General features: G+C 37.8%; 1 protein-coding gene and 1 pseudogene across 1 annotated transcript; one reads left to right on the plus strand and one right to left on the minus strand.

The window, feature by feature from the left end:
* The first annotated feature begins 1,127 nt into the window (after positions 1-1,127).
* On the plus strand, positions 1,128-58,490 carry WDHD1 (WD repeat and HMG-box DNA binding protein 1). The gene is made up of 25 exons (XM_065871581.1): positions 1,128-1,216; positions 6,708-6,819; positions 11,466-11,617; positions 12,278-12,389; positions 12,565-12,615; positions 13,605-13,700; positions 17,389-17,481; positions 18,314-18,420; positions 18,643-18,784; positions 23,199-23,409; positions 26,026-26,213; positions 28,142-28,326; positions 31,145-31,386; positions 33,990-34,127; positions 35,745-35,901; positions 45,205-45,319; positions 46,177-46,308; positions 48,364-48,587; positions 48,672-48,790; positions 48,981-49,037; positions 51,531-51,574; positions 52,006-52,176; positions 52,796-52,926; positions 54,646-54,784; positions 57,677-58,490. Exons 1-25 carry the CDS (start codon positions 1,140-1,142, stop codon positions 57,875-57,877), a joined length of 3,396 nt encoding a protein of 1,131 aa, XP_065727653.1. The 5' UTR covers positions 1,128-1,139; the 3' UTR covers positions 57,878-58,490.
* Positions 4,966-6,141, minus strand: LOC136119363 (Krueppel-like factor 17; annotated as a pseudogene).
* Positions 58,491-72,089: the final 13,599 nt, after the last annotated feature.

Raw genomic sequence — 72,089 nt, forward strand, 5'->3', positions numbered from 1 at the left:
ATATACTTTAGGTCTAGCTCTTCTTTTACATCTAAATATGCACTTCAGTGAACTTTAGGTGGGGTTTGAATAGGGAAACCCGAATTACTTTCTTCTTAAGGGATATATGTAAAATGTCCTATAGAATAAGCATTAATGTACACGCCAGACCTCCAGGAACCATGAACTGAGATTAAGTCTTACTTCCTTTACCGGTATAGAAATGACAAGATGAAGGCGCCAAGGATGCCAAGATTAAAGGCTTGAGAAGGGTCTCAGATTCCTTTTCTCGAAAGAACATGCCCAAACATCTCGTTCTCTAGCCGGGTCCCAAGGAGGGGCTGGACCCGTACGGGGACCCGGACATGGCTGCCTGTGAGGAGCGCCCGGAAAGTAGAAGCAGACCCCGCTGGGCAAGGCCAAGCAGCAACCACCCTTCCCCCACTCACCTCTCGGAGCACAGTTTAACTGGGGCTGTCCGAGTAACTGCCGCCATCACCACCGCCATCACTCTGGGTGCTCGCTAAGCTGGAGAAGGGAGACCCAATCACTCCGGTACCTCATGTAGGTCCTCTAAGACTGATGCCTGCCTGCAAGCCCCCACCCTTCGGTGCGGGATTCTCATCTCAGACGTCGCAGTCACCGCCTCCACCTGCTTCGCCGGCGCTGCCACCACTTCCGTACTCGGGTCCCTCCCTTTCTTCCTCACTCCCCCAGCAACCGGCTTTTTCCCTGCCGGCGGGCGCGCAGCTGACGCCACCGCCCAGCGACCTGGGTCGGGACCGCGCCGGGCGTGGGCGGGCCGGCGCAGGCGCAGTGTGGGAGCACGCCGAGCGCGGGAAGCTCTCTGCACCCGTGCTGCTCCTCCACCGGTGCTGCTTCTTGTCGCCTTTCCTCAGTTGCGGAGCTTTGGTGAGTGCTCCCTCCCGCTGCCCGCGTGCGTGCGGCCCAACGAAGAGAAGCGTGTCCTCTTCCCGGCTTAGTGTCGGACAGACCCATCCCTATTCCCTGTTTGTGTCCCTCGGGTGGGGGAAAAGGGGCTGCCGAGGGCGTGTCCCGCAGGAGACTAACCTCCCTTCTTCCTGTTCAGCCCCCGGCTTTCCTGTCCTTTAAAATAATACTGACTTTTATAAAACATTTTCAGATAGGTAAAGGAAAAAATGCCTGCTACACAGAAGCCGATGAGATATGGGCACACAGAGGGACACACAGATGTCTGTTTTGATGATTCTGGGAGGTAAGGTACTTTGAGAAACAAAAAGAACGTTTCAGGTGTGAATGTTAGAACAGTTATTCTTGTATGTTATGTAAGAAGTTCTGCCTCAAATTACTCATCCAGATAGAAATAAGGTTGATATCTAAAACGGCACATAAATGTTCTTAGATTTACTGTTTAATTCGGACCAGCATGGCAGTTTTAGTATATCAAGGAAGCCAACGAGTGTGAAATCTTACTTCCAGAGGAGTTGGAATGATATAAGCTTTCCCCCACATTTCCCCTTTGTTCACTTCGTTTCTGCATCTCACATTATCAGTTATTTTGTCAGAACGGTAGCTGCCTGCTTGTCAAATTTAGTGGCCCATTCTAACTTTATGGTATTTTATCCTCCCTTGCCTTTTGTGATGCTCTTTTTTTTTTTAAATTGTTTTTAACTTTCTGACAGATTTTTTTTCTAATTTATTTCCTCTGCTTGATTCCTAAATGGTGATATTTTCTCAGGGTTATTCTAGTCCCTGTTGGAGGGGTATAATCAATAAACAATCTGTGCGAGGAATATAAAAGAGTTTTATTTGAGCCAAACTGAGGACTATAGCCCAGGAGACACAGATTAAAGAAGCACTTGAATTGCATTCTGTCGGACTACAAAATGGGGGAGGCTTATAACGGCACAGACTGCAAAATTACATGTTGTTTGTGAGAATTATAATTGGAGTTGCAAGAAGTAAGGGTGCTTGTTAAGTAAGGATTAGGGTCCAGTATGGTTGCCTAGTTATAAGGGGAGACCTTGAGACCATAAGGTTGCAGTTGGCAGCTGCTCTCAGATATTGTTTTGAGAACAGCTGGTGGTATCCTTGAGTATGATACAGTTCAGAAAATTCAAGTTCTCAGTAATGTAGGAACGTGTCTAAAACCGTATCCACAATGGCCACCCAGCTCCATTATTGAATGCCTGAAATGTAGTTACTCCTTTTTGATTTTTTTTTTTTTCTTTTTTTGCGGTACGTGGGCCTCTCACTGTTGTGGCCTCTCCCGTTGCGGAGCTCCGGACGCACAGGCTCAGCGGCCATGGCTCACGGGCCAAGCCGCTCCGCAGCATGTGGGATCTTCCCGGACTGGGGCACGGAGCCGTGTCCCCTGCATCGGCAGGCGGACTCTCAACCACTGCGCCACCAGGGAAGCCCTGTGGTTACTTTTATTCCTACAGTAAATGACAAAACATTGTAGGAAGAATGTTCAGACTACTCCAAAAGCCCTTCAAAGGACTTCTTAACTCTAATTCTTCCATATGTTTCTCATTAATTCCGCTATTATTTCATTGTAATTTCCCACTGGCGTCTCCAGCTGGCACCTGTAACATCTCCCTCGGTGCACCTAGCTGATACACCAAATAGCCAGTAGGGACAGGGATATGAAATGTTCCTCCCATCACCACTGGAGACGGAAAGAAATTGCTCTTTCTAGCGGCTCATGTCTGACTCCAGTTTTTTATCAGTTAACACCTATTGTCCTTGGAAGGAGGTGTTATGTTACATCGAGAAAGGGTTGGAAAGGGAGAGATGGGTTATCACTGGTTGTCTTTCAGATTTACCTACATGTTGAGGTGAGAACACTATTCATCGCACATGTTATACTACCAAACAAGATCATGGCAGAAGCTGGAAGTGCAAAGAAGTCTGTCAAACTCACCAATTTTGATGCAACTAATACTAATGTGTTTTTAAGTGAAAAATCAGGACGAATGCCAAACCAGCTGGATGTATAAATCAGGAATGTCCTGGGCAAGCTGAGACTTATAGTCCTCTTATTTATTTCTTATAGAACCGAGACCAAGCTCCTTACTCTGGCCTTAAGGTCATCTTAAATAGGATGACCCCAATCTACTTTTTTTTCCCTCAATTTCCTGGCCTGCCTGCTCCATGTAAACTCCCCTGTGCTTTACTAACTTCATATTTTGGTTCATGTAGTTTTGTCTGTTTGGAACTGTCCTTTTTACCAATCTCAGCATATCCAGTCCTACCTGTCCTTTAATTTCCCAATGTAAATACTTTTCTTAGAACCCTTCTGATTTTCCAAGTGGGAATTAATTTTTGTCTTCTGAACATCCATAGTTTTTTATATGGCTTCTCTTTGCCATTTACCTTCTTAAAATTATTATTTATTTATTTAGGCTGCACCAGGTCTTCACGCAGGACCTTTGTTGCAGCATGTGGGCTCTTAGTTGCAGCCTGCAGGTTTCTTAGTTGTGGCCTGTGGGTTTCTTAGTTGCAGCATGCGAACTCTTTAGTTGCGGCATGCATGCGGGATCTAGTTCCCTGACCAGGGATTGAACCTGGAGCCCCTGCTTTGGGAGCATGGAGTCTTACCCAGTGGACCATCAGGGGAGTCCCACCATTTACCTTTTTTTTTTTTTTGTGGTACGCGGGCCTCTCCCGTTGCGGAGCACAGGCTCTGGACGCACAGGCTCAGCGGCCATGGCTCACAGTCCCAGCCGCTCCGCGGCATGTGGGATCCTTCTGGACCGGGGCACAAACCCGTGTCCCCTGCATCGGCAGGCGGACTCTCAACCACTGCGACACCAGGGAAGCCCCCTCCTTTTTTTTTTAAATGTGAAAATCTCGTTTTGTGTGTGTGTGTGTGTGTGTGTGTGTGTGTGTGTGCTTTCTTATGACATTAGCTGCTTTTCTTTTTTTTTTACATCTTTATTGGAGTATAATTGCTTTACAATGGTGTGTTAGTTTCTGCTTTATAACAAAGTGAATCAGTTATACATATGTTCCCATATCTCTTCCCTCTTGTGTCTCCCTCCCTCCCACCTTTTTTTTTTTTTTTTAAGTACCAGTGTTTTATTTGGGTGATGCAAATACAGAGCATTGAGAGTGAGAAAAGGGACTCGACTCAAGGAAGAATGGGAGGCAATGCCAGGTGATAGATTGAGTCTGCTTCATGACAAGCCTGGCAGAGGCACAGAAGGTGTGTCCACTGGCTACTTGGGAGGTCTCCCCACTGGGAGAAATGGTGTCTTGCACCAGTTCAGGGAAGGGAGGGAAGAAGAGGGAATTTATCGTCCTGGATTTCTCCCATCTCCCATTAGTTAAATATTACCCCAGGAGCACTAACTCTTCCACATTCCTGGCTTGCTAGTGGGTACTTGAGGTGCCAGGTCCCATGTCCTGTGGGGGCCTTCCATCCAAGTCTGGAAATGATGGGAGGAGGCAAACTCTGGGCATGAGGCTGGTGAGTGCCGGAGAGAATCTGATTTTGTACATAAGATGTGTTCACAACAGTCCAATACTGTTTTTCTTTTACCAGAAGAGGGAACCTGACATAATGATCAAAGACCTTTCCCAAAGTCACATGGCTAGTAAGTGGTAAATTCAGGATTTGAACATAGTCTGTCTCTGGAAACTGTCAAAGACCAAGATAAGGAACTTGGATTTTATGTAGCAGGCAAAGGAGAGTGGCTAAAGGGTTTCAAGCTGGGAGTAACATAAGATAAAGAGCTTTTTATAAAGCTCCCAATCTCTACTTTGCTCCATCTTCCCATGTGGCTGAACTTGGCACAAAAGTAGGTGGCCCCAGAGATGTGAGGACACCCAAGACAGTTTTTGAGGAGCCCCGACTAGGTCCAGAGCTCATATGGGCTTCCACACTGTCTCATAATCTTTCTGTCTTCATCAAAGCCTACACCTACCAAAGAGACTAGCTGGTCAGAGGCAGGCAGGATCTGAGCAGAGAAGCCAAAATGAGGGGAAGAGCAGATTGACCTAAAGACCAGAAGCAGGAGGACCAGCCATACGTCCACTGTCAGCCTGTGGGTCTGGGGATGTTGGCACCCGCATACGAGTCCTTTGGTGTTGCCTGAGATGGTCAGATCTCATGCATTGTCGGCCGCACTGGTCACATTTACGTCGTTGGTATTTGGTGTGTGTCCGAGTATGTCTTCTAAGTTCATTGGAACGGAAGAAGGACCAAGTGCAGACTTCTCACATGCATTTATAGGGCCTTTCACCTGTGTGTTTGCCTTGGTGACTCACGAGGTGGGAGTGCTTAGTATAAGCTTGTTCACAGTTCTCATAGTCGCAGCGGTAAGGCCTTGAAACTGGGGGTCTCCTCCTGGGAGCCCTTTCTTGGGCCCCGAAGTACTGCTCTTCTCTCCGTGGAGCAGGTAAGGGCTGCTTAGGTAGGAAGGGGTCTTCCTGGGAGACTGGCTGGCTCACAAGAGAGCCCTGGGATTCCAAAGCCAGCAATAATGGGGATCCAGCTGGGGACATCGCAAAGTTGTGCGGTTTCTAGGAGGCAACATCTGATCCAAAGAGGGGAGCATTGCCGGGGCCTCAGTGGAAGGCATGGTTGGACCCAATAATGTTTTAGGTGTTAAAGGGCCTCTGTTAAGAAGTTACTGTTGGGAGGCCAGAATAAGGCATTGTTCACATTCTGATGTGGGACATCATTGGGATTCCACTGGCAGGTGAGAACTGGTGGCCCATTGGGGGGCATCCTTAGATTCCCACCAAAGGTCGGGGCCACCCCTGGAATACTGGGCTCTCCTAAAGGCATCACCTGGGGCCCCTTGAAAATCTTCATTCCTGGCTGGGTAGGAGACATTCCCTGGGAAGGAGTGAAAGTCGCTTGAGGGCAGTAGCTCACACCGTGGTCAGGCAGCGACATACTGAAGTGTGGCCGCATTTCACTGGCATTCTGCCTGGGTGCCTCAGCAGAGACCAAGGGGATCCTCTCCAGCTCTGTGCCCTGAGGGACGCGTTGAATGCCTGACGGGCCATGATTCCAAGAGGTGTGCACTCCACTGCTTCTGGAAGATGAAGACACGTCCAAGATGGACATTGACTTCTCAGTATCCTGAGTGGGAATGCTGTGGGCAGGTCTCTGAACTGGTGCAGAGCCACATGCCACTGGCTTAGGCCCTTGGCTCCCTGCTCCATCTTAACCTGGGATCAGTTGCACATCGAGACTCCACCATTTACCATTTTATTTTTGTATTTTATTTGCTTTTGTATGTGCCCAGAGAGGACACATACCGAATGAAGAAAAGCACTCAGAAAACAGTTTGGGAGTTGACGGATAGCCATTTGAATAATCAGCTTTGGATAATTGAGCTCTTCCATTCATCCTTTTATTCATTCAACATTTATCAAAGCTTCTATTTGTTAGAGACTACTTTGTGCTAGAGACACAATGGTAAGCAAAGTAGACCCGGTCCCTGTTGTTACAGAGATTACATTCATCTTTCTTAAATTGTTACAAATATATAAGGAATTTTATGCCAAGGAGAAACTGTAGAAAGCATAAATTTACCTTTCATTTTACAGAATAGGAGGTTAACAGTCCTTGTTATTGAGGTTTATGTATGTAAAATGAGGAAACATATTGGCTAATACCTTGATTTTATTAGAAAAGAGCTAAAGTAGCATTCCAAAAAAAGTAATAAGCCTAAAACTGGGTGACTTTTTAAGTTTCAAGCCTAAAACTGAGTGTGTTTCCTTCACAGTTGTATTGTAACTTGTGGAAGTGATGGTGATGTGAGGATTTGGGAAGACTTGGACGATGATGATCCTAAGTCCATTAATGTTGGAGAAAAAGCATATTCTTGTGCTTTGAAGGTATTAAAACAATTACAGCAACTGATATGAAATGTTACTGCCATGTGGTGTTTTATACATGGATGAAAAATACTTTTATAGAAGTTTTGAATACAGATAAACTTTTTCATTTCTCTTATGAAATAATAATATTTATAAATGTGTAATAATGCCATAATTTGCCCAAAACTTTTACAGGTAAAATCTGAATGGTTTATTAAAGGTGATTAATGGATAGTAATGATGAGCCAATTAAAATATATGCAGGAAATTATACTTTATCTTTTAAGAGATTTAAATGTATCTTTTTTTTTCTTCGAAGGAAAACTCAGTGCAGTTTCAAATTTTTAGCTCACTAATTCAGATAATGAGGAATTGTACTGGAAAAAAGGACTGTTTCATTAACTTTTTCAAGATATATACTTATTTCACATTTCTAATGTTTTATGTAGAGTAAATATAGGAATGAGATGTAGTTTACTTGGAGAATGGAGATATGTTTTCAGAAGGACTTTGCAAACTAAATATCTAACCTTTTTATTTGTGATGAATTTTAAGTTGAGTGTATTGTATTTGGATAGGAAAAAAAAATCTTTCTACAGAATTCATATTTTTTTCAAACCCAGGCTCATTAAGGTAGATGAGATGGTCTTTAGATACTTTAGATACTTTTTAAAAAATGGTCATATATAATGGAAAATGTATTCCTAGGAGAAAGAATATAAATGACTAATGTACATTAACTATGAGCTAAATCTCACTAGTAAGCAAAGAAATGCAAATTAAACAATTGGATTTTTTTCCTGTAAGATTGACAAGGATGAAAAATATTCCTGATCACAGTAATAGTGAGGGCTTGGAGAAGTATTTATAAAGGAAAAACAACTGTTTTCCTGCATTTCTCCTTTACTCTCACACTACCATGCTCACAACACTTCTGACACCAGATATATGGGTTTTTCCCCATATCAATAAGTTCTTTGCAATACTGGGTGTCCTACAATTCAGTTCAATTTTGACAGTAACTGGCGTTAGCTCAGACCTCACAGGTTAAGGTCTCAGTCCCACGAGACTATCCCCCACTTCAGACACCAGTTGCGAGTATTGGGTCCCCAGATTACCTACAACTTCTGTTCAGCTTGGCTGCAAATGGGGATTTCCATCACCCCCTCCTTGGATAAGATTATTGCTACAACAGCTCACAGAAATCAGGGAAATAAGTTTACCAGTTTATTACATTATAAAGGATACAGATGAACAGCCAGATGAAGAGAACATGGGGTGAGGTCTGGAGAATGGAGGTGTGGAGTTGGGGTGCACCACCAACCTGGAAGCTCCTTGAACCCCATGTTATTGGGATTTTTATGGAGGCTCATCACATGGGCATGACTGATTATTAACTTCATTTCCAGCCCCTCTCCCTTTCCTGGATGATAGGGGTGTGGGACTGAAAGTTCCAAGCTTCTGATCATGACTTGATCTTTCTGGTGACCAGCCACCATCCTGAAGCTATCCAGGAGCCCACCAAGACGCACCTCATTAGAACAAAAGACATTCCTATCACCCAGAAAGTTCCAAGGGATTTGGGAGCTTTGTGTCAGGAATCAGTCAAAGACCAAAGTTTGGAACAAAAGATGCTCCTGGTGCTCTTATCACTTAGGACAGTTCAAGGGTTTTAGGAGCTCTGTGCCAGGAACTGAGGGTAGAGACCAATATATATTTTCTGTTTCACAGTATTTTCACACAACAGTTGCTGGAAGTATAACTGATGAACTTTTTTTGGAATAAATTGATAATGATATATCACAGTTAGAATGCACACAGTCATTTCTGGCTATTTACCCTAAGGAAGTACACACATTCATTTCTGTGGACAAGAATATTAGTAAAACCATTGTTTATAATAGCAAAAGAAACAATTGAAGTGGCCCTGAATAGAGAATACATTTTATAAATTTTGGTAGTCATATAATGTAATACTATGCAGCCCCTAAAAAAATGTGGGAGTGCTGTATACCTTCATTTGGAAAGATGTTTACAATTAATTGAAAAAATGAAAAATAGAGTTTCATAACAGTCTGTTATAGAATAGTCTTATGTTTGTTAAAATAAAGGATTTAAGTACACAAATATTTGTAATTTGCATATCTATAGAATAAAGTTAAAAAGACTTAACCCCAACATGTTAATGGAAATTACTTCACAAGAGTAGGGAAACTCACTGCTCAGGACAGTTTCGTGTTTTTTTTCCTACAATAAGTATGTACTGCTTTTGTATATGAAAAAGACTTTAAAGAAGAAAAAAGTGAAAGTGGGCTTATGGTAGTTTCCTAGGGCTACGGTAACAGGTACCTGGGCTTAGGATTTAGACATGTCTTTTAGGGGCCACTATTCAACTGACTACAAGGCTCATATTCAGTGCTAAAATATTTGGCTTTAGGAATGGAGTTTATAATTCGTCAATGAAATGATGTTACCAAATAGCCATGCAAAGTTGACAATTTCATTTAAAGCATAATTGCTTATAAATATGTAAATACATACTTTATGGATTCAGTGCTATAGGGAAGTACAATTAGGTGCTTTAATAGAGAACAAAGCAGAAAAAAAATCACCCTCCAAAATAGTGAAACTGGGATATATCAACATATTTGTAGGTAGTAATAGTTAACACTTGCATAGTATTTTACGTTGTCTTTAACAAAGGTAAGGAGAGGTACGTGGAATTATCTCCATTTTATTCTTGGGAAAATCAAAGCTCAGAGGAAAGTCAAATGACATAGTAAGGAACACAGTGGGCCCAAGTCATCCTGTGCTGGGTTCCATTCCTCCCTATCCACCAGGGAGAAGAATAGTCTGACCGGATCCGGACCACAGCTCTGATCCTTTGCATGGTTTCTTTTTTTTTAATTTTTACTAGTTGACACCGTATACTGGTAGTGATTTGGTTTCCCAGTAGATTTGTTTGAAAATGACTTCAAAGCAAGGCCTTTATTCAGGTCTCCCAGGTGAGTTAGTGCTGTTATATACTTTAACATTTTCACATGAATAGAGGGCTAAAGTTTTGTTAAAGAATTACCAAGATTCTTTTTTTTTTTTTTTTTTTTTGTGGTATGCGGGCCTCTCACTGTTGTGGCCTCTCCCGTTGCGGAGCACAGGCTCCGGACGCACAGGTCCAGCGGCCATGGCTCACGGACCCAGCCGCTCCGCGGCATGTGGGATCTTCCCGGACCGGGGCATGAACCCGTGTCCCCTGCATCGGCAGGCAGACTCTTAACCACTGCGCCACCAGGGAAGCCCCAAGATTCTTTACTAGAGCTAACTGAGGATGCTTAGTCAGTATTCTACTAAGAAATCTGTCTGCGAAGTAAAGCACAGCCAAGGTTGCAAAATTTCTGTACATGCACACAAATAAATAGTTGGTGTTTCTGCAGTTTTGCCAAAGAACACTTAGCAGTATCAGGGTTGTGTTGAGTTGGTTATAGCATTTTGTTGATTTTCTTCTGGTTTTCACATTTAAATTATTGTTAGCTTAACTTCAACATAATGAATTTAGTTTATTATGGATTTAATTATATACAGTAGTTGCAATGTAGGCATAAACAGTATTTTCCACCAGTTTTCCAGTAATTGAACTTGAAGGTGTTTATCACAGTTCAAATTTGAATCATCTATACTGTTATTTGAACAGATGTATACATTTCCCCAAATGTTGCTATATAGTAACATGTCATTGTATTACCAGGTTCTTTTCCCATTAGAATGGGAGCAGATGCTGTAGATAAGCTAAGGGTCCTAAGTGCGCAAATACGGCTGAGACCTATTGCTATAGGGTAAAGTATGTTAATTAACAAACTTGAGTAGTTTGTTTCTTTTGGTAGTTATCATTTAATATAAATTAATAAATTGACCATATGATATATCGAATTGTGTATGAGGTTGGTAGACTATGATTTAGTCCATCAGGACTTAATTCCTCCTGGGTAAGTAATAAAATTAAGGTGGGAGGGCAGATCCCTGACCTTTTGTGATTCTTAGCTAAAAGCTGTGCAAAACAACGGTGTTTGCAGATCATTTTCGGATCCTAAAACTTTCTATTTAGTGTTTTTAAAACACTAAACACTGCGCTTCCACAGCAGGGGGCACCGGTTCGACCCCTGGTTGGGGAACTAAGATTCCGCGTGCCCTGCAGTGCGGCCAAAAAAAAAAAGAAAAACAGGAGCCATGGATTCATGGATTCGCATTTAGACTTTACCCTACTCTGAAAACAAATCTAATGACTGTTTTCTGGAAACACAGGGCAATACTAATTGTGTCCATTGTGCTCTTCCCTCATTGAGATTAGCTATGTTTTCTTGTTCTGAGTCTCCTTCTTATGACATTTGGGAATCCACAAAAACACTATTTAAATATTTTTCTTGCCTGAAGTACAAGAGAAATCAGAGGCTAAAAGTTTGGCTGATGAAGAGGGAATTAAATTTTCTAAAGGCAGCAAGTAAATTTTTCTTGCTAATAGCCATTTCAGAAAAATTATATATTGATTATTTTTCTCTTGACATGAACTACACTTATAAGGGTTTTTTTGTTTTTTACCGGATTTTTAACTATGGAGAGACTCCCAATTAATTAACTAATTTTTGCCAATGTTTCTTTCATTTTTCTTTTAGAATGGGAAATTGGTCACTGCAGTATCTAACAATACTGTTCAAGTGCACACGTTTCCTGAAGGAGTTCCAGATGGTATATTGACTCGCTTCACCACAAATGCAAACCATGTGGTCTTTAATGGGGATGGTGCAAAAGTTGCTGCTGGATCTAGGTAAGGCTCTTTGATATCAGAAAATGAAACAATATTAGAACAAAATGGCCTCATTCATTGGGTTCAGGGTAACGTTTTCAGGACTCTGTACCTTCTTTGTTGTTGTTATTTAATTATTATATTCAAGTCTTCTTTCTGTTAAAGGTTTTTGATGACAAACTTGTGCTTCTTTGTGAATTGAGGTATATTGCTTTGCCGACAGCCTGCTCAGTAAATGCTGGAAAAGACTGGGGAAAGATGAAAGTTGGATACAGAATTTTAAAAATTATTTTTGGTACAACCTAGGATTTTTGTTGTTTTTCTTGTTGCTTATTTGTCATAGGAAAAAAATGTAATTGATGAATTGCTGAGTTGGAGTAAAAGGCATAATGCTTTTAAAAATGGTTGTGGCTGTAATTAGATTAGCAAATAATAGAAGCTTAAGATCTAAGGAAGCCACTTTCTAAAAGTATTTATATTTTAACATATGAGAAATCCTGAGTTATGTTTTTAGCATCTTTATAGACCAAAACCAAAACTAAAAGGTAATATGGGTGCCAAATTTCACACGTTGCTATAAAGAAATTATGGCATTTACTCATTACTTTGAAATATTTGGGTCATAGCTTTTGAGAGTCTTTTGTATTGACATTTATTGATGTACGTTACACTTGTTCTTAGTGATTTTCTAGTCAAAGTTGTGGATGTGGTGGATTGCAGCCAACAGAAAACATTTCGAGGACATGATGCCCCTGTTTTAAGTCTTTCCTTTGACCCTAAGGACATCTTTCTGGTAATCATTTTTTTCCCTCTCTTTTTGCATTTTTTGCGAATATGTTTAAAACTGTGAGAGAATTAGCAGAAAGTTTCACACAATTGTTAAAAGCCTCTTTAATTTATCAGTTGAACCAGTCTCCATATAGTATTATGGCTGTAACTATAGAGAAATCTATTTTTTTATTCTGCAGGCATCAGCTAGTTGTGATGGATCTGTCAAGGTGTGGCAAATTTCAGATCAGGTAAGCTCATCAATTTGAATTTAAAGCTTTTTGCCTATTTCCATCATATATCGGACGTTACATAATGTATTATTGGACCAAATTAATAATTCTTCTTCATAGTTTGTTTCTTTTGAGTAGCATGAAATACTGGTTTTGTGATCAAATTCCCCAACAATCTAAGTAAAAGTAAATATGTTGAAGACTAATTGATTCTGTATCTAATCACAAAGGGAAATTCAATCATTATATATTTATAAGCTAACTACCATATGTTGGTCCCCAGGTGTTGGGGATACGAAAGTAAGGCATGGGCCACACTTGATTTGGAGAGTCACATAACTTACTCTGACCCAGCCTGGTAATAGCTTTAAAGGAGGTATGAAGAAAGTGCTTTCTGGATTGGCAGAGGGAACAATGAATTCTTCCTGAGGCAATCAGAGAAGGCTTGGCATTTCTAGGAATGATGTAGCTGATGAGAAAAACATCCCTCACAGATACGCTTCAGCTCATAGCCACAGTTTCTTCCCTCACTTTTGAACTATTTAAAAGGATTGACTTTGACACCTTAACATTTCGTAGTAGATCTCTCAAGTTTATTTTCATAGTTACTGTAAGATTTTAATGTATTGGGGTTTTTTTTGTTTGTGTACGTTTATTCAGTGAGTATACTGTTTGCTTATTCTACATAGGAAATACTCCTATTTGAGTTAATCATTTAAGACTTGTGCTCTTTTTAACTGTGAAAAACATAAAGTAACTTAGGTAAATCAAATATTATAATTAGGTTAAAGTGAATTAAGTTGCTTTTTTCCCCAGCTATCTATCAGTTTGAAGAAACCACTTATTAAATGTACCCAGTGCTGCGTATCTTTTTTTGGGAGAATTTTCATAAGGGGAAATAAATTTTCTTTTTTTTCTTTTGGCATTTTATTTTTCATTTTTATTTATTTAAAAAGATTATTTTTCAGTCACAAGACTTACATTTTCTTTTTTTTTTTTTAAATCAGACATGTGCTATCAGTTGGCCACTGCTGCAAAAATGCAATGATGTGATAAATGCAAAATCAATCTGCAGACTTGCTTGGCAACCAAAAAGTGGGAAGGTGAGTGACTCTTATTTTGGTTTTTGTTTTCTTTTGTTTTTAAAATATTTATTTATTTACTTCTTTGGTTGTGCTGGATCTTAGTTGCAGCACACAGGCTCCTTAGTTGTGGCATGCGAACTCTTCAGTTGTGGCATGCATGTGGGATCTAGTTCCCTGACCAGGGAGGAACCTGGGCCCCCTGCATTGGGAGCACAGAGGCTTAACCACTGTACCACCAGGGAAGTCCCTTATTTTGTTTTAATTATATGTTCCAGTCCTTGTTATCTTTGAATGTAAGAATAGTTTTTTTAATTGTAACTATTTCATTTAGATTATAAATTTTAGAGCTCCAAGCAAATTAATTATTGAAATGCTGTAAGAAACATTTCAACTTTTTAAAAGTTCTTTTTTGAAGAGTACATTTGGCAGGAATGAATCGATTTTACCTTTTTCTTTACATTCATGTTTTTTTGTGTGTTTTTTTGTGGTATGTGGGCCTCTCACTGTTGTGGCCTCTTCCGTTGCGGAGCACAGGCTCCGGACACGCAGGCTCAGTGGCCATGGCCTACGGGCCCAGCCGCTCCGCGGCATGTGGGATCTTCCCGGACTGGGGCATGAACCCGTGTCCCCTGCATCGGCAGGTGGACTCTCAACCACCGCGCCGCTAGGGAGGCCCTACATTCATGTTTAATGGGGCAACTTTGGAAACAGTCTTGTTATATCAACTCTTACTACTAGTGTTTAACATTTTGGAGGTACTAGCTGATACAGTTAGACAATAGAAAGGTATGAGAGGTTTGAAAGAAGGGAAGGAAAATGCTCTTTATTTGCAAATGAAATGCTTGTATACGAGGAAATCCCAAGAAAATCAACTGGGGGAAAAATATTACTAATAAGAAAATTCAGTAAGGTAGTTGGAAGCAAAATTAATATATGAAACCTATAGTCCTATATACAAACAATAGCCATTTAGAAAACATGGTGAGAGAAAAATAATGCACTAACTGTGAAATCAAAAAAGATTTTAAAATTTTAAAAAAAGATAAAATAACTAAGAATAAACTTACCAAAAAATGTGAAAGAGCTATGTAAAGAAAATTTAAGCATGCTACAAAGAAGAGTAAAAGAAGACTTAAATAGAAAAAATGTATCCCATTCTTTTTCGTTATTTATCTATTTATTTATTGAGGTATAGTTGACTTACAATGTTATATTAGTTTCAGGTGTACAGCATAGTGATTCAAAATTTTTATAGATAATATTCCATTTAAAGTTATTATAAAATATTGGCTATATTCCCTGTGCTATATAATATATCCAAAAGGATAAGCTAAAAAGCTTATTTATTTTATACATAGTAGTTTGTACCTCTTAATCCCCCACCCCTGTTTTGCCCTACCCCCTCCCCTCTTCCCACTGGTAACCACTAGTTTGTTCTTTATATTTCTGAGTCTGTTTCTGTTTTGTTATATTTATTCATTTTATTTACTTATTTTTATTTTATTTTTTAGATTCCGCATGCAAGTGATAACATACAGTATTTGTCTTTCTCTCTCTGACTTATCTCACTAACCATAATACCCTCTAGGTTCATTCAAGTTGTTGCAAATGGCAACATTTAGAAAAACGCATAGAAAAATATATCCTATTCTTAGAAATGAATTTTTGTTATAAAGATGTCAGTTCTTCCCTGAATTATCTATAGTTTTGAAGCATTCAATATAAAATATCAGTAAGCTGTTTGCGGGGACCAAATAGAACTGATTCTAAAGCCATATGGAAAAGCAAAAGTCTTGAAAAACAAAAGTGGTAAAGTCTAACTCAATCAGATATAACATAATGCTATGGGAATTAAAAGTGTGATACTAATTCATGAATAGACAGATATCTATTAAACAGAGAGATAGATCCAGTATATATGGGAATTTAGTGTATTATAAAGGTGGAGAAAAGGAGATTTAATAAATGTACTGGCAAAGGGCATGAATACCAGGAGGTGAGAATTACTGAGAACCATCTTGGAGACTTCCTATCACATGGTGAATCTCATTGTATAGGTATTTGCTGTATCATCTTTTTAACTTCTCTGCATATGTGAAAATTTCCAGAAAAAATTTATAAACTCAACAATATGAAAAGTAAAAAAATAAATATTTCAGTGTCAAGGGACAAATGATAAACTGAGAAAAAGTTTGAAACAGTATGACAGAGCTAATTTCCTTCATATTCAAAGAGTTCTTATAAATCAATAAGATCCCAGTAAAAAGATGAACAAGGACATGAGCAGACAGTATACAGAAAAAGATACACAGATGGCTTTTAACATATGAAAATACATGCAACCTTTCATACTAAAAGAAATACAAATTGAAGTATGATTGTCTATTTTTCATTTGTCAGATGGTCAAAGATCAAAAGTTTGATATATACTGTGTGGAAGAGGATGTGGCAGTTTTTATTAGAATGAATGACCAGCAGTACTAGTTCTAGGCATATATTCTATAAACATATTTATTCATATGCACTACAGAGTATGTATAATGAAAATGTTGTATCATTGTTTATAGTAGCAAAAGATTGTAAACATCCTGAATGTTCATTAATAGAGAACTGGTTAAATAAACTGTGGAATTTATTCCTGGAAATGGAATACTCTGCAACTGTTAGAATGAGGTATATCTGTGAGTCTTCACATGGAATAATCAGTCTTTAGATATATTAAAAACATCAAGCTGTAGAGCAGTAGGTATAGATAGTAGATAGAATGCTACTGTTTAATTGTGTGTCTACTTGTGTATAAGTGCATATGCATTCTTATATGGTCTGTGCTTATGTTTTTTGCCTTTGGGAAGTAGAAATAGGATTTAGGGATTGGAGGGAGACTTTCTTTTCAATGTATGACCTTTTGTATCATGTAAACTTTTAAGGGTACATTCTGCACTAAAGTGATAGTTGGGAAATCCAGTATATATTTCTTCTTTGCTTATGAAACAATTAATCTAATTAATTTTTAAAAATTTAAACATAGTTTTACTATTCATAAATAATACATTTTTCTTCGTTTTTTGATAAGCATGGAAAGAATGTCAGTTTTATTTTTTCTACTAATCTGGTTTTTGGAAGTATATGTAAGAAGATAAGTTTCCTTTTCCAAAGATATTCAAAGTATTTTGGCTCTGTTTCTCTCCTGCCAGCAAATAAGATGAATTTTTAGATCCAAAGGGCTTATATTCCTTAAGAAATAGTGTTAAAAATATTAGTGACTGTATGTTCTCTGTCTTTCAGTGCAAGCAATAATGATCATCTCCCTTTTTTTTTTTTTTTTTTTTTTTTTTTTTTTTTTTTTTTTTTTGTGGTACGCGGGCCTCTCACTGTTGTAGCCTTTCCCATTGCGGAGCACAGGCTCAGCGGCCAAGGCTCACAGGCCCAGCCGCTCCATGGCATGTGGGATCTTCCCAGACCGGGGCACGAATCCGTGTCCCCTGCATCGGCAGGCGGACTCTCAACCACTGCGCCACCAGGGAAGCCCCATCACCCATTCTTTATCAAAATTTTAAGTAGCTTTCTGAGTTTTGTTAGTTGCCAATTAAAATACAAATTTGCTTTTATGTTTTTTAGTCTTATTTAGATGAATTTTCTGCTTTTTTTTCTCTTTAAGCTTAATTTAATGTAAACTTTTGTTTAAATCATTTATCTTTCCTAATAGTTACTAGCAGTTCCTGTGGAAAAATCTGTTAAGCTATATAGAAGAGAAACTTGGAGTAATCAATTTGATCTTTCAGATAATTTCATCTCTCAGGTAGGTTTTGTAAGTGATACTTTCAGTAGGCTAATGGGAATAGTTAATGCATACTTTGCTTTAATACAATTACAGCTAAATATTGTTGGAAATGGAGAACAACTCCGGACTGCTGTGCATGTGTCCACCTTTTACCCCTCAGCCTTTCTTCACTTAGTGAATAACTAGTAGATAAGTCTTTGCTAGGTCCTATCTGACCTTTCTCCTTTGTGAAATTTGGTAAGAAAAATCTTTTAATTTATAAGAAGTCAAATTTAACCCTAGCATAGTATTAGAATAGGTAATTCTCACATTATTAGTAATATTTATTGTTAAGTGAGTTTCATTGAGACTTGTGACTATGGACACTGGAGTTTTAGAGCAGGAAAGGTTGTTAGTCTGTGTTTCTTTCTCTCTCTCTCTCCCTGCCCCCGCCCCCTTCTCTCATATATACCCATTTTGCAGTTAGGAAACAGAGGCCCAGTAGGTCAGCAATGGCTTAGTACGATTCACTTCACTTCCTAGTTCTCTTCATCTTGATGGTGACTGCTAAGAGGATAACTTGTGTTGTCTTTCTTTCTAGGATAAAAACATTTTTTAGCTTTTGCTTTTAAAATTGTGCTAGTGTAATTTTCTTGTGATAAAGTAAAAGCTGCTATTACTTTGTTGAATATTATTGAAAAAGAAAGTTAAAAAGTAAGCAAACTTTGTCTTGCTGTTTATGTATCAGATTTAATTAGAAATTGCATACAATAAGGTTATAACCCTTATAAAATTTGAATTTGGTAATAAAATGAGTTTTTAGTTTTAAATTGTATGAAATTATTATTTATTTATTGTTTTTCTTTACTAGACCCTAAATATAGTAACCTGGTCTCCTTGTGGACAATATTTAGCTGCAGGGAGTATTAATGGTTTAATTATAGTTTGGAATGTGGAAACCAAAGATTGCATGGAAAGGTATGATTCAGTAAATCTTTTGTCTCTTTTTTGCTTATTTCTATTAGATGTTTGTTTTTTTAATTATTAAACATTTCACATCTGCAATCATTAGATTGTTAAAATGCAGACATATAGCTAGCTATGTTTATCAAAACTTTTTCTAACTAAAATTTACCTAAAGAAATGTATAGCTTATATTTTTCTTGACAGTGTTTTAAGAATTCACTTTTTAATTTTTAGGGTGAAACATGAGAAAGGTTATGCAATTTGTGGCCTGTCATGGCATCCTACTTGTGGTCAAATAGCTTATACTGATGCAGAAGGAAATCTGGGAGTCCTGGAGAACGTTTGTGACCCCAGTGGAAAGATGTCAAGCAGTAAGGTAATAAGTAATAGGGTAGAACAGTTTCTTCGAAGTCTTTCTGTGGTCATATGAATTTGGAAACACCACAAACTACATTACTTTCTTTGAAAATTATAATTTATGTTATTAGATGTTCAGTAATGCTCTATCACAAAGAACGTTTAAACTTGTTTAACCTAATGTTTCCCAGATACGTTTTACTAAGGAACTTCTTTCCCTCCATATAATATCCATTAATATTTCATGGATTTCCAAGGAATACCTTTGTGGAAAACTGTAATTTTTTAGTATCCTGGTGTTCTAGGTGTTTTTAGTTAAATAAATGTTTTATAGATGAAAATTAGTTAATAACTGTAACTTAGTTCAGCCTAAGTTTTTCTGTCATGAATTCCCCTAACTCTTAGAGCTAACTATATACTTCTTATGCTTAGCTGCACAGCCTGACTGAACTGCTTTAAACAGGCTGCCTTGTTTTTGTTCATTATTTCCCCTGAGGTGCCACTTAGCTTGCCTGAGTCCCCAGAGATTCAGATCCAGGGACACTGGGTACAATTGAGTGGTGTTGGGTGAAGGAGGAATACTGTACTGAAAAGGATTAAATGAAAATGTATATACTTGAACGTTGAAATTCCCAGCTCACTTTTCATACTTGGCTCCCAGAGTGTTGTCAGCCAGTCTTATGTTTTTCAGGCAGGAGATTGGAAGATCTTTGGGGAATCCATGTAAGAAAAAACCAAAACAGAGAAATTCTTTATTTTATTTTATTTTTATTGAAGTATAGTGATTCATAATTTTTAAAGGATGTACTCCATTTATAGTTATTATAAAATATTGGCTGTATTCCCTGTTGTACATATCTTTGTAGCTTATTTTGTACAGTATAGCTTGTGCCTTTTAATCCCCTACCCATATATTGCCCCTCTCCCCACTAGTTTGTTCTCTGTATCTGTGAGTCTGTTTCTTTTTGTTACACTCACTAGTTTGTTATATTTTTTATATTCCACATGTAAGTGATATCATATAGTATTTGTCTTTCTCTGTTTGACTTATTTCTCTTAGCATAATACCTTAAGCTCCAAGTCCATCCATGTTGTTGCAAATGGCAAAATTTCATTCTTTTTTTATGGCTGAGTAGTATTCCAATATCTATGTATCTGTCTATCTATATCACATCTTCTTTATCCATTCAGCTGTTGATGGACACTTAGGTTGATTCTATAACTTGACAACTGTAAATAATGCTGCTATGAACATTGGGGTGCATGTATCTTTTCCAGCTAGTGTATTTGGTTTTTTTCGTATGTACACCCAGGAGTGGAATTGATGGGTCATATGGTAGTTCCATTTTTAGTTTTTTGAGAACCCTCCATACTGTTTTCCACAGTGGCTACACCAATTTATATTCCCACCAACAGTGTAGGAGGGTTCCCTTTTCTCTGCATCCTTGCCAATATTTGTTACTTGTGTTCCTTTTGATAATAGCCATTCTGACAGGTGTGAGGTGATATCTCATTGTGGTTTTTTTTTTTTAACATCTTTATTGGGGTATAATTGCTTTACAATGGTGTGTTAGTTTCTGATTTATAACAAAGTGAATCAGCTATACATATACATGTGCTCCCATGTGTCTTCCCTCTTGCGTCTCCCTCCCTCCCACTCTCCCCCTCCCACCCCTCCAGGCTGTCCCAAAGCCCCAAGCTTATATCCCTGTGCCTTGCGGCTGCTTCCCCCTAGCTATCTACCTTACTACGTTTGTTAGTGTGTATATGTCCATGACTCTCTCTCGCCCTGTCAAAACTCACCCTTCCCCCTCCCCATATCCTCAAGTCCGTTCTCCAGTAGGTCTGCGCCTCTATTCCTGTCTTATCCCTAGGTTCTTCATGACATTTTTTCCCCTTAAATTCCATATATATGTGTTAGCATACGGTATTTGTCTTTGTCTTTCTGACTTACTTCACTCTGTATGACAGACTCTAGGTCTATCCATCTCTCATTGTGGTTTTGATGTGCATTTCCCTGATGATTAGCAATGTTGAGCATCTTTTTGTGTGCCTGTTGGCCATCTGCATTTCCTCTTTGCAAAAATGTCTATTCAGCTTTTCTGCCCTTTTTTTTTTTTTTTTTTTTTTTTTTTTTGCGGTACGCGGGCCTCTCACTGTTGTGGCCTCTCCTGTTGCGGAGCGCAGGCTCAGCGGCCATGGCGCACAGGCCCAGCTTCTCCGCGGCATGTGGGATCTTCCCTGACCGGGGCACGAACCCATGTCCCCTGCATCGGCAGGCGGACTCTCAACCACTGCGCCACCAGGGAAGCCCTCTCCCCATTTTTTAATTGAGTTGTTTGTTTTTTTGATGTTGAGCTGTTTATGTATTTCGGATATTAACCCCTTATCGGTCATATCATTTGCAAATATTTTCTCCTATTCAGTAAGTTGTCCTTTTGTTTTGTCAAAGGTTTTCTTTGCTATGCAAAAGCTTTTTGGTTTAATTAGGTTTCATTTATTTATTTTTGCTTTTATTTCCTTTGCTTTAGGGTTCAGCTATGAATAGCATTTACATGGTCATAATAAATCTAAATACTGTAAATTGATCCAAGCAAAATGAGAATATATCTGTATTGGGTGGGCAGGAGTAGGAGAATGGTGTATATGCATACAAGGGAAGCAGTGGTGGTTGAAAAATGGCACCAAATCCTCATCTTTCTTAACAGAAAGAAGTTAGTAACATCTATTAAATAGGTAATTAAAACTGAAAAATCAAAAAATTTCACTGGAATATGATTTACAAGTGTGGAGGAAAGTATCAAAAGAAACAATTGAGAGCAGAGAAGTAAGTCGGAGGCTGTGCAGAGGATTGTTTTCATTTTTATATTAAATCTGATAACACTGACTAATTTATATGCATGTCTAACGTTGATAAAAAAGAAAATTAAATTGAGAAACAATTTTTAGTTCAACAACAATGTCCTGTTGTATAGCACAGGGAACTATATTCAGTAACCTGTGATAAACCATAATGGGAAAGGATATGAAAAAGAATACATATACATATAACTGAATCAACAGAAATTAATACACACTGTAAATCAACTGCGCGTCCAGAGCCTGTGCTCCACAACAGGAGAGGCCACAGCAGTGAGAGGCCTGCATACCGCCAAAAAAAAAAATTTAAAATATTTTAGTTTAAAGGTCACCTCTTATAAAACCTTAACCCTTCTATCCAGAATTGCCCACTCTCTCCTTTTTGCTTTTACTCCTCATAGTACATGTTTCTGTTACAACACCTCTCACCGTAAGTTAAAACCCTCATTTTTGATAAGGAAGTCTGAAAAAAATTTGCGCAGGCTCAGCGGCCATGGCTCACGGGCCCAGCCGCTCCGCGGCATGTGGGAGGTATGTGGGATCTTCCCAGACCGGGGCACAAATCTGGGTCCCCTGCATCGGCAGGCAGACTCTCAACCACTGCGCCACCAGGGAAGCCCCCTCCCGAAAAAAGTTTTTGACCAACTTGAGTACATAAGCTTTTAGGACTATGGATAAAATAGTTAAATATCTTCTTATAGCATTTATCAATAGTTATTAATTTAATTATTCAAATCATTTGTTTAAACATATGAATTTAGAAGTATTTTTTCTGTTCTCTCATTTCTTTAAATGTCAACTTTCCAGAACACAGTTATATGCACTTCCATCTAAAAGATTTGTGATATAGTCCCTTTTGAATCCATTAATGGTGTTCTCATTAGACTTTTATACCCAACTATAAGTTTCCATTGACTTAACATTGTACAGTTTTTATTCATTCTGTAGGAATAATTGTGATCCTTACAATGTATCTGCTTACTATTCACTTTTTAAAGTGATCTCAAAACTTGTTTACAGTGACATTCAGTACTTGCAATGATATGTTCATGTTCCTAGGAATCAATGATTAATGTTGGATTTATTTACCACTTTTGTTTTTCTTTTGGTTCTATTTGTTTACTTCTGAAAGCATCAAAAAATACCCCAAAGACAAGCTTTAACTGAGATCATTTAAAGTAAACATCTTACCTAAGGAGTATCTTGTTCAAAGTAAAAGTAAATGAGAGAATATCTTATAATGACAGACTTTGTAAGGACTCATAGGTGACTTCTTTTCTGGAGAATGATTGTGAGGAATAAAATTTTGCTTTATATTTGGGTATACACATGTATTTTTTTACATGTCTGTCTTATACTTCCACCTTATCCGTAGACTATAGGCATTTAAAGTAAGGACTAGGTCTTATATAAATATAATACAATCCTCATAAACATATTTGTTAATTATTTTTACCAAGGCACTTGCTTACTTGGTAGAGTTTATGGGTACATATTAAAACGTTGCCTTTTGAGTAATTGTGTTTATCTAAGTAGTTCACTAATACTTTCTAATTTGTATTAATTTGTTCAAGGTATCCAGCAGAGTAGAAAAGGATTATAATGATCTTTTTGATGGAGAAGATACAAGTAGTGCTGGTGATTTTCTAAAGGACAATGCAGTCGAAACCCGCTCTTTTTCAAAACGGATTATAAATGATGAGGAAGATGATGATGACCTCATGCTGGCTTCAGGTCATCCTAGACAGCGAAGTCATATCCTAGAAGATGATGAAAACTCAGTTGGTATGAATTGACTTTGTGAATGGGATGATCCATCTTACTGATCAATATTTTCAATTTTTTATTAAAACTATTATTTAAAGTCAGTACTGGATTGGTAGAATGTAGCTATAGCATTAAATACGTATGTTGAAAAAGGTTTCAAAACAATGATCTAAGCTTCTGCTTTAGCAAACTAGAAGAGGAAATTAAACCCCAAGCGAGCAAACGGAAGGAAATGATAAAGAACAGAATTCAATGAAATTGACAACCAAAAGCTATAGAAAAGTCAGTAAAACCGAAAGCTTATTCTTTGAAAAGATCAATAAAACTGATAAATCTCTATCCTGATTGATCAAGAAAGAAAGACACAAATGACTAATATAAGAAATGAAAGGGGTATCATCACAGTGTATCCCTTAGACCTTCACTATCCAATATGATAGCCACTAGCCACTTATGGCTTTTGAGCACTTAAAATGTGGCTAGTTCAAATTGAGGTGTGTTTTAAGTGTAAAATGCAACCAGATTTTGAAGACAGTACAAAAAAGAGAATGTAAAATATCTTGGTCATTTTTTACATTGAGTACATGTTGAAATTATATTTTAAGTACAGTATATTATTACAATTAATTACACCTGTTTCTTTTTACTATTTATGGCTACTAGAAAATTTTAAGTTACATATGTAACTCACATTATATTTCTGTAAGATAGCACTGCTATTAATAACAAAAGTTTAATAGGTGAATATTATGAACAACTTTGTGTCCATAAATTCAACAACTTAGATAAAATCGATAAATTCTTTGAAAGACACAAACTACCAAGCTAACTCAAGAAATAGGTAACCTGGCCGCAAGTAAAAGATCCTGCGTGCTGCAACTAAAGATCCCACACGTGGCAACTAAGACCCGGTGCAGCCAATTAAATACATATTAAAAATTTTTAAACAAAAAGAAATAGGTAACCTGAATAGTTTGATATATGTTAAAGGTACTGGGATTGTAATGAAAAACCTTTAAATAAAGTGACTGTTACAACTTATATGCTAAAATTAACACATTTGAATATTACCAAGTGAAATGCCAGTGTACAGTGGTAAGTTGTGCTGCATTTAAAGCATATAGGGTTTATAGGATAACACTCCTCAAATGTTTGGTTTCAGGAGCTCATTACATTCCTAAAATTTTTTGAGGACCCCAAAGAAAATTGTTTGTGGAGTTATATTTATTGTTATTTACTATGTTAGAAATTAAAACTGAGAAATTTTTAAAATATTCATTTTAAAGTAACATTAATAAACTCATTATATGTAAATGAAAATAACATTTTTTATGAAAATAAAACAACTCTAGAAAAATGATATTATTTTGCAGATCTTAGCGTAGAAGACAGCTGGATTCTTTCATGTGCTTCAGGATTCAGTCTACTGCCATATATTTGTTTTTGTTTGAAGTATGTGAAAAAAATTTAGCCTCACACAATATGTAGTTTGAAAAAGGAGAAGTATTTTAATAGCCTATTGAAAGAATTGCGGATATTCTTCTTCGATGTTGGACCAAAATGCAACAAATGATAATTTCTTAAAGATTACTTGCAATGTGGAATCTGAAAACTTTTCGGTGAACTTTTCAACTCTATTATTACATTAAAATCCATTGGTCTAACTTGAATGGATCTTTTACCATGTTTGATTTTTTCACGTATGCATTGTTAATTTGGAAAATACTGTTTCCTGAGCTTTGCAGACCTTCCTAATATTGACACGTTATCCAGAATAATATTTGTTAGTATCATCGCCAATCTCATCAGAAGTTTTTAAATATTACAAAGCAGTCAAGCTCATGGTGGCAGATACACATTTTTCACTATTCTGATTTTCGCTTGAAAGCTCCAGTTTTATCATTGACCACAAATTCTGTCAGTTATTTTTCTCCCAGCTCACTTCATTTTTAAGAAAATGTTTGCCACATAGTTGATAAACCATAGTTTATCTGGTATTTCCAATAAAAATGGTGTTACATGAAAAAATTAGCTAGTTCAGCTTACAACTCAGTTGCAGAATTGCTTTTTTTTTTTTGAGACAACCATCACAGTTCTTTTTTTTTTTTTTTTTTTTTAATTTTTTGGCCGCACTACACAGCATGTTTTTTTTTTTAATTTTTTGACCATGTTGCACAGCATGTGGGATCTAGTTCCCTGACCAGGGATTGAACCTACAACCCCTGCATTGGAAGCACAGAGTCTTAACCACTGGACCACCAGGGAAATCCCCCATCACAATTCTTTATGCACACTTCCCATTTTAACACAGAGAACATTTTTAAAAAATTATGCAAAGATCAAGATTTAATAAAATTACTATTTTTACTATTTTTACTGCAATTGGTTAACAATACACTGACTACTAATACAGATTGGTGCCACTGCTTTGATTCATGCTAAGGTACCAGCAGTTTTACCCTCCATTGCTTTTGAATGATCACTGCAGATGTTAACACAGTGAAAGAGGCAAATAGTATTAAAATGTTAGTGTTACTAAATATGAATGGACAAGGTTATTAGATTTCGTAATGCTTTTCTTTTTCAAGGTAATAGGTATTTACGATTCTCTAATTATAATCCTTTGTTTTCTAGATGTTACAATGATAAAAACTGGTTCTAGTTTTCTCAAAGAAGAGGAGGAGGATGATCAGGCAGGCAGCATTCACAATCTACCAGTTGTAACATCCCAAAGGCCATTTTATGATGGTCCTATGCCAACGCCCCGGCAAAAGCCATTCCAGTCAGGTTCTACACCCTTGCATCTCACTCACAGATTCATGGTAAGCCTTTCATCTACATGTAACTTTAAAATAGTTTTATCTCACTTTTAAGCATTTTATCTCACTGTAGTTAATTTTGTGTGGTAAAAATATTTGTTAAAAACCTTCGTTAACTGTCCTGGAACACTTTGGTTGATTATAATTTTGTGCTTGATTTATTTTATGGTTAACTCACAGTTTTAATCTTATTTCAACCTTATTATTGAATGTTGTGTTAAATAAAATTCTGCTTTGCAAAATGACATATAATGAACATAATAAATGTGACTGTATATCTTGTAGTACCTCTTGGCTATACTTCCAAACTTTACTTCTCATATTAGTTTTTATATAGGAGATTGTACTGATTCCAGCACACTAGTTAGAAGGTGTTTTTTAGAAAGCAACCACTGGTATGGTATACTATTAGAAGGTGATAAGTGCTATGAAAGAAAAAGCTATCTGCCCCTTTTCCCCATGCCAATGGAATATATTCTCCAGAAGCACAGAGATTTTTCTGTTTTGTTTACTGATAGCACTTAGAACAAGGTATGGCACAATAGGCATTCAATATATATTTATGGATGAATGACTATATTAACTTTTTGTCTTAAGTTTGAGAGCTAAAAAAGTTTAATATTTTTATTTGTTGATTATTTGAGGTTTTCCACTGAGGACTTTGACAGTTGTCCTTCTTAAATTGTATGGTCCTGGCATAAATTTGTAGATAAATACTAAAGGTGATGTTTTATTAAAAAAAACAACAACAACCTTTTTATTGCCATCAGTAATCATCATCAAGTAATAGATCTTAATTTTTCTAATATTGTCAAATACTTTTAGTTGTATTTGTGGTAGGGGAAAGGAAACACTAGGGCCTACCCTGCGTAGTGTGAGCCTGTAGTGTACATGAGTGGAAGACAGGTTTTCCAAATGGTATCAATTTATGCTGCCTTTTTTTTTTAATTCCTGTTTTTGTGTGTGTGTGTGTGTGTGTGTTTAATTATTTTTATAATAATTTTTTATTATTTTATTTATTATAATATTTTTTATTATTTATTTATTATTTTATTTTTATTTATTTTTATTTGGTTTTGGCTGTGTTGGGTCTTCGCTGCTGCGAGCAGGCTTTCTCTAGATGCAGCGAGCGGGGGCTACTCTTTTGTTGCAGTGCACGGGCTTCTCACTGCGGTGGCTTCTCTTGTTGCAGAGCACAAGCTCTAGGCATGCGGGCTCAGTAGTTGCAGCACATGAGCCCTAGAGCATGTGGGCTTCAGTAGTTGCCACGTGTGGGCTCAGTAGTTGCAGTGCACAGGCTTTAGGGCTCATGGGCTTCAGTAGTTGTGGCATGTGGGCTCAGTAGTTGTGGCTTGCGGGCTCTAGAATGCAGGCTCAGTAGCTGTGGCACACGGGCTTAGTTGCTCCATGGCACGTGGGATCTTCCCAGACCAGGGCTCAAACCCGTGTCCCCTGCATTGGCAGGCGGATTCTTAACCACTGAGCCACGAGGGAAGTCCTATGCTGCCTTAAAATGTATATATTTATGCCACAACTGTAAACCAGTTAGTTGGACCAAAGGAAATATGCAGTCATATTTGTAAGTAAATACATTTTTGAAATGTTTTGTTTGATGAATTTAATGGTTCAGTTGTCCAAAGGTGAATTGTATTTTTTTATGACAGTAATATAATTTTTTAAAATATTAGGTAAAATATTCCATTTGCTAATAAATAAGTATATATGTACCTTCTTCTCATGAGGAAGAGAATAATTAGTAATTGTTGCTCCGATGTTACTACTGTTACCTGAAACTATTTAGAGGTAAGTAAGCTGTGGTTGCTCCCATAACTTAATCCCTGATAGAGACTACATTATTTGTTAATTTTAGTCTATTGATTCTAAGAACTTTACTCTTTCTCAGACTTGTATTTCACCTTACATGTTTGTAGGTGTGGAACTCTCTTGGAATTATTCGCTGCTATAATGATGAGCAAGACAATGCCATAGATGTGGAGTTCCATGATACCTCCATACACCATGCAACACACTTAGCAAACACTTTGAATTATACAGTAGCGGATCTTTCCCATGAAGCTGTTTTGTTGGCATGTGAAAGCACTGATGAACTAGCAAGGTAAATTCAAGATTATTAGGAAGAATTTGTTACTGTTGAACTGTTGTACTAAAATGTTGAAATTCAGTACAAAAAGTTTGTAAGACAAAAAACAAAATTATGTCTTTTATAATATGGAATTTCAGAAGGAAGAGTTTAGTACAAATAGCAGCACACCCGTAATACCTCAGAACATATGTCTGTTTTTGCTTATTTGTCCCCTTCTTACATAAGAGTAATACACGGATTAATTGTAAACAAGCAAGCTTAAGTAGTACAGAATTTTTAGAAAATGAAAATTCCCCCCAGAATTCTACTCTCAGATATAATAAGTACTGTTAACAATTAACAGTTAATCTAATCCCAGCCTTGGACAACTACTGATGTGGGTTTTGTCACTATAGATTAGATTTGAAACTTCTCTTTAAAAAAAAAAAAAAGGAAAAACACACTAAAAATGTTATTAGTACTATTTATCATTTTGACTTTTTAACTTAAAAAACTTTAACTTAGATATATTGGTTGGTTGCTAGGTAGGTAGGTAGATATAGAGATAAGAAAATTATGATGGAAAAGCAGTGGATGCAGAATCTGTATTTTTTTTTAAAGAAGAAAAAATATTTTATTCAGCTTTGTTATTTCAGCCAGTTTGCCCTGTTAATTTTTTCAGCTGATCATAGTGCTTATACACTTGATCATAGATTTTACTAACTCCCAGGTGATTTGAAATTAAAATCCTTCTGACTGGATATATTAGTTCCTCGCTGCTCAAATTATGGTCCACAAACTAGGGGCGTAGGTCACGTGGTAGCATGTTGAAAACACAGAATCACAGACCCAAACCCAGACCTTCTGAGTCAGAATCTGCATTTTAACAAGATCCTCAGGTGATAGAGTATGCATTAAAGCCTGAGAAACACCAAATTGGGTCATTTTAATATTTTAATTGGTTTCCTAATTTACACATTGTAAAATCAACTCAATACTTTATTATTGAATTAAATCAGTTTACTAAAATAATCACTGTTGACTCAGTGTCTCTAACTCAGAATATCTTACATAATTAGAACATTTATTTCCATGGCAATTTTTTTAAATGGAAGTATAGTTGTTTTACAATGTTATGTTAGTTTCTGCTATATAGCAAAGTGATTTAGCTATACATATGTATACATTCTTTTTTATATTCTTTTCCATTATGGTTTATCACAGGATATATAGTTTCCTGTGCTATACAGTTGGACCTCAGTGTTTATCCAATTCTGTGTATAATAGTTTGCATCTACTAACCCCAGACTCCCAATCCATCCCCTCACATCCCCCTTCCCCCTTGGCTCCATGTGCAATTTTGATTTCAGATTGTTAAGATTGTTATGGTTTCCTGACTGATCATTGTTCTTCTCTTTGTTTTCCTAGATATATTATTTCAGAGTCATATACAATGTTATCCTTTTATTTATTTTATTTTATTTTTTAAGTATTTTATTGAAGTGTAGTTGATTTACAATATTGTGTTAATTACTGCTGTACAGCTAAGTGATTCAGTTATATATATTCTTTTTCATGTTCTTTTCCATTATGGTTTATCACTGGATATTGAATATAGGTTCCTCTGCTATACAGTAGGACCTTGTTGTTTATCCATGCTATATATTCTAGTTTGCATCTGTTAATCCCAAACTCCCAGTCCTTCCCTCCCCCACCACCCTCCCGCTTGGCAACCACAAGTCCGTTCTCTATGTCTGTGAGTCTGTTTCTGTTTCTTGGATATGTTCATTTGTGTTGTATTTTAGATTCCACGTATAAGTGATACCATATGATATTTGTCTTTCTCTTTCTGATTTACTTCAATTAACATGATAATGTCTAGGTCCACACCCTCCCCCACACCCTTTTTCTTTTCCGGCTGAGCTTGCTTGGCTTGGGGGATCTTAGTTCCCTGACCAGGAATTGACCCGCATCCTCAGTAGTGAAAACGCGGAATCTTAACCACTGGACCGCTAGGGAATTCCCATCCCCCTTTATTTTATTTTTATTTATTTATTTATTTTGGCTGCACTGGGTCTTTGTTGCGGCATGCAGGATCTTTTAGTTGCAGCACGCGGACTTCTTAGTTGTGGCATGCATGCTGGATCTAGTTACCCAACCAGGGATGGAACCCAAGCCCCCTGCATTGGGAGCGCGGAGTCTTACCCACTAGACCACCAAGGAAGTCCCTCATCTCTCTTTATTTTAAATTTGAATTTTAAATTACTGTTTAGGAAGTCAGTACTGCCTCTGATTCTAAATACTATGGTATCTACGTTTTGAAGCTTAAGTTTCATAATAACTTGCATGTATGTAAATATGCAAAGAAAAAAGACTGGAAACACAAATCAGATTGTTAGCAGTGGTTGGTAATCTTGCTGGTGGGATTATGATTTTTTTTTCTTTTTCTCTTTGCTTTCCCATATTGAATTTTCTTTTTTGCAAAGGGAGGACTCTTGCCTAACATTTTGATGCTTCCTTCCTTTTTAAAAATTTGGTTGTGATTTTTGTGTGTATCTGCAGCCTAGGATCACACTCTGCTGATTTTATCCTGCTTTTTTTCATTTAACATTATATTGTGAGCATTTTCCTGTATCTTTAAATATTCTTCAGTAACATGACTATTAATGGTTTTAACATAGTTCATTTTAAGGATATTTCATAATTACTTTCTTAAAGCCATTTTTGTATTATCTGTGTGTAATAGAAAAATAAACTCTTTGATTGTTACTGGGTGTAATGATTAGTCATATATATGTATAAAATATCAAATGTGAAAGTTTGATTATTTCTGTCTTGTTTTAACTTTTAGCAAGCTTCACTGCCTGCACTTTAGTTCATGGGATTCAAGCAAAGAGTGGATAGTAGACATGCCTCAGGATGAAAATATTGAAGCCATATGTCTTGGTCAGGGATGGGCTGCTGCTGCCACTAGCGCCTTGCTCCTTCGCTTGTTTACCATTGGAGGTGTTCAGAAAGAGGTCTTCAGTCTCCCTGGGCCTGTTGTGTCAGTGGCAGGACATGGAGAACAGCTCGTCATTGTTTATCACAGAGGTAGATTTTTTCTACTATTTTATAGTTTTACCATGACCTGAAGTAAAATGGAAATTACTTAAGCTTTTTTTCTCTCTGTTTTGGATTGTATCTCCTTTTGCATTTATTTTAGTATTTGAATCAGTATAATCTTTGTACAGAATTTTGTTGTATTCACTAATAGCAATGAAAATGAAAACATTTTATTTATAGAAAAACTGTACTATAGAAAGAATTCTAAGGTAGTTTGGTTAATTGCTTCCATGTCTATATCTTATAAGAATTATCAGAGTTTAAATGCCTCAAAAAATAAACTAATTCCTTGTGTGAAGGACCAAAGCAACTTTGAATGTGACTTAAAAAGTTGTTGCCTCCTTTTCCTCACTTCGTATTCTGTCCTCAGTCCCCATCGCTGTGCTAAGGCTGGTTTTATTAAGGTTACCGATGATCTTTTTATGCTTATTTATTTAAATAATTCCACCAGAAATACTTTTCTTCTCTTGGCTTCCGTGATGTCACTCTCCCATTTTTTTTCCTTAGGAGCTGATAACTCTTTCAGCTCCTTTGCTGGCTCCTATTCCTATGCCCCCCTCTTAGCTGGAGTACTCCAGGGCACAGTCACAGCCCCCTTCTCTTCCTTTCACTAGGTCAGGAGCTATTAGTCTTTCGACTGCTTAGTCCTAGTGAGAAATATATTCTATGTTGCTATTCTATACAGCGATAGATATAGAATATATCAGAGATAACTAACTAACTGTAATGCAGATATAACTAGAATGAAAGTCTCATGGACAATATTTACTCTTTGATTTCATTTTTCTTTAAATTCTGGTTGTAACTCTGGATTGATTTCATGACTCACAGGTCAAAAAATGCAGTTTGAGAAACTACTTTGGGATATCTCATTAACACCCATGGCTTTAATACATCTATATGTTCATGACTTCTAAATTAATATCACCAGCGCTACCCCCTCCTTGTGTCTCCAGACTTAATATCGAATTGCTGACTTGAAATCTCTATGTAGAGTTTTGATATTTATCTCATATTAACTTGGTCACAATAAAGCCTCTGGGCTTTCTTTTTCCCTCCAAACTTGCTTCTTAGTTTTTCCATTTCAGTAAACGGCATACTATCAATCTAGCTACTCAAGCCAGAAATGTTAAGAGTTATCCTTTCTTTCCCTCACATCCCCACATTGCTGACTTTGTCAGCAAAGTCATTATCATGTCAGTTCACACACCGCATTGCACATCTGTCTCTTTTTATCTCCACTAAACCCCCAGTGCAACCCAGACATCATCTCTTGGACTGTTGGAATAACCTCCTAACTAGCTTTTCAGCTTCAATTCTTGTTGCCACAATCCATTCTCCACATAGCAGCCTAGGTGATTTTTTAAAAACATTCTGCTCAGAATCCTCTGATGTCTTCCTATTGCTTTAGAATAAAAATCAAACTTGTTGGGCTTCCCTGGTGGCGCAGTGGTTGAGAGTCCGCCTGCCAATGCAGGGGACACGGGTTCGTGCCCTGGTCCGGGAAGATCCCACATGCTGTGGAGTGGCTGGGCCCGTGAGCCATGGCCGCTGAGCCTGCGCATCCGGAGCCTGTGCTCCACAACGGGAGAGGCCACAACAGTGAGAGGCCCGCGTACCACAAAAAAAAAAAAAAAAATCAAACTTGTTCTCCCAGGTGGCAAGGTCCTACATGATCTGACTTTTGCCTGCCTCTTCAACCTCATCTCTTACCACTTTTTTTCTTGTTACTGGTTCTGGCCCTACTGGCTTCTTTGTGTTCTTCAAACTCACCAAGCTTGTTCCCAACTTAGGCCCTTTTCATTAGCTTTTCCCTGTCTACTGTAGTGCCCCTCCCCCTGTCGTTTGGATGGCTGACTCCAACTTGCAAATCATATCTCAGTTTAAATTTCACTTTCTCAAAAGGCCACTTTTGTCTGTCCAATCTAAAGTAGCCACTCAGTCTGACACTCGGTATCACATTAGTATTTTAATCTTTGATCATGACACTTAGTATTTTCTTTCTTTTTAAATTAGTTTTTCCTCTCCTACCTGAATATGAGTTTCATGAGAATGCTGACTTTGTCTTGTTTACCATTGTAGCCTCAGTACCTGGTACAAAGTAAGCTCTCTTTAAATACTTCTTGAGTGAATGAATTACCACTTATAAACACTTTATATAAATAGTCCATGTAGCATACTATTCTGCTTCTAATGCCTGAATGGTGCCTCAGGTAAGTGGATTATCTATAAAAAGTACTGCTGGGCTTCCCTGGTGGCGCAGTGGTTGAGAGTCCGCCTGCCGATGCAGGGGACACGGGTTCGTGCCCTGGTCCGGGAAGATCCCACATGCTGCAGAGCAGCTGGGCCCGTGAGCCATGGCCACTGAGCCTGCGCGTCCGGAGCCTGCGTGTCCGGAGCCTGTGCTCCGCAACGGGAGAGGCCACAACAGTGAGAGGCCCGCGTACCGCAAAAAAACAAAAACAAACAAAAAAGTACTGCTAATTTAGGAATTTATCACAAAATAAAATTCAATTCAGAGAAAATAATTTAAACTACATCATAGCTAAATAACCTTTGATACCTGATTTATATTTACATTTTCTCACTAGGTACAGGATTTGATGGGGATCAGTGCCTTGGAGTTCAACTGCTGGAGCTGGGGAAAAAGAAAAAACAAATTTTACATGGTGATCCTCTTCCTCTTACGAGGAAATCCTACCTTGTATGGCTTGGCTTTTCAGCTGAAGGCAAGATAAATTCATTTATATTAAAGTCATTTCTCAAGAAGAAAATTGCTTCATTATTTATTCCTAATTAATTTGCTTAAAGATAAATTGTCTATATTTTATGTTTAAATTTATTTATTTTAATATATTGGCAGAACTGGAAACTGGAATTTCCAGGCGAGGTAGCCACTGTTTTATGTACAAGATCTCTTCTTCATCAGAATTCTGATTAGAAAACTTACAAAGAGGGAAATAAATTTTTCTGAAAGTTTATTAGCTAGCAAAAAGGAGATACAAATCAGTGTTCAAGTTTTGGCTTTTTTAGCAGATTCTACGTGAAAATCAGAATTTTCTACTGATTTCCACTACAGTAACCACTAACCACATGTGGCCATATATAGAGCACTTGAAAAGTGGCTAATTTGAGTTGAGATGTGCTATAACTATAAAATACTCTCCAAATTTTGAAGGCTTAGTATGAAATTTTAAAAATGTAAAAAATTTCAATAATTCTTTTATATTGATTACATGTTAAAATGATAATATTTTGGATATATTGGATTTAATAAAATATTAACTTCACTTTTTTTCCCCCTTTTGTCATGTGGCAGGAGGAAATTAAAAATTACATTTGTGGCCCACGTGATATTTCTGTTGAACAGTGTGCTGTTGTAGACTCACTTAACAGTGGGTTATGACAGATGATTTGAAGGACACTGAGGAGTACCTTATTTTAAGGCACTTGTTAACCCTGTCTTCTGGCTTAAATATTTCTATTATTGGAGATTCATGCCCTTTAATTACATCATTGGAAACTCCAGTTTGTCTTTAAAAAAGCCCAACCATTTCTGTATGTTTTCTACTGGGATATTAATTAGTCGCTTATGCTTTAATAATGTGACCATTAATAACTTCCATTCATATAGCTTTATTTTTTACTCCCAGTTACCAGATCTAGACCCTGAGGAAACTGCTGTTTGCAGAGTAAGAGGGGTGTGAAGTCACAGAGAAAAAAAGGATAATTAGGGAATTTGCCATGTACTTCCTGAAATGGGAGCAGAGTAGGTGGGAAACAGGGATGCTTACTTGTTTCCTAGGTAAGTCTAGGAGCAGAACAGTGGGGAATGGGGAACAGAACAGTGACAAGGCCAAGAGAGGGGGGAGGAAGAAGAGTACTAAAGACAGATTTCTCTACATCACCACCTTGCATTAGGTTCTCCTCATTTTTCCAAGTCTCTCCTGACCAAGGAAACTTCAGATTCAATTTTAACTTCTTTACTGAAATTGGCTTTGAAAAACTGCTGTATTCCAGCAGGTGGCATAGTTTTCTCTGAATTGATCAGGGTTTTTTTTCCTCTTTTTTTTGCATAAATTTTAGTCACATCACATGCAATTTTTTTTTCCTTTGATTCAGTTAGGTCTTTATGTGGTTAGTGAAATTTTATGGGAAATAATCTTGGATTATTTGCCTTTGGGTTTTGGGGAGGGTTTTTTTTGTTTGGTTGGGTTTTTTTTGTTTGTTTTTTGTTTTGCTTTTGAATTGAAAGTTGATTGATTGGTGTGTGTATTTGAAAAAGGATTTATTTAACAAGTACGTAGCTATGTTTCCAGGTGATTTGTTTTTCTGTTGGTATATAGGTACCCCATTTTATGTGGATTCAGAAGGCATTGTTCGAATGTTTAACAGAGGACTTGGTCATACATGGACTCCTGTATGTAACACAAGAGAACACTGCAAAGGAAAATCTGATCACTACTGGGTGGTTGGTATCCATGAAAATCCCCAGCAACTGAGGTGGGCTATTAGAAAATGCTTAGTTGACTCTTTTAAAAAAGTACTTTGAAATTCTTTATTATGCTTATCTTTAAAGGTATTTTAAAAATCTTTAACCTTAGCTCATTTACTTGCTTTCCATATTCATTAAATTAGGAATTTGTTTACATTCACTTTGAAGTTTTCAACCAGTTGCTTGACTTGGAACCTATTGAGCAAAATAGAAACTAAGGGAATTCCCTGGAGGTCCAGTGGTTAGGACTCTGCGCTTCCACTGCAGGGGGCATGGTTTTAATCCCTGGTCAGAGAACTAAGATCCCGCAAGCCGAGCTGCATGGCCTAAAAAAAGGAAAAGAAAACAAGTTTATTAGTGTGACTAGCATTATTTCAGCCAGATAGGGAGGGGAGTTTTGGGTAAACATCACATTTCATCTTTTATTATAGCTTTATATTTTAAACTTTGATTTAGAATTGAATATATAATTTAGTTGCTTTTTGAGATTTTTAGCTTAATTATTGTTATAGGGGAGTGGGCTAGTAGAAATTTAGTAGTTGACTGCAAGTGTAGAATTCTCAGTACATATAGTCTCTATTCAGTATTGTGTTGAGTATTTACCTCTTTTTTGACACCAGATATCTTCTTGGTCTAAAAGACTGTCAGTGACATTGGACAGATACTTGGTGAACAAAGAAGTCTGTGCTTTCATGGAGCTTATAGTCTGATTGGGGAGACAGATAACAGAAACAACTAAATATTAATTACTACTTAGAATAAATACTACCCATTAATCTGAGCAGACCCATGATAAAGAATAACAGAAGAGCATTTTCTAGATAGTATGGTCATAGAAGACTCGTTTTTTTAAAAATAAATTTATGTATTTATTTATTTATTTTTGGCTGCATTGGGTCTTCGTTGCTGCGCACGAGCTTTCTCCAGTTGTAGTAAGTGGGGGCTACACTTCGTTGTGGTGCACAGGCTCTAGGCTTGTGGGCTCAGTAGCTGTGGCACATGGCTCAGTAGTTGTGGCTTGCGGGCTCTAGAGCGCAGGCTCAGTAGTTATAGTGCACAGGCTTAGTTGCTCCGCAGCATGTGAGATCTTCCTGGACCAGGGCTCGAACCCGTGTTCCCTGAATTGGCAGGTGGATTCTTAACCACTGCACCACCAGGGAAGTCCCAGTCATAGAAGACTCTTGATGGAGGTAGTATTTAGAATGAGACCTGGTGGCTAAGGGGGTCTGTTATGGAAGAATGGATTGAAAAGCAATCCATGAAGAGTAAACAGCATGTACAAAGGCTGTGAGTTCAGAAAGAACTTGGTGTGTTTGAGGAATTAAAAGGATGTAAACATGGCTGGAGTACAAAGAAGCAAGAGGTAGCAGGGAATATAAATCCAAGTTGGTATCAGTAAGTTAGACATAGGCTGCATTATAGGCCATGATAGAGAAGTTTGGATTTTCTTTGAAGTATAACAAGAAGTCATTCAAGTGTTTTATCCCGGGGAATGATATAATCTGATTTATACTATAAAAAGAAAAATGTATGTGGTAAATGGATTGGCAAGGGTAGGACTGGAAGCAGGGAGACCAATTTTTCAACCAGGGGTTTTTCCACTCTTCTGGGGATGTTTAGAAATGTGGGGTATTGTTTTTAGTTGTCACAAGGATTAGGACTTACTCTGTCATTCGGAATAGGCTGGAACTAGTGTGGGCAAGTGGAAATGAAGAGAAGCAGATTCAAGATAGAAACAGGATTTGCTGGTAGTTCGGGGGTTGGGAATGAGAGAAGAATCAATGACACCTACATTTCTAGTTAAAGCTACTAGATAAAGAGTTGTACCATTTATAGAAATAAGGAAGATAAAAATGAATACTCTCTTGGGTGTGTTAAGCCTGCACAATATCCAAAGGAAGATATCAAGAAGGTATTGGGGGCTTCCCTGGTGAAGCAGTGGTTAAGAATCTGCCTGCCAATGCAGGAGACATGGGTTTGGGCCCTGGTCTGGGAAGATCCCATGTGCCACAGAGCAACTAAGGCCGTGCGCCACAACTACTGAGCCTGCGCTCTAGAGCCTGCCAGCTACAACTATTGAGCCTGCATGCCACAACTACTGAAGCCCACGCACCTAGAGCCCGTGCTCCGCAACAAGAGAAGCCTCCGCAATGAGAAGCCCGCGCACCACAGCAAAGAGTAGCCCCCGCTCACCGCAACCAGAGAAAAGCCCGCTCGCAGCAACGAAGACCCAAAATGACCAAAAATAAATTAATTAAAAAAAAAAAAGAAAGAGAAAATGCTTAAGTTTAAAAAGAAAAAAAAGGAAGGTATTGGAGTATATGATTCAAACTCAGAAATTTTGGCTGGTTATATACATTTGGGAATCATCAGATTATAGAAGGTATATAAAGTTATAGTAATAAATGAGAAGAAAGAGACAAAAGGTATCAGTCCAACCCCAAAGAAATTCCAGCATTTAGAGGTCAGTTATTGGAGTAGAAGCTTTTGAATGAGAAAAAGGAAGATTAGCTAAGCAATTAAGAGAAAAATCGCCTGAAGAGGGTCATGTCGTAGAAACTATAAGTGGAGACTATTTCAAGAAGCAATAATCAGAAAGTGAAATTAAAATGGCTTTCAAATATATGAAAAGATGATTGATGTCACTTGAAGTAAGATTAAACACAAATCAGAACTAAAAAGAGATTTCTCTTTTTACCTGTTAAATTAGAAAAATCTGAAAATTTGATAACACTCTTAGCTGGTGAGGCTGTGGGGAAATAACCACGTTTATGTATTGCTGACAGGAGTGTAAGTTGGTCACAATCCCTGTGGAAGGCAATTTGTCAAGAACTATCAGAATTAGAAATGCATATGCCCTTTGACCCAGTGAATCTGTCTTTAGGATCTATCCTTCTGAAAAACTAGTACTTGCTATTTGAAGTATAATCCATGGAAAAGAACACATATAATAAATGTTGGCAAGGGTGTGGAGAAAAGGGAACCCACATATACTGTTGGTGGGAATGTAAATTGGTACAGCCACTGTGGAGAACAGTATGGAAGTTTCTTAAAAAGCTAAAAGTAAACCCAGAAATGACCCAGAAATTCCACTGCTGGGTATATATCTGAAGAAAACCAAAAACACTTAAGTGGACAAGATTCGTGCATCCCTGTGTTCGTAGCAGCGTTATTTACACAGTTGTCAAGTTACGGAAGCAACCTAAGTGTCCATCAACTGCTGGATGGATAAAGAAGATGTGGTATATATACATGATTTTTTTTTTTTTTGCGGTACGCGGGCCTCTCACTGTTGTGGCTTTTCCCGTTGCGGAGCCCAGGCTCCGGACGTGCAGGCTCAGCGGCCATGGCTCACGGGCCCAGCCACTCTGCGGCATGTGGGATCTTGCCGGACCAGGGCGCGAACCCGTGTCCCCTGCATTGGCAGGTGGACTCTCAACCATTGCACCACCAGGGAAGCCCTATATGATTTTTTTAAAGATATTTTATCAGGTGTAATGAGAGGGAAGAAGATAGGTGCAAATGCAGATAGATTTAGTGGATGAAAGGTGACAGGAATTCTTGTCTGATGCCTTCTGTTTTGGTGGCAGATTTTGAAGCAAGATAGAGGGTATTTTTTTTTTTTTTTTTTTTTTTTTTTTTTTTTATGCGTTACGCGGGCCTCTCACTGTTGTGGCCTCTCCCGTCGCGGAGGACAGGCTCCGGACGCGCAGGCCCAGCGGCCATGGCCCACGGGCCCAGCCGCTCCGCGGCACGTGGGATCCTCCCAGACCGGGGCACGAACCCGCGTCCCCTGCATCGGCAGGCGGACTCTCAACCACTGCGCCACCAGGGAAGCCCGAGGGTATTTTTGAAGGCATTGGTTGGCAGTGTGGATGTTTGAGAAGACATAGTCTTCTTAAAGAATGTGAAATTGAGCTTAGTAGAAAATCATAGAGGAATTGCTCGTTATTATTTCTGTATGTCGTGTGTTTTCAAAGTCTCCAGATAGTCCATTATTGACATATTTAGTATCAGAAGGAATTTATTAAACTTTTAAAAAAAATTCTAATTAATTAAGTTTTGGCTGCATTGGGTCTCTGTTGCTGCACACGGGCTTTTCTCTAGTTGGGGCAAGCGGGGGCTACTCTTCGTTGCACTTCACAGGCTTCTCACTGTGGTGGCTTCTCTTGTTGCAGAACACAGGCTCTAGGCACTTGGGCTTCAGTAGTTGTGGCTCACGGGCTCTAGAGCACAGGCTCAGCAGTTGTGGTGCACGGGCTTAGTTGCTCTGCTGCATGTGGGATCTTCCAGTACCAGGGCTCAAACCCGTGTTCCCTGTATTGGCAGGCAGATTCTTAACCACTGCACCACTGGGGAAGTCCCTAGTTAACTGTTTCTAACAGTTCTTAGAGTGTAGGTTGTTCTCAGGGATATTTTTACATGTCTGTTTCCAGGAATCAAGTTTTTAGTAACTTGAATGAAAGAATTCATATTTTATCTTAATCAGAGGTTTAGTTTTTAACCTAGAAGGATTTTTACTGTTCCATCTAATGTTTATTCAAGTAACATGATTCATTTTGTTTGTTAATATTATCTTAAGGAAGTACATGAAGTTATTAATTTGCAATGAATAATTTTGGTTTTTCATTTAATATTAAAACTATTTTATCAAGTTCAATTTTTATACCCCCTAATAATTTGTACAGCTGGCTTTTTTTTCTTACTTGCTTTATAGTTAAGATCTGTGAAGAGTTTTAACTCTCATTAAAAGACATGATAATTACAGCTGGTAACATTTAACTTAAATTCAACATGGGAGGGCTTCCCTGGTGGCTCAGTGGTTAAGAATCCGCCTGCCAGTGCAGGGGACATGGGTTCAAGCCATGGCCCGGGAAGATCCCACATGCCACGGAGCACCTAAGCCCATGTGCCACAGCTACTGAGCCTGTGCTCTGAAGCCCGTGAGCCACAACTACTGAAGGCTGCATGCCTAGAGCCCGTACTCTGCAGCAGGAGAAGCCACCGCAATGGGAAGCCCGTGCACCACAACAAAGAGTAGCCCCTGCTCACCACAACTGGAGAAAGCCTGCGTGCAGTAACGAAGACCCAACGCAGCCAAAAATAAATAAATTAATTAATTTAAAAAATTTTCAACATGGGATAAAAAAAATAATGGACTCTAAATTACAGTTTTTAGACTTGGAAGGATTTTAGAAATTGTCTAGGCCAGTGGCTCCTGACATTTTTAAGCATAAGAGTCCTTTTATATGTCAAAGCATTTCATGAACTACAAATGATAGCAGCTTGTACAGTGAGTATCAGTTGATAGAGAAAATCCATAATAGCAGGAAGTTTCTATAGACCTAAAGATTATATTTGAACCTAAATTTGTATTATAAGTTACATCATGTACATGCATGTGAAAATTCTAGTACATAAAGTGGAAACTCTTTTATTCATTCTGCAGACAGTTCATGGTGCCCTTGTGAATGCATGGTCATTTTGCAATAGCTCAGCAGCCCTACAGGGATAAAAAAATGAGAACCACCAGTTTCTTTTGGTCTAGTTCCTGTGCTCTGCCTTTACTCCTGGTCCTTTTCCCCAATTTTTACAGGTGAGAAAACTGAGGCCCAAAAAGATTAAGTAACTTGGGATCACACAGCCAGTTAGTAGCAAAAAAGTTCCTATATTTTCTCTGTTGAAATACAGGAACAGTGGAAGTTGAGTTGATAAATAGATTGAAAGAATAAACTTATCCCTTAAGGACTGGCTTATTCTAGGGGAATAATTGAATTACTGAGGGGAATCTCATACAGCTGACATTTGAAACACTGAGAAGATAATGCTGAAAAATATATGTACTTGTATATACCGTGATAAATTGATCAGAATGTTTTTCATTTTTTCCTGGCTTTATTCTGGAAGAATCAACTTGAATAAGAATGTTTTTCAAAGATTGGAAGTTACATTTCTCAGTATGGCCTACTGTGCTTCTCATACCAGCTTTCCTTACATTTAGTCACATGTAGAGGATGATTAATTTCCTTTCTATTGATAGAGAGGTCCGTGAAAGCCCAGGAAGAAAACCGTACAGCCATCTTTAGTAGCCTGCTGCTGTGTTTAATGAGACTTAATTATCCTTGCTATCAAGAAATTCATTCTTGGGCTTCCCTGGTGGCACAGTGGTTGAGAGTCCACCTGCTGATGCAGGGGACACGGGTTCGTGCCCCGGTCTGGGAAGATCCCACATGTCGCGGAGCGGCTAGGCCCATGAGCCATGGCCGCTGAGCCTGCGCATCCAGAGCCTGTGCTCCGCACCGGGAGAGGCCACAACAGTGAGAGGCCCGTGTACCGAAAAAAAAAAAAAAATTCATTCTTATATTTATTTAAATCTCACGCTTCCGTTTGCTCTCAGTGTTTGTGGTAAAGATAGCAAACCACTTGCTTCTCTGGAAAGGCAGCATTTCATAATGGTCCAGCGCTGGAGCCTGCTGCAGTATCCTGGCTGAAATGCTCACTGTATAGCCCTGGCCATGACATTTAGACTCTCTGTGCCTCTGTTTCCTCATTTCTAAAACCAGGATGAAGCTAGTACCCATCTCACAGAACTACTGTGAAGATGAAGTGATGTAGGAGTACTTAGAACAGTGCCTGGCCCTTAGTGAGTGTTCATTGAATGTCAGTTGTTAATAACAACAGTAGTTTTCTTACCGTCACTACTTTAAGGCATTTGGCCTTGTATTTCATGGTTAATGATTATGTTTCTATAATCTTTACATTTAAAATACATTTTCTAACCCAGATTCAGCAGTATTTATGCTTTCTTTTTGGTGAGGAGATACATTTTGTTAAAAATAATTTTTTTTAATTCATTTGAATCAGTACAAAACACCTGCCTTTAATTACTGATGTGTAGCGTATCTGATTTCCTACCTCTGTTTGAAATGAACTTCAGTTTAGCAGAAATTGTCTTTATGGTTTCCTCTGAAGATTTTTTTTAATTGTCACCACTGGTTAATACATAACTGAGAGTTTACTAATTTTCGTGCCACAATCTAATTTGCTTTCTACAAACATCAGTATTCCTTTTCTCTTTAGTTTAGTTTAGTTTTTTACCTTATTCTGCTTTATTTTTTGATATTAGAACATATTTACTTAACGATATTTTATGCAGGCACTTCATGTCAGGCATTCTCTTTGGTTTTTAAAAACTCTTAAGAGTTATTTAATGCACTTGAAAACAGACTTTTTTTTGCAAGTTATGTTCATTTAATAAGCATTTGCTAAAAGTACTGACTACATGTCCTGTGCTACATGAAGATAAATTGGGCCAGCAGCCTGGAAGAGTTGGGTGGTAAAATCATTATCTACTCCTGAGTCAGTGCTCTAAAAGAGTTAAATCCCCTCGAACACTGAAAAGAGTCCCATGCAACACAGACGACAAGCAAAACTCACTAACTCTTAGAAACTTATTCTGGACATTGGCCCCCGTTTTCTCCAGTTTGATATTTTTCAACTCTGTAATATAAGAGAACAAATTTTTTGGTTTGTTTGGAAAGGAATTGAAGTAATTTTGTCTCCTTAGTAAACTGTGGTTTATTTTTTCACATTTTATCCTCCAAATGGTTTAGCCACAGTTTCCAGGAAACTCATTCATTGTAGGCAAAACCCATCAAATTAGCAGTCAAATGAGTTTGTTTTTTTCCTCTTCTTCCATGAAAGAGCTATCTAACAGAGAAAAGGTCATTTTACTTCAGGTCTTTAAAGCTAAGAAAAGGATAAGAAATGTGAATTGGTGCTCTGCTTTGATGTAAATGTGGCTTTAAAAAAGCTATTAGAAAAATCCTTATCAATTTTTCTTTATGATATTTGCTTACTATGGCTAAATAAAGTATTAGAGTTGTAAAATGTTTTTAAACAGAGTCTAAGTCACTTTATAGAAAAAAGAATGTTAAGGCAATTAAGATTACTCCCAGTGTTCCTCCTAGTTTTGTTAATGTACATATATGCATACGTAATTGCACTCGTCCTTTCTGAATGCACATGTTCTGTCTTCCGTTTTGCATGACTAAAATGGTTTTGTGAATAGGTGCATAACAGAATTACTACAAGACGTTTTTCAAACGCTCAGTATTCACATTGCCACCTCATACTATGTGGTGAAAACCACTGATTTATGTGAAATCATAAAAGGGGAGGACGTAGAAAGAAATGAGGATTTATGTTAAAAAATATTGGAACTCTAAAAACATGTTTGTTTTTATTATATTTTCACAAAAAGAAGGAAAGGGAGTATTTAAATCTTACAAGAAAGGGAGCCTATGTAATATTCCTGGGTAATGCCACTTATTTATTTTTTAACTATTCTAGTGGACATTTGATAATATTAGAAGATATTTATGAAAAAAATTTTAAACCTAAGGGCCTAATTTCTACCTGGTATTTTCCTTCAAGAAAGTCATAACTTAAAGCCCTGATTAAAAGGCTGTATTACCGGATGGCTGTTAGTAAGCATTGAACAAGGGTCTATGTTTTTTAAATGACTTCATGAAAATTAGAAAATTTGTCTGTAGTACTTAGAGTGTGCAGTTATGTTTTTCTTATAAATAATTTGGAGTAAATACATTAAAAGAGTATTCTGCATATATAAATCACTCTGATGAATGGATACTTTTTAATTCATAAATTGCATTAGTACTCATCCTGATGGGCATATATGAGTGCCTTACATATTCTAGTCAGAAAAGTCCTTGCCAACTGAACTATTACCACATATGGCAACCCTTCATTTAGCAGAGCAGATATACAGTATAACCTTTTTATAATGATAATAGATTTTCTGCTTCACTCTCACCAATATCTAATAATAAACACTTATTGGACATTTCACCCTCTTTTTCTCTTATATGACACTTTCTACCAACAGTACCAATATTTCCAAACTGAAGAATGAAAGTGAATATGCTTTATCAGCATTTTATCTTAGGGCAATCTGTTTTATAACATGGATCCCATGACAAGTGTTTATGGCACAATTTCTGTATTTTGGAAGTGGGCATTTTGCTAAGGAAAATCTGAAAAGAGCTGATTTCACTTTTAGTGATTGTTAATTTAATAAAGCTGATGTGAGGAGGGATTTTTGAAGTACGTGGAGGGATAATTTTGATACGCCTAAAGTACTTTTTTAAAAGAGGAATCTTTTGTATATTATTAAGCCAGCTATTGGAATATTATTATTCCAAGTTACTAACTTTTGGAAAATTTATAATGTAGCAGTTTTTATGATATTTTGGAAAGTTTTTATGGTGAGACTGTTTCTTTCCTGACAGGTGTATTCCTTGCAAAGGTTCTCGATTTCCCCCCACCCTTCCACGCCCTGCTGTAGCTGTATTACCCTTTAAGCTTCCTTACTGTCAGACTGCCACAGAGAAAGGACAAATGGAGGTATGCACAAATCTTACCTTGACACTCTGAGTTTGATAATGCCCTGCCTGTGACACAGGCATTTAGAATTATTCTGATGACCAGTGTTGAGTATTCACTACTTTATAATTAAAGAAATAGCAGTAGCTGTGAGGGAGGAGGGCTGCTTCCAGGGACTTTGTCTAAGAGGTAAATGGATGTGACTGTCAGGGCCTCACTAGGGTAAGGCGCTCACTCTCGGGCTTGGACAAGTGCCTAAGAGGACAATGCCTTCATGAATTTTGTACCCTTAGGCACCTTACTCCTAGCCCTGCGTCATCAAAAGTCATTCGATATCTTGCAGTTAGTTATTCTAAACAAGAAACAAATCAGCTTATAAAAATCTAGTTTACTAAGTTCTCTGAGCATCAGCTGTGATAGCTAGGAAACTTTAAAATGCTATATACAGTTGACCTTTGAAGAACATGGGTTTGAACTGTGTGGGTCCATTTATACGTGGGTTTTTTTCAGTAGTAAATACTACAGTACAGCACCATGCAAGATTGGTTGAATCTGAGGATGCCGAACCTCAGATATGGACGAACCGCATATATATGGAGGGCTGACTATAAGTTATATGCAGATTTTCAACTACACAGAGGGTAGGCACCTCTACCTGCTACATTGTTCAAGGGTCACTGTATTTCCCTGTTTTTTTTTTTTTTAAGGATAGAAGATAAAGTCAAGCCATAATATCACATTAGAATTGTAAAATAAGCTGTAGAAAGGAATATTTCAGAAAATATTTTATTCAGAAACTGGTATCATATGATAAATGTTTAACACTTGCGTGGTATTCGACTGATAGTTGGCTCTAAGCAGTTTTTCCACTTTTGCAGGAACAGTACTGGCGTTCAGTTATGTTTCACAACCACCTTGATTATTTAGCTAAAAATGGTTATGAATATGAAGAGAGCACTAAAAATCAAGCAATAAAAGAACAACAGGAACTTTTAATGAAAATGCTTGCGGTGAGTAAAATAAGTATAGTGGGGAAGAAAAGTTAATTTTTTTTCTCTAGGTTGAATTTCTTAATGGTATGTGAATTAGCACCAGGTTCCACAACCTAGAATTCCTAAGTTGTATCTGGTGGTGTTTTTCTCCCTTAAAAGTTCTGTTTCCCAGTTCATGTTGCATACAAAATATTTACGACATTGCCTTGTATCTAAGCTCATGGGAAGAAATAAACTCTTCTGGTGCTACCTCCCTGTTTTGTTTTTGCCGACTGGTCTGTGTTTTAATAGGCCCTGTAGGTGATTCAGATGCTTATTAATAAAGTTTGAGGACTGGCTCTAGCTCCTCCTCTTATCATGTGCAGCAAATAAAGTTTGAGTGTAGACTTTTAGGTCTGCAGGCTGAGCAGTCTTAAGAACTTTGATCAGGCTTTTAGACATGCCTGCCTTTTGTTATCCTCTTAGGTAAAAGTTTGTCTGTAGCCAGTGACCAGGTTTGGTCCCCTGGATATTTAAATACATTTATCTTTAGAGATAAAAAACTTTTTGAAACATAAGATTCATAAGTGTGTGTCCTCATTCCAGGTTGGCTTATGAGGTGAAGTATAATGTAATTTCTTCTGTGCTCTTCTTGGACTAGACTGTAAACACCTTGAGGGCAGTGACCATGTCCTGTTCACTAATGTATGCCAGGCACTGATGTAGTGTCTGATACATAGTGCACCTCAGTATTTCCTAAGAGGGTAAACGGCCCAGACTTGCCATTTTAAAGTTGAGGGAAAAAACTTCTGAGGGCAAAGTGATATCTGAGACCACAGAGCTTATTGTAACTTGTCTCCAAAAGGTGATATTCACTGCTGTCACCTCTATGCAACACTGCCTTGCATTTAGTATTAAAGAAATTTAATTAGTTTACTATAGAGTAAGTTTTGTTCCATTCACAAAGTCCCATTTGTACACCAACATGAACTAGTAACCTTTTTATTTTCTACAGCATATGTAAGGAAACATGTTTGATTTATTTACCATTTAGCCGTAGAGGAGCTTTTCCGCTGGAGTGCAGCGTTCCTCAGCAGGGTGCTAGTAGCATCCTGTTAGTTCTTTAGCATTCCTGCCCCCAGGCAAATGCCCATAGTTCCACCTAATTACTGGGAAAACCATACTACTTTCATTTCCAAATGCCCTCTGAGGCAGAGTACCACCCTGATTGAGAAGTACTGCTTACAGATAAGTGATTCTGGAAAACTTGAGAAGGACATGCAGGTAAATATCTAAAGCGTCTATGCTGATGTATCAGACTTGACATGGCTAAGTAACAAAGTAATACTTCTGTGAATTATGAGACCTTTAGTAGTCTTCGAAATATTAGTTTTCCTCACATTGTACTTCAGTTGCCTCACTTTGAGTCGTCAAAATTCATACCAAAAGAAAAAGTCATGATAAATGAATGTTTTTCGTTTTATATTGTAAGCATAAAAAATAGAGCAAGAAAAAGGAGGTTGTTTGCTAATTTGGAAGTTGTATAACTGTTTCTGGTGGTTAGAGATCATAGACGATCATACTTAAAAAGCTAATGGGTAAATCTGTTTGCCCACCCACATTCACTTAGTAGCATTTGTGTGCCAATTCTACACAAAGTAATAACAAATCATTTACAATTTATTCTTTCTTTCAATTTGCTACCCTGTTTTGTGAGTGCAGGTGGTGGAATGGGCAGGAAAACAAATTTAGGAGAACCATTTTTGAATTTTTAAATAAATCTCTTACTCCTTGCAATCAATAACTTGAAATGATATGTCATATTTCATTGTTGATTGTAAAATGCACCAGTATTTTACTTATTTAAGTCACTAAGACAGAAAGAAATGCTGCCATTTAAACTGACTCACCGTCAATTGTAAGATGGTTCTCAACTTCAGAGAGAGATGTTAAAATGTGTAAAAATGTGCCTCTTAGAATCAGGGATACAATATCTAGAAAACTTTTCTCAGTTCTACTAGTAGTATCATTCTTTTATTTTTAAAAAGTTTTACTCAACATAATTTGACTTTTTTCCCCCTTTTTTTCCTTTAGCTTTCTTGTAAACTGGAGCGGGAATTTCGTTGTGTGGAACTTGCTGATCTAATGACTCAAAATGCTGTGAATTTAGCCATTAAATATGCTTCTCGTTCTCGGAGATTAATATTGGCCCAGAGACTTAGTGAACTGGCTGTAGAGAAAGCAGCAGAATCGGCAGCCACCCAAGCTGAAGAAGAGGAAGAAGAAGAAGAGGATTTCAAAAAAAAGTTGAATGCTGGGTAAGAAATGTTTGAGTTTTACCATCCTGAATATTGACTTGGTCTTTTTATAGCCCTTTATTGAATAATATCATTGTCTTTTAGTTACAGTAATACTCCTACAGAGTGGAGTCAGCCAAGGCTCAGAAATCAAGTTGAAGAGGATTCAGAGGATACTGGAGAAGCTGATGATATAGAAGAAAAACCAGAAATACATAAACATGGTAAGATAACATTTTTAAGGCGGCTTAAAGATGAGATGTGTCATGTGTGTGACTTCTCCCCTTTTACTTGGCTGAGGGATATTGAATACCCATACTTTTTCAAGATGTCTTTCCTGTCTGATTGTTGATTACAGAAGATGACTTTATCTTCCCATTTACATTGTATTGTTTTATCTTAATTATTCTGTAGGAGAAAACCCGTTTTTCAAAAGTGTAAATTCCTCTGATATGCCAGCTATTAAGTCAGGTAAGAAAATTTGGATTTTGTAATATCGAGAAAATTTTGAAGTAGTCTTTACAGTGATACATCTACTCAAATACACCTTACTCTTCAGGGCCTGCTTTGTTCTTGTTGTTTTTAATCAGAAATGTTTGTGAAACAGTGGTCATTTAACAAATACTTATTAAATGCCTATTTTGTGTCTAGTATTTGCCTGGGGTGGGGGGCTACAGTGGTCAAGTAGACATGTATGTTTGATCCCTGCATAAACATTACAGTACCAGCTGGCTTTTAAAAGTATACATATATATATATATATATATATATATATATATATATATATATATATATGTGTTTGATTTTAGTATACTTTTACATGTGTACAGATTATTAAAAGAGCATATGACAGGTGGCTGTAATCTAGTCAGTGGTGGGGGATGGTTTGGGACCCCAAGGAAGGCCTCATGGAATGTTTATTTATTTTATTTTGTTTTATTTATTTATTTGTGGTACGCGGGCCTCTCACTGTTGTGGCCTCTCCCGTTGTGGAGCACAGGCTCCGGACGCGCAGGCTCAGCAGCCATGGCTCACGGGCCCAGCCGCTCCACGGCATGTGGGATCTTCCCGGACCAGGGCACGAACCCATGTCCCCTGCATCGACAGGTGGACTCTCAGCCACTGCGCCACCAGGGAAGCCCTATTTTATTTTTTAAATTTATTTTTGGCTGCCCTGGGTCTTCATTGCTGTGCGTGGGCTTTCTCTAGTTGCGGCGAGCGGGGGCTGCTCTTCATTGTGGCGCGCGGGCTTCTTATTGCGGTGGCTTCTCTTGTTGTGGAGCACGGGCTCTAGGCCCGCGGGCTTCAGTCGATGTGGCACACGGGCTTAGTAGTTGTGGCTCAGGGGCTTAGTTGCTCTGCAGCATGTGGGATCTTCCCAGACCAGGGCTGTAACCCGTGTCCCCTGCATTGGCAGGCGGATTCTTAACCACTGCGCCACCAGGGAAGCTGCCATGTGGAATGTTTAAAGCAGAGATCTAAAGGATGAATGAGTCAGCCATGCAAAGGTGGGTGGGAGCAGAAGCAGAAGAAAAGCATGTGGGCTTAGGGAACAGCATGTGTGAAGACTATAAGAGAGGCTTGAAGAGCACAGAGAGCAAAGAGAAAGTGGTGCTGAATGGTTTTGGAGCAATGAGCAGGAGCCAGACCTTGCAGATCCATGTAGGCCATGGTAGGATTTGGACCTTTATTCTGAGGTTGCTGGGAGGCTGTTGTAGGTTTTAATGAGGGGCAGAGTATGGCACACTGTGAAGAGGAGGACTGCATATAAGGAGACTTCTGAGGTAGTCCCAAGTGAGATTGAATAGACTGGGGGGGTGGTGATTGCTGGTAGAAAGCATGGAGGAATTGAAGAGGTGTTTCTGAAGATGATATAGAGAGGATGGAAGTTCAGGGTGTGAAGAATAACTATCAGTTTCTGGCTTGAGTACTTGAATGAATGATGGTGCCATTTACTGAGTCAGGAAACACTAGGAAAACGTAGGTTTAGATAGGTGGATGATGAATTACTATTGGCTGTTCAGGAAAGTAGTATCTCTGGGATGGAGATGTAAAGTGAAAATTGTTGACATAAGTATAGCAGTTTAAACCATGTGTATGGGTGAGTGAGCACTGGGGGAGGATCAAAGTGAGGAGAAAAATGAGGTTAGGCCTAGAGAGGAGGAGGACGAACTATCAAAAGAAAGTGAGGAAGGAGGTAAGCCAGGGAATGCAGTATCTCAGAAGTCAAAGGGGAGATAGTATCAAGAAGAAAGGAACACTCCGCTATGTGGAATGCTGTTGAGAGGTCAAACAAGGTGATGGCTGGAAAAGATCCACCAGTTTTGGCTGCATAGGGTTTACTGAGTTCTTAGCAAGAGCAGATTCTGCAGGGTAGTAAGGCTGGAAGCCATGTATTGGATGGAGGAACATGTGAATAGTGAGGAAATGGGAATAGCTGTGTAGACAACTCTTGAGAAATTTGGCTGCTTAGGGGAGGTGAGGGAAAATGATGTGGGGGGCGAGAAGGGGATGTGGCAGAGAGTGTGTTTGGTTTTTGTTTGTTTCTTTAAGTTGGGGAACTTGAGCCAATAAAGAAGGAAAAGTCAAAGATGACACGTGTAGCCATTGATAACACAAGTTTCTTGAAAAGCAGGAGTGGGTGGGATCTAGAGCATTTGTAGAGGAATTATTAACTAGCTAAAATAAGGCACCATTCTTCCCTGGTAACAGGAGAAAAGAAGAGATCTCTACATATTGTATCTGTCTATTTCATAGTGGCAAATTGGGATAGTTCCCATCATCTAATAGCTTTTATTTTGTCTTAGAAATAGGAAGGAGGTCATATATAGTTATTAATAGTTTTAAAGTTGCAAAGTACATTATTTTCATATAATACAGATTAAAATATTCCATAATTCTTATAGAAGTCATAAGTCTTCTGAGTTTTACCACTATTAAGTGAGGGTTTCTTTCTTATGAAAGGTGCAGTTACCTCTAGCAACCAAGGACGAATAAACCCCTTCAAGGTAAACTCTTTCCAGTGATGTTTTCTATTATTTAAATACATTTCCATACAGAGAAATATTTCCAAACTACCAGACAACCCTCCCCAGACTTAAGAGGCATTAAAGACTGCAACAGATTAAATTTTAAAATATTTAAATAAGTAAATATTTTAAAATAAACAAAGATGAAAGCAGCATTAGTTCCTGCTTGGACCAGGAGTTACATTTTCTACTTATCTTCTGAGAACCTACAGTTTTGAAGGTTTTCAAAACTTGGGGATGTGGTATTTGGGAATATGCGCATCAGTCTTAATTTGGATTATACCAAATATATTCATTTCCGAAGGTGAGACTACAATACAAACTTAACAGAAATTTAAAGGAAAAATAAATCTCTTGGCATTTTTTTTTCTTCTTTAAACATTAAATGTTAATATTAGTTTGCTTTGTAGGTATCAGGCAATTCCAAAGAGCCATCCATTTCAGTGAATTCAGTACGTTCAACTAATATTTTAGACAATATGAACAAATCATCCAAGAAATCTACTGCACTTAATCGAGCTACAAATTATGAAAAATCTCCGGTTATAAAGCCTCTGGTTCCAAAACCAAAGTCTAAGCAGGTATGATTTCACCTGCCCCCATCTGCAGTACACAACTCATAGTCTATCTTACTTTAGTTTTGTTCACTCTTTCAGGTATGAGACAGGAGGCTCCAGTTGTTTATAAGTGATTGTCTAGTGAGGGCAATGGTTCTCAATTCTGGTTTTGCATCAGAATCACTTTTTAAAAATATGTAGACCCAGGACAGGGACTCATGCATCTATCTGTATTTTTTTTCATTTTCCACATGGTTCTGATGCATGTCCCTATTTAATGACAGCTGGTTTAGTACCTAGCCCTAATCTTCCCTTGTTCTGTATTCTGATTTTGCCTCCCAGATTGTGTCCCAGTTTTGGTATTTTATCACAGATTTGTCATCAGTAAAATAGACCTATCATTTGTATTTTCCATTTCATATAATTTTATTCATCTAGAATACATGAAATTTGAGGTACAGTTTTTTGGGGTTGTGTGTGTGTGTTTATACATGTTTATTTTCAACAGAGAACCTCTCGGGACTTCACACGTTGGTGTAAGAATTCTAAATAATTATATTTCTCCACATTTTTCAAAATTTGCTTGTAACATATAAAATCATACTAGATTTTGTTGCGGTATTCATTATGTTTGTTTTTACAGGCATCTGCAGCATCCTTTTTCTGGAAAAGAACTTCCCAAGCTGATAAGACTGAGGAAGTAAAAGAAGAAAATCCTAAAAATCCATCATCTGAAACCCCAGCTATGTGTCCTCAAAACACTGAAAACCAAAGGTCAGTACATAGAGAAATTTAGTGTTCTCAAGATGTAGTATTCCAGTAAAAGGCATACAGAAGTAGCAATACAAAATTATGTGGCCCTGTTATTCATTCATGTAAATAATATGTTGGCACAGGTAGTAGGCATTCTGAACACTTGTAACTTTAGGGAAGCCACAAATATTGATTAATGTCTATTTATATTACTTATTAAAGTATGCTTTGATAAACTGCATACATGTTTTAAATTGTGGATACGTTTTGCTGGGACACTATATTTTATAATTAGTTCATTTTTTCATTTGTTTGTTTTTAAATAGTTAGTGTAGTTACATGGGAGAAACACAGTCAAAAGATAGAAAAAGATTTGTGATGAAGAGTAAATCTTTTCCCTACCCACCCAGTTTTCCCTCCACAAATAGTCACTGCACAAGTTTCTTATATAGCCTTCTGGAATTATCCTATGCATGTACACTTAGATTTATCTGTTTTTTGTTAGTTTTACAGAAATGGTAGTATACTCATTGTTCTGTGCCTTATTTTTTTCATTTAATAGCTTTTGCAGATGATTTCTTATTACTACATGAAGAGTTTCTTTAATCTTTTTACTTCCATTGAATGGCTATACCATAATTTATTTAGTTCTCTACTGGTGGACAAAAGGTAGTTGCTGGTCTTTTGCTAGTACAAATAGTAGTACAGTGAATAACTTTATATGAATATTATATACCTATAGCTGTAAGATGGATTCCTGTATGGTTCAAGCTAATGTACAATTGTAATTTCGATAGATATTGCAAAATTGTTCTGCATGGATGTTGTATTATTTTATACACCCCCAGCAATATGAGAGTTCCTATTTGTCCATATCCTGTTTGTCCACCAACTCAGTGTTACCAAATTTCTTGATCTCTTGTATGCTAGATTTATTTAAAATACATCAGCTAAATTGAAAAAGTCACCGTTTCATTTTTAGTGTTATGTATCTCATTTAACCAATATCTGACGTTAACCAATTTAATTTGAAGGGATAGCTGTGGTTTTTATTTTTTCCTATTTTGTTCTGAATTTGATTTAGGTATTAAACAGTGAAATTTTTATTTAAGAAGATTCCATTTTTTATACTATCAGGCTATACAGAAAAAAAGTGCTCAGTAAATATTAAATGTTTGCATTAAATCTTCACTTGTGACCTAAAGACAGTTTGTGTCAGAACTGAAATCTAATGAAACTGACAAGTATGCTGTGTCCATGCTTTACATAATAATGGTACAAGAAAGGACCCACACTCTCAGGTCAGCTGTGAGGGCAGGGGTGAGGAGCTTGAGAGAAGTCATGACGATTTCCAATAGCTGGTTTGGGAAATGGAGAAAGGCTACCAAAGATGCATGGAAGGGTTATATTGGGCTAGAGGGGCGAAGTAGGATTGGAGACCTTGAGCCTGTCAACATTCATAAAAGAGTTGAAAGTTCAGAGTTTTGCTGCACTTGGAAAATACAAATGTGAGTAATCCCTTTGAATTGATCTTATAAAGGATTTTTTCAGCTCATTATTCCTGCAGTCTCTAGGCAGTTTTAAGTAATATGTAATTATGAATATTAACGAGGGTAATTAACTGTGTCTCTCTTACTTTATATATAGGTATGCTAATGGTTAATCACTAACCTGAAAAATCATGAAGCACTTTTAAGACTGTCTTAATTATAAAATTTTTTTATATAACTGCTATTTTAGGCCAAAGACCGGGTTCCAGATGTGGCTGGAAGAAAACAGATGTAATATTTTGTCTGACAATCCTGACTTTTCAGATGAAGCAGACATAATAAAAGAAGGAATGGTTCGATTTAGAGTATTGTCAACTGAAGAAAGGAAGGTAAGTAAGGATAATTGTATTGAGAATGAGACTTTAGTGAATTCCTAGGGGTTTTTTTTGTTTCTTTTTTAATTGGGGTATAGTTGTTGTACAATGTTGTGTTAGTTTCTACTGTACAGCGAAGTGGAATTCCCTGTGCTATACAGCAGATTCTTATTAGTTATCTATTTTATACATATTAGTGTATATATATCAATCCCAATCTCCCAGTTCATCCCCCTGCCCTCACTTTCCCCACTTGCTGTCCATACGTTTGTTCTCTACATCTGTGTCTCTATTTTTGCCTTGCACACCAGTTCATCTGTACCATTTTTCCAGGTTCCACATATATGCGTTAATATACGATATTTGTTCTTCTCTTTCTGACTTACTTCACTCTGTATGACAATCTCTAGGTCCATCCACGTCTCTATAAATAACCCAATTTCATTCGTTTTTATGGTTGAGTAATATTCCATTGTATATAAGTACCACATCTTCTTTATCCATTCCTCTGTTGATGGACATTTAGGTTGCTTCCATGACCTGGCTATTGTAAATAGTGCTGCAGTGAACATTGGGGTGCATGTGTCTTTTTGAATTAGAGTTTTCTCTGGGTATATGCCCAGTAGTGGGATTGCTGGGTCATATGGTAATTCTATTTTTAATTTTTTAAGGAACCTCCATACTGTTCTCCATAGTGGCTGTGTCAGTTTACATTCCCACCAACAGTGCAAGAGGGTTCCCTTTTCTCCACACCTTCTCCGGCATTTATTGTTTATAGATTTTCTGATGATGCCCATTCTAACCTGTATGAGGTGATACATCATTGTAGTTTTGATTTGCATTTCTCTAATAATTAGTGATGTTGAGCAGCTTTTCATGTGCTTCTTGGCAATCTGTATGTCTTCTTTGGAGAAATGTCTATTTAGGTCTTCTGCCCATTTTTTGATTGGGTTGTTTGTTTTTTTGATATTGAGTTGCATGAGCTGTTTATATATTTTGGAGATTAATCCTTTGATTGTCCGTTGATTCATTTGCAAATATTTTCTCCCACTCTGAGGATTGTCTTTTTGTCTTGTTTATAGTTTCCTTTGCTATACAAAAGCTTTTAAGTTTCATTAGGTCCCATTTGTAAGGATAATTGTACTGAGATGGGGACTTCAGTGAATTCCCAGGTTTTAAAAATTCTTAAAGAAAGTGCCTTTTTCTGTTTTTAGAAATTGAATACATTCTGATAAACTCTTGGTGGAGAGGAAATACAACAAGCAAAATGTCAGCTTTGAACCTGTGGATATGTAATAATTATTATTTAGTGCTGATGGTTAATTTTTTGGCAGATGCACTGCTTACATCTGTATAAGTTTCTGCATATTGTAAGTTAGGGGAATACCCCAAGAAAAAGTGCATTACTTATCAAAAGCAAAAAAAGATTAATAAGTAAAAACGAAATTAATTCACATTTTTGGAGTACTACTCTAAAGTCCTTGTAAGCAGAATTTCTTAAAATGCTGTTTACTTACACGTTGAATACTAAATGATAATACTGCTTTGGGGGGGAAAATCTGATGTTCTGTTCTAGCCTTTCATGTGGAAATTAGGACAGGTGGCTTGTACCTATTGCTCCTCATGTCAGTTTCTGCCATGTGAAAGAAGGCTAAGAGCAGCTTTCTTTTGCAAGGGGAAGGATTGTGTGTGTTGTATCAATAAATCTTAGACTTCCCTTCCCTAGGAATGACTGCATGCAGCATGGGCACCTTGTGACATAGTTACCTTGATAAGCTGGTTTTTACGAATAAAACTAATGCAAAATTAGGAAGCTAGAAACTGGTCTTACCACCTCTAGCCTCCTTTAGAACCTCATTAGCATCTTTGTATTTCTCATTTTTTATAAGTATTTATAAAAGGATAAAAATTGTAAAGAATTAGATAAAATGACATCTGAATGAATAAGACCTTATTAGGAAAAGAGGAAGAGATTTGGCAAAAGTTGTGATTATGTTCTTGAATACTTAAAAATGTAATCAATATTTTTAGTGTGTAAACCTTAAACATTTCTTAAATCCAGTCTGTTAATGTGAAAAATACTACAGGTCAAATGGTCCCATTTCAACAACAATGACTAGGAAGGAAAATAAAGTAGGAGGAGGAGGAATTGTTATAGATTAAAAGAGGTTTAAGAGGTAAATGAAATGAGTGAAGCTTGTTGGGTTCTTGCTTAGTGAGTAGAAACCAATCCCAAAAGAGTGTATACTGTATATAACGTTCCTGATATGACAAGGTGATGGGGATGAAGAACAGAGAACTGATTGCCAGGGGTTAGGGCCTGGGAGAGGAGTGGGGTGGGGCAACATGTGGGATCCTCGTGCTTATGGAACTACTGTTCTGTATCCTGAATGTGGTGGTAAATACACAGCCTACAATAGAATTATACACACACACACAAACAAGTAGAAATAAAAAAGGGGATTTTATCAATGTCAATATCCTAGTTGTAACAGCGCACTACAGTTTTGCAAGATGCAACCATTGAGGGAAACTGAGTAAAGGGAACACGGTGGCTTTCTGTATTATTTCCTACAACTGCATGGAAATCTATAATAATCTTAAAAGGTTTTCTTTCTAAAAAAGTACCTGCAGTTATAGTGTTTTGCACTTAATATGCTTAAATACAAGCAGAGTTTAGATTGAAATATTATAGAGGTAGAATGTAAATTTTTTAACGTGCCCTGCAATTAAGTAATAAAAGATTTGTTTAAAAAAAAAAGAACCCTTAATGATTAGTTTAACAATTCAAATGCTAATTATGCTGCTTTACATAAAGGAATGTTGCCTGCAAAAGTAACGAAATCATGTCCTTCCTATTTCTTTGTTAGTGCCTAAAAACTTTTCTCCTGCAATATTTTTATAAAGGCATGGGCTGCCAAGGCCAAAGGAGGAACTGCAAGTGATGGAGCTGAAGAAAAGAAACGAAAACGTGTGGTCGATGATAGTCACGAAACTGAAAACCAGAAAGAAAAAACGAAGGAGAATCTGAATTTGCCTAAAAAGCAAAAACCTTTAGATCTTTCTACGAATCAGAAACTGTCAGCTTTTGCATTTAACCAGGAATAGAGTAAGGAAGTGTACTTAGGAAAGTAATGGATTTTTTACTCATCTTTGATGAATCTAGACCTTTTAAAAAAAATCTTTAGGAAACTCTTTATATATTTTTAAAAGAGTTTAAAAACTGCTGTTTGTCTTTATAAGATACTGTAGTAATTATATTAGTGTAGGTAGCAGGGCACCTGTAAAAACTATCATCTCTTCAGATTGCTCTGCCCCCAAATGGAGGGCCATTCAGAAGCATTGTGGTCATGGTCACTGACTGGAGGCCACTGTCATGTCCCATTGGAAGCTGATTTGGTTTTGTTTCTTACCTTAAAAATCATCAAAGCCAAGGTCTTAAAACCTCTGAACATTGAAGTACCTTGCAGGGTTTTCCTTGTTTGGTTCATGTCATGTACTGGGAAGTACTACAGAAGCCCTCTTCCCATAGACTGCTCTCTATGTCTATACTGGCCCCAGGGGACCATGGTTTTTTTTTTTTAGTATGGGCCCTAAACATGTAAATAATTTTGTAGATGAGACCTTTTGTTTGTTTTGGCAGTTTCTTCATATATTACCTTTAATTATTTGTGTAGCCTTTTTTTTTAAAAATAAAACTTGCACATTTCCATATTTAGCTTGATACGGTCTTCACATTGTATTTCCATGAAATGGAAGTGTTTCTAGAAAATATATTTTATATTTATTACCGTAATTTCTACCCCCCCCCCATCCTATTACACAGTATACACACAGAAGAGAATTGAAGATACTGTTTTGATAGCATTGCAGCCCAGCACATGATGTGCTCCTTGTAAGCTACTCTGGTTATCAGCATCAGCAGTGCTTTTCTGAGCAAGTCTTTGAAGCCTTGATAAGAGAGTGGTTGAAGAGTAATGGGAAGTGTTTAACTCCTCTTTTATTTTGAACAAACAAGATTTAATTAAGTAGTTCATACATTTTTTGGTTACTATTCTAAGCAGAACTTAATACAAATGCAGCCACTTAATGAGGGCAAAGTACAAGGGGTGGGGTTGGGTAGGGGGATAGTAGTAAAATAAAATCAGGTGACTCAAAATCTAGGGTAGTTTTATAGGTTGGAAGGAACAAAATATGTTGAAAATTTAGATGTATAGGAGCCAAAGGATATTCCTTGTCTCATAATGATTAAGGTTGCGAAGGAATACATTTCTGATTTTTTAGTTAGCAGCTGGTATTGAGAAACATTGTAGCATAGAGGTTAGGAGCACAGGTTTCAAAGCCAGACTACCTGGGCTCAAAGGACCACTGCAATACTACCAGCTAAATGACCTTGGGTAAGTTCTAGCCTTTGTCCACTCATCTGTAAAATGGGTATATTAATAGTAACTACTTTAGAGGGTTGTTATGAGAATTAAATGAGGTAAAAGCACTTACCTGGCACATAGTAATGTTTTATATACATATCAGCTATTGTTACTATGCTGTTGGCTGGTTCATCTTGCTTTGTCATTAGGTTTGATTCTGAATTAATTATGTATGAATTAATTTTGATTGCAAGATCCTGAAGTAAAAGTTTATTTATATTACTTTGGAAAGCATGTTTATAGACATGTATTTTGTTTGTACTTCCTCAACTTGCTTATTACCACAGTGTATAATACTTAAGGATATAATCCTTGAGTGTTATATTTCAGATCCATAGGAACCTGATAACACCAAGGATTTTCAAAAGGTTTTTTCTTTCTTTTGTTCCTTTGACCACGCTGTGCAGCATGCAGGATCTTAGTTCCCCGACCAGGGATCGAACCCATACCCCCTGGAGTGGAAGTGTGGAGTCTTAACCACTGGACCACCAGGGAAGTCCCTGCAGAAGGTTTTTTTAATCTCCTACTTTTGTTTGGTTGAAGGAAGGTTTTTGTATTGACCTGGTTTAATTTACAAATCAGAACTTTGAAACCAAGAAATATCATACTTATTCCTTTTGTATATAATATTAAACTTCTTTTAAGAAAAAAAAAATCTTTGGGACTTCCCTGGTGGTCCAGTGGGCAAGACTGCCCAGTCCCAATGCAGGGGGCCTGAGTTCAATCCCTGGTTGGGGAACTGGATCCTACATGCTGCAACTAAGAGTTCACATGCTGCAACTAAAATCTGGCGCAGCCAAATAAATAGATATTAAAAAAAAATTTCCCCCAAAGTACCCTTTTTAGCCCTCCCCCCGCCGCCCAAATCTAGGATCAATCAAGAATGTTGAATTGGGACTTCCCTGGTGGTTCAGTGGTTAAGAATCCGCCTGCCAATGAAGAGGGCACATGTTCGAGCCCTGGTCTGGGAAGATCCACATGCCGTGGAGTAACTAAGCCCTTGCACCACAACTACTGAGCCTGCACTCTAGAGCCAGTGAGCCACAACTACTGAGCCCGTGTGCTACAGCTACTGAAGCCCATGCACCTAGAGCCAGTGCTCCGCAGCAAGAGAAGCCACTGCAGTGAGAAGCCCGTGCACTGCATCAAAGAGTAGCCCCCGCTCACCACAGCTAGAGAAAGCCTGCATGCAGCAACAAAGACCCAACGATGAAGACCCAATGCAGCCAAAAATAAATAAACAAATAAAATATTTTTTAAAAAAGAATATTGAATTGTATTTAATTATTAGAAGTATATACTTTTTAATAAAGGAAAGAGTGAGGAAGAACATCATCCCTAATCCTAATATCCAGAGATAACCACTGTTAACATTTTAGTGTATGTCATTAGGCTTTTTTCTGTATATGTGGTTTTTGTTTGTTTTTTTACATAGGTGTGCAGTCCAAATTCATGCTGAGTAGAGGCGTAAAGGAAAAAACAAAACAGCTCAAGCCTGCAGTTTAAAGTGTGGCCTTTTGCTTGTAGTGTTCCTATAATTGACACCAATTTCTACCTACTCTGCAGCTGTGTCATCAAGGGCAAAAACGTATGGAGTAGAAAGTAAACATAATGGAATCAGAAAGCCAAAAGTTGGTTCTTTGAAAGACTGATAAATTAGAAAAATATCTGACAAGATTAATCATGATACAAAGAGAAAAGCATGAATAAGTAGTGTTAGGAATGAAAAGGAAATTATTAACTACAAAAACAGTACAGATTTTTTAAAGGTAAGAGGCTTATGATGGTCAGTTTTATGTGTCAACTGGCTAGGCTACAGATGTTATTCACTCAAACACTAACCTATGTGTTGCTGTGAAGGTATTTTATAGATTGTTTTAAAGTTCATAATCAGTTGTCTTTAAGTAAGAGATTATCCTAGATAGTCTGCGTGGTCCCAACTCAATCAGTTGAAAGGCCTTAAGAGCAGAACTGATAACTTCCCCGAGGGAGAAGAAGGTACCACACCTGTAGATCGCAGCTTCCACTCATGCCTTGAGATTTTTCAGCCTGCCTTTCCTGAAGGTCTCCCCTATGGTTTGGGATTTCAGACCTGCCTTCCAGCCTCGATAATCATGTGAGTCAATTTCTTGCAATAAGTCAGTATATATATTCCTACCGGTTCTGTTTCTCCAGTTGAACACTGATTCAAGACTTTTAAACAGCTTTCTGACAGTAAGTTGGAAAATTCCAATGAAATCAACAAGTTTCTACAAAAAAGACTAAAATACTTAGGAATAAATTTAACAAGTGCAAAACTTATTCTTTGAACTACAAAACATTGTTGAAAGACATACAAGAAGACCCAAATAAATGGAAAGATCATGTTTTTAGAGAGCAGAAGACTTACTAGGGTTAAGATGGCAATACCCCCCAAACTGATCTACAGATTCAATGCTATCCTATCAAAACCCCAGCTGGCTTCTTTGTAGAAAACGACAAGCTAATCCAAATGTTCATATAGAAAATCAAGGGACTTGGAATAGCCAAAATAATATTGAAAAAGAACAAGTTAGAGGATTCATACTTCCCAATTTAAAAACTACAAAGCTATATTAATCAAAACAGTGTGGTTCTGGCATGAGAATAGACCTACAGATCAATGGAATGGAGAGTCCAGGAATAAACTCTCACACTTAGAGTCAGTTGATTTTCGACAAGGTGCCAGGGCGAGTAAATGGGGAAAGGATAGTCTTTTTCCACAAACGGTGCTGGGACAACTGGAAACATGCAAAAGAATGAAGTTGGACCCCTCTCTCACACCATATAAGAAAATTAATCCCAGATGTATCAAGACATAAATGTAAACTAAAACTACAAGTCTTAGAAGAAAACATAGGTGTAAATCTTTGTGACCTTGGACTAAGTAATGGTTTCTTAGGTATAGCACCAGAAGCACAAGCAAAATAGATGAAGTCAACATCAAAATTAAAAATGTTTGTGCTTCAAAGAACACCATCAAGAACGTGCAAAAAACAAGCCACAGAAAGGGAAAAGTTTTTTGGAAATCATATATCTGATAAGGAACTTGTAGCTAAAATGTATCAACAACTCTTAAAATATATCAACATTTCTCCAAAAGACAATATACAAACGGCCAATCAGCATGTGAAAAGATACTCAGTATCCTTAGCCACCAGGAAAATGCAAGTCAGATCACAAAGAGATACAACTTCACATCCACTAGGATGGCTATAATGAAAAAGATGGACAATAACAAGTGTTAGTGAGGATGTGGAGAAATTGGAACCCTCAGACTTTACTGGTAGGAGGTAAAATGGTGGTTTGGCAGTTCTTCAAAAGGTTAAACAGAGTTATCAAATGACCCAGCATTTCCACAACTAGGTATAAACCCAAGAGTAATAAAAACATGTCCACACAAAAACTTGTACATGATTGTTCAGAGCACCGTTAATCTATAATAGCCAAAAAGTTAAAACAGCCCAAATGTCCATCAAGTGACGAACGGATAAACAAAAGTGGTATGTCCATACAATGGAATATTATTTGTTAATAAAAAGAAATGAAGTACTGATGCATGTTACAACATGGATAAACCATGAAAACATGCTAAGTGAAAGAAGCCAGTCACAAAAAAGATGATATTTTATATGACTTCATTTCTATGAAATGTCCAGACTAGGCAAATCTATAGAGACAGAAAGTAGATTGGTAGTTGCCTTGGGCTGGAGGTTAAGAGGAAAGGGTGGGTGGCTGACTGCTGATCGGTACAGGGTTTCTTTTTGGAGTGACAAAAATATTCCGGAATTGGATAGTGGCAGTGATTGCACAACTCTAAATTTACTAAAAACCACTGAATTGTACACTTTAAGCAGGTGAACATGGTATGTGAATTATGTCTCTATAAGGTTGTTATAAAAAAAAACTGAATCAAGGTACAAACTTCCAGTTGCAAAATAAATGAGTCATGGGTATGAAATGTACAGTGTGAAGAATATTGTCAATAATTATGTAATATCTTTGATGATAGATCATAACTAGATTTATGTGATCATTTTGAAATGTATAAAAATATCAAATCACTACATTGTGTTAATGGGAACCAACAAAGTATTGTAGGTCAATCATACTTCAAAACAAACAAACTTATAGACAAAGAGATCAGATTTGTGGTTACCAGAGGCAGGGGTGGAAGGGAGGGGAATTGGATGAAGACAGTCAAAAGGTACAAACTTCTAGCTGTAAGATACAAATAAGTACTAGGGATGTAAAGTACAACATGATATATATAATTAACACTGCTATATGTTATATCAATATATGGAAGTTAAGAGAGTAAATCCTGAGTTCTCATCACAAGAAAAATATTTAATTTCTTTAATTTTTTATCTGTATGAGATGATGGATATCCATTGAACTTACTGTGATAATTACTTCGTGTTGGAAGTCAAATCATTATGTTTTTTTTGTTTTAATTTATATTTTTATTTTTGGCTGGTTGGGTCTTAGTTGCTGCACGCAAGCTTTCTCTAGTTACAGTGAGTGGGGGCTACTCTTCATTGCAGTGCGCAGGCTTCTCATTGTGATTGCTTCTCTTGTTGCAGAGCACAGGCTCTAGGTACACGGGCTGCAGTAGTTGTGGCACACAGGCTCAGAGTTGTGGCTTGCAGGCTCTAGAGTGCAGGCTCAGTAGTTGTGGCTCTCGGGCTTAGTTGGTCCACGGCATGTGGGATCTTCCTGGACCAGGGCTCGAATCCATGTCCCCCGCCTTGGCAGGCGGATTCTTACCCACTGCGCCACCAGGGAAGTCCCAAATCATTATGTTTTACACCTTAAACGTATACACTACTGTACATAAGTTATGTCTCAATAAAGCTGGAAGAAAAAAACTGACTCAGAAATAGAAAATCAGAGTAGTCTATAACCAATTTTAAAAATTAGTCTATACTTAAAATTCTGGGTGTGGAGAGTCAAGTTCTATCATAGTCAAGTAAAAGTTACAATCTTCTACAAATTATTTAGTATAGCAGCTGTCATAACCTTGATGTTGAAACCTGACAAGGTTAGTTTTAAGAAGGAGAATTTTAAACCAATCTCACTAATGAGCATGGAAGAAAACTCCTAAGTAAAAATTTTAGTAGACCAGATCCAACATTGTATTAAAAAAGATACTATTTAGTTACCCCATTGACTTAATCACAAGAATACAACATTCGTCTAACATTAGAAAGTCAGTTAATGTTGATTAAAGGACAAAAAGTGTCTTGCATAAAGTATGTATCTTGTTTAAAGGGATTTGTGCCATTCTGGTTTTTTCTGACACTGTATGGAATTAACTTTGTATGTTACTGAACCATTTCACCCAAGGGCTCATAAATACATTAATGTATTTTTATAATGAGGGTAATAATATAAGCATAAATTTAAACGACTGCCAAACTTTTTTAAAAAGAGAAGAATGCTATTTTCTTTTAGTTGTAAATTGTATTTCATTTAATAGACCTCTGTCTGCTGTTTTCTCCGGGTATATTTTTCTGTCGGATCGTATGTGTCTCTATTATATCAATAATTGTAGATGCTTGTTGATCTCACCAAGAGACACAGGTTTTCAAGGTCAGGAACTGTATTGGTGGGGTGATTGGCATAGTCGATACAGTATAATCTTTGGAACTGGGTAGGCTTAGGGTTTATATACTGCCTCTACCACTGGAGCTATGTGGCTCTGGGAACCACTTAATCTCTCTAACTCCTATGGTCCTTGTAATAAAAATGACAGCAATTTTTTGCTCAGACCTCCTTCTCAGAGAACCATCCCAGGATAGTCACATATCACTTGCTGTCACTTCCGCAGGCCACACTGCACCAGAATTGCACGACTGACCCCAGTATTCAGTGATCCCATGTCTCTCCCTGACATTTGGAATTCGGACACAGAAGCAGAATTGTTGAATCTGAGGAACTGAGCTGCACAGGGATGTAGAGGCAAGTGTCATAACAACAGCAGGGGAAAGCTAAAGTTGTGGGAAAGCAGAGAAACAAGTGAGCAGAAGGAATACATCTAGTGAAAGTGGAAAAGTGGGGGAAAAAATTAAAAACAAAAATTCTCAGGTCAGCATTATCTCAGCTGCTTTTGTGGCCCTGATAACAAAAGTCCTAGAGAAAGGAAGATGAAGAGTGGCACTCCAATTCTTCAAGAATAGCGTGGAGCGTATCAGTGGCAAATAAAGTGTTCACCGAAGGTTGGAAACTGGCCCCCACAAAGAGTGTTCCTCTCTGAAAACAGCTGGATTGGAATTGATATAGATGGGTTTTCTAAAGAGGGAGGAGTATTAATGTGCGTCAGTGAGATAGAGACGCTTCATGACATCATTTCTCCCTCAAATGTTATAGCAGCTGATTAAAAATAGTAGCTGGGCATATCTAGAATATATAAAGGACTCATAAACTCAGCATTAAACACAAAACATATACTCCAGTTAGAAATTAGGAAAACACACATTTCACTAAGGGTATACAAAAGGCAAACACGTGAAAAGATGTTCAAGAGCATTAATTACTAGAGAACTGCAAATTGAAACTACAGTGAGATTTCACTGTACACCTATGAGAACAGCTAAAATGAAATATAATGATAACACCAAATACAAGTAAGGATGCAGAGAAACTGGATCACTCATGTTGCTGGTGGGAACGTAAAATGGTACAGCCACTCTAGAACACAGTTTGGCAGTTCCTTTCAAAACTAAAAGGGACTTACTGTATAACCAGCAATTGCCCTCTTAAGCACTTATCCCCGAGAAATGAAAACTTATTTTCACACAGGAACTTGTGCATGATTGTTCATAGCAGGTGTTTTTTTGTTTGTTTTTTTTTGGGGGGGGGTTCGCGGGCCTCTCACTGTTGTGGCCTCTCCCGTTGCGGAGCACAGGCTCCGGACGCGCAGGCTCAGCGGCCATGGCTCACGGGCCCAGCCGCTCCACGGCATGTGGGATCTTCCCGGACCGGGGCACGAACCTGTGTCCCCTGCATCGACAGGCGGACTCTCAACCACTGTGCCACCAGGGAAGCCCGCAGCTTTATTTTTAAAAGCACCAAACTGGCAACTACCCAAATGTCCCTCAATGACTAAATAGTTAATCTATAGTACATTCATACCGTGCATGGTATACTACTCAGCAATGAAAAGGAACAAACTATTGATGCAAGCAACAATTTGGAATAACCTCAAGAAAATTAAGCTGAGTGAAAGAAGGCCAATCTCAAAAGGATGTTTTGATTCCATTCCACTGCATGATTCCATTTATATAACATTCATGAAATAATACAGAGATGGAAAATATATTAGTGGTTGCCAGAGTTAAAGATGGGGAAAGGAGGGATGTGGCTCTACAGGGATGAGTAAGAGCAAGTCTTGTGGTGATGGTATAATTGAGTATCTTGATTATGGTGGTGGTTTCACAAGGATTTACACGTGATAAAATTACATAGAGGTACACACACACACACAAGTAACTCTGTCCTGGTAAAATCTGAATAAGTTGTATAGATTATTTCAGTGTCAATTTCTTGGTTTTGATATTATACTATCGTTCTGTAAGATATTAACACTGGGAGGGGATATCTGAGGATATCCTACAACTGGAAATGAAAAACCCTAATGAGGCATTTGTAGCTAATGGAAGAGAATTTATATTCCTGACCCCCAACAGGGTTATAAGCTCTTTAAGAGCAGACCTGGGTTTCCTTGTATTGTCAGAACCTGGCACAGTGCCTCTCCTAAACAAGGTAATCAGTATGTTTCTCTTGTCAACACTGATAAAGGATTTTGAGCTCACAACTGAGAAATCTGAATGTTCTTTGTCAATATACCAAGAAAAATATTCATTATATTTTTGAAGTCATTTTATGATTAATTTGCAGAAGAATAAAGGGATAGTAAGAAGAAAACTTTATTAGGAATGTCCACAAGAATTAAAACATACCAAACCTCTTCAACTCAAAACACTGGTGCACAACCAATAATAAGATGAAAAAATATCATCATACATCATTTTGACAAAACAAGACGGTTCGAGTTCTTGTCACAAAATATTGCATGATGACATGCTTCCTGTCAAATGACTAACTGGATGAAAATACCACATTGCTTTTGTGTCCTTAGGAATATATAGGTCACATTAATTCTTGAGTTTGAGAACAATTCATCTACGATAACTTGATCTGAAAACTCATAACCTGAGATTCCATTTATATGACCAATTCCACCATCATTAATAGAGTCTAGAGTGCTGCTATTTGTCTCTGTGCATTTATCTTCTGATTCATCTAATAACTTTGAAGCATCTTCCCCTGTCAGTTTCCTTTTTTATGCCACTATGGATGGAAAATGAAAAATTCTGAATTCTCAACTTGTTCTATGAAGTCTTAAAGCAAACTATAAAGATAATCCCTCCAGTCTTCTTTTTTTCCTTCTTGAAAATGAGGCAATACTTTGGGCATTATAATAAGAAAACTGCAATATAGCATTTTTGTAGACATTGCATCATCCTTTTAGGTGATTCCATCATTTTTACATTTTCTTATAATTTAATTCCTTTTTTAAATATAGCTGGGAAAAATTGAAATGTACGATAAAAGAATTTCTTAGGGCTTCCCTGGTGGCGCAGTGGTTAAGAATCTGCCTGCCAACGCAGGGGACACGGGTTCAAGCCCTGGTTCAGGAAGATCCCACATGCTGCGGAGCAACTAAGCCCGTGTGCCACAACTACTGATCCTGCACTCTAGAGCCCGCGTGCCACAACTACGGAAACCCGCACACCTAGAGCCCGTGCTCCGCAACAAGAGAAGCCACCGCAATGAGAAGCCTGAGCATCTCAGCAAAGAGTAGCCCCTGCTCACCACAACTAGAGAAAGTCCGCGCGTAGCAGCGAAGACCCAACACAGCCAAAAATAAATAAATAAATAAATTTATTTTTTTTAAAAAATTTCCTAAGTGATGAAATAGCAAAACCTGAACTAAGAAAAATGAGATCAGTAAAATCCCCTAACGTATCTTAGATTTATAAAAGCGTCAGTGGCCCATATGGTAGTCACCAGGATAGAATGAATTTTATTCTATTTTTTAAAATTAAATTTTCCCTTTGTTTTTTGGAAGACCTCTAAGAAAGAAAAAGTCAAAAGATTACTCCTTACAAATAGTTAGAACTGCTCCAAAAGGAAATTTAAAAACTAATATCAGAAAAAAAAAAAAAAACTAATATCAGGTCCAATGGAGCCTGATGGTATTCCACGGGTTAATGATGAATTACATCATTAACATATGAACAAATTCCCTACATATGAACGAGTTCCGTTCCTAGAGCATGTTCGTAAGTCCGATTTGTTCATAAGTCCAACAAAGTTAGCCTAGGTACCCAACTAACACAATCGGCTAATTTGGTTTGGATAACAAGGCTACAGAGACGCTGTTGGTTGCCTACCTAACAGCCTTTCCCTCTTTTTACTTAGTTTAATGGCACCCTCATTTTGTTTTGTAACAGCAACAATTGATGTAAGCCGTTCTTTGCCAGCAGTTGGTCTTTGGGTGGCTGTGTTTTAACCAAAGAAATAAGGAGAAATCTCCTGGGGTGGGTGGCGGTGGGGAGCTTCTTAGAAAGTGTTCCTCGCTGACAAAGCTGAGGAGGCGGTTTCATTTTCCCTGCTGTGTTTGAACACTTGACGCTCAGAGCGACAGCAGCCATCTGTGTCTGGAAGGGCAGGCACTGACAACATGCTGAGAATGACTAAGGAGGAAGTCGGGGAGAGCCTGGGTCCTTGATAACACTATTGAGTCTCCCATCCATGCCTACAATGCCACCTCCAGGACTCTGGTTAAGCGAAACAATGTGTCTGAATTGTTTAAGCAGGTGGTTCTCAACCTTGGCTGCACTTGAGAATCCCTCTCAAGGCCCAAGTCATACCCCAGACCAATGAAATCAGATTTCACCATGTAGGAGTCAGGTTTCCCAGGTGATTCCAGTGTACAGCCAATTTTGAGAACCACCAGTCCAGGCCACTTTCAGTTGGGTATTCCATTTTTGGCAGGAAAAAAAATATCCTTCATGATACAGTTTCTGATTGCAAACATTTATTTCAGCCAGATAAAACTCAGATTCCCCAAATGGTGAAAAGATCAGAACCAGTTTGTTTTCTCATCAGTTTTGGTTCATCCATCTGTGAAACATTCATAACATTGCAGTTAATTTCCACAAAGACTTGGATGACTGGCTGGGACAAATGTACAGTAGCAGTCGTGATGCTAAAAATACAAATACACCCAGAACAACAAAGAAACATGGCTTTGCACAACTCTGCTAAGCTGTTCCATTCCCTTTGTCTTTATTGTAATTTCCAGTTTGCTTTCTTTAATGCTGATATCTTCTGGCAAAATGGTGGCCACCAGTCTTACAGGCAGCAATGTCTCTGAGCTTTTCAGGTGTAAAGTAATCAACTGAAACCAGGTCCCCCTAAAACCGAGCTCCCCTGAAGAGTTTATGGTTAACCTCTCTGTACAAAATTTTATTCCCCGTCTTGTCCCCTCTGACCTCAGTCCTGTGCATACTGAAGACTAATCAACCAGAGTCAGAGGACTAAAATTGCTGTTGTCAATAACATCATTAATGTGCTAAAGTTGCTATTGTCAATTACTTATCACTAACATACAGGTTGTTTTCTCTAGGGCAGGATAAGCTAACAGATCACCCGGGCCATTGAACCCTCAGACCAGAGACTCATAAACTGTAGGCATCCAGACTCTTGAAAAACTACGGTTAAGAAATGTCACAGGGACTACCCTGGGGGTCCAGTGGTTAAAGACTCTATGCTTCCAATGCAGGGGGTGACGGTTCGATCCCTGGTTGGGGAACTGGGATCCCACATGCCACTTGGTGCAACCAAAAAAATAAAAATGTCACAAGACAGAGAAAGACAAATATCATATGATAGCACTTATATGTGGAATCTTAAAAAATAATACAAATGAACTTATTTACAAAACAGAAATAGACTCAACAGACATAGAAAAATAACCTCTGGTTACCAAAGGGGATAGAAGGAGGGTGGGATAAATTAGGAGTTTGGGATTAGCATATACACACTACTGTAATATAAAATAGGTAAACAACAAGGACCTACTGCATAGCACAGGGTACTATACTCACTATCTTGTAATAACCTATAATGGAAAAGAATCTGAAAAAGAACATATATATGTATAACTGAATCACTTTGCTGTACACTTGAAACTGACACAACATTGTAAATTATACTTCAATTTTTAAAAAATGAAAAAAAGGAAATGTCACAAGACGATACTTAATCCCAGTTTCTTTGTTCTTCCCATTAAAAAACCCCCTAACTCAAAGACCAGGTGGCAATGGATCTGAGGCTTGTCTCCCACTCCCTTGCTTGGAGCCCTGCAGTAAGCCCTTACTTTGCTGCAAACACCTGCGTCTGCCCACAGGCGCACAAGCCCTTGCTCAGTTAGGCAACCAAAGGGCATCAGGAGACTTTCACATGAGGAGCTGTTCCATCAAGATCATAAACATCTATCATCCCCTCTCACATCTGTGTTCTTACTGAGATAACAGCTATAAAACACAACCAAGCCAACAAAACAAAACAAAAACAGGGCATAGCAACACTTTCTATTACTCTAGTGTTTTAAGACCTGTGTCTGAAAACTGTCAAACTGCTTGCTGAATTACTGACCACGCAAAATTGTTTTCCCTTTGCCTCCAGAGATCCCACAAAACAATGGAAAAGAAATGAATATAGAAAGTAAATAAATCCACAAAAATTGATGATGAAGTGAAAGGGATGAGGGACATCCATGAATGAGAGAATTCAGTAAATTTAGGAGGACAAAAAGAGAGGGATGCCCAATGAAGCAAGGCAGGGAAATTATAACCTAGGCCAGCTCTTTTCTTAATTGGCCTACTAATCACCAAGAGAGCTCATTAAAATGCAGATTATGGTTCAATAAGTCTAGGGTGGGGCATGAGGTTCTGCATCTCTAAAAAGCTCCCAGGTGATGCCCCTGAGGCTGTTCTGGTCGGATGACCGCCTGTTGAGTAAGTAACAGGGGAGAATATATAAGGAGGGGCTATGGCCCAGGAGGGCACAGCCTGCCCTGTGGAACATGAGAGAGGCTTCCGATCAGGGCAGGAGCGAGGCGTGGGGCTGGAGCCAAGGAGATTAAGTCTGTATTTCAAGGGTTGAGAACCCATTACCATAGGGTCCAGACAGGTAAAGGGAAGAAAGCTAGTACAGTTGTACCCTAGGCCATTGCTGTAGAATTTGAGCCCAGAGTTACCCAATCTTACAATTTTCAGTAGAAGACAGAAATCCAGAATTTGTGTGAAGTCTCCTGAATTTGTTTCATTTTTGGCAACTAATTGAAATGGAAGGCTATTCTAAAGAAAGTGAGCAAATTTCCTAGGGGGAACCAGAGCAGTGAGTTCTGGTATTCCGAAGGCAGAGGTGCGGGGCTGAGGGGGAGGCGGAGGGTAAGGGAGTGGTGTTCCTGATGCTCACGAAGACTGAGAAGGAAGGAATTAGCCAGAGACAAAACACAGATGCCAGGACAATGACTGATCAGGTAGTAGCCAGGAGTTGGAAAATCACAAAGATACGATTCAGGGATTTGATGGAGGTAAAAGGTAGAATCCCGCTTCAGTTTGACACAGGGAACTTCTCCACTAAGTGACCGGCGGTCATGATCCCACCCTGCGGAGAAGGACTCCTAGCATGCTACTTGGTCACATCGTCATGGAAATGTAAGTTATTAGCTTTCCACCTTGTAAGGTGAACTCATAGACAAATTATGGACATTTGAATGGTGCTTCTAGAACAGA

The sequence above is a fragment of the Phocoena phocoena genome, chromosome 2 (genome assembly GCF_963924675.1).
Source record: "Phocoena phocoena chromosome 2, mPhoPho1.1, whole genome shotgun sequence".
Classification (NCBI taxonomy): domain Eukaryota; kingdom Metazoa; phylum Chordata; class Mammalia; order Artiodactyla; family Phocoenidae; genus Phocoena; species Phocoena phocoena.

Bases quoted from the DNA above. Each gene is read 5' to 3' on its own strand.
- WDHD1 (XM_065871581.1), top strand. From the start codon at position 1,140: ATGCCTGCTACACAGAAGCCGATGAGATATGGGCACACAGAGGGACAC. The intron at 26,214-28,141 runs GTAAGCCTTTCA...ACATGTTTGTAG, and splicing joins ATCTCACTCACAGATTCATG to GTGTGGAACTCTCTTGGAAT. The intron at 51,575-52,005 runs GTAAACTCTTTC...TTTGCTTTGTAG, and splicing joins GACGAATAAACCCCTTCAAG to GTATCAGGCAATTCCAAAGA.